Genomic DNA, 72,089 nt, shown 5'->3' on the forward strand with positions numbered 1-72,089 from the left:
AGACATAAATGCCTAGTAGCCAGCTCAGGAATGGCATTAGGATTTTAAAAAAAATATTTTCTTTCTTGGCTTTCAAGGGCTATTGCTGTGGCCTGAAGCCTTTTTAGTCTCTGCAGATGAAAGGCGCCTTGCACAGGCCAAGTGTTGCGAAACCTGCCCGAGGGGCCTTTATAGGGAGAGGAATGGTTAGGTGGTCAGGCTCCCAGGGGTGGTGGTGGTGGGGGGAGATCAGAGCCCTTCTGCAGCCCAGAATTTCATCCTGAAATGTCCTGTCTGGGCGCAATGAGAAGGGCAAGTCCTGAAGTCACTGGGAAACCCTGGCTTGGGAGCCCTGACCCTCACCAGGCCACCAGCGCCACAAGTCACAAGGGTCCAGTCCACGTGGAGAGGGCGCGCGCTCCAAAGGGAGATGCGCGCTCGCCCCGCATGGATACGCGCACTCGCCCCGCATGGACAGGCCTGGCGACCCCAAGCCCTTGGGTGCAGCCAGGGCTTGTTGGCCCGAGCGCACGGAGGCCTCTTTGACCCCAAGCCCTTGGGCGCAGCCAGGGCTTGTTGGCCGGAGCGCACGGAGGCCTCTTTGTTCTATCCAAGCGCACGGGGCACCAGCGCGCATTTTTCACATTCCAGCTCAAGATTTCGAAACCGAGTGGAGAGCAAGCGTCACGCCCGTGGAAAATGCCACCCACAAAGTGCCCAATGAAGGGGAGGGGGGTGAGGGTGGGGCGAGGCCGGCAGCCAGGGCCAGAAAAAAACCACACCCAGAGACGGGCTCGGGTTTCCTGTCGCCCTCTCCCCTGGTGTTTGCAAAAAAAACCACACACCAAAAAAAACAAAACAAAAAACGCTTCCCTTCCGAAGTTCTCACTGATTCGCGGCCTCGCCTTTCCAAGAAACTGGAGAGGACCCAGGGGTAGGAAACTCGCTCCAAGGGCAGAATCGCTGAGACCCCAGCTAACAAGGCATCAGGCTGGGTGCGCGGTTGCTGCGTAAAAGTGCGGTCGGCAGACCGGCAGCCGGGACAGCGCGGGGCCTGGTTAGGACCTTCGCTTCCAGGGCGCGCTAGGCCCCTTCTCCAGGCCCGGGCCTTGTGCGTTTTAACCGCATGCCCCCGAGGAAAGAACGGCCTTTAAAAGCACTGGATACCCAGTTACGCACTAGTGCTGCATCTGAATCCGTAAGTATGTCCTGGGACACACACTAGGAGAAAAAAGAAAATAATAAAATAAAATAAAATAAAATAAAATAAAATAAAATAATAAAAAATAAAATAAAATAATAAAATAAAATAAAAATAAAATAAAATAAAAAATAATAAAATAAAATAAAATATAAAATAAAATAAAAAACAAAATAAAAAATAAAATAAAATATAAAATAAAATATAAAAAAGTAAAATAAAATAAAAATAAAATAAATTAAAAAATATAAAATAAATATAAAATAAAAAATAAAATAAAAATAAAATAAAATAAAAAATAAAATATAAAATAAAATATAAAATAAAATAAAATAAAATATAAAATAAAATATAAAATAAAATAAAATATAAAAAAATAAAGTAAAATAAAATAAAAATAAAATAAATAAAAAAAATATATATATATATATATATATATTGCTGTGTGTCTGAAATTTACATGCGTCTGGGCTCCTACCCTGTTCCTGGTGTGGGGGGTGGAGAGGGGTGCAGGGGCCCATTAAGTCGCACGCACCACCTTTGCTGTCCTGTCTCTAAAAATCTTTTTTTTTTTTTTAATTTTTTAACTGTTTAAAATAGAGTTCTTCTGGAATAGTTATGGATTCAGAGGAAGCTGCGCACAGGCGTCCGGGCAGGTCCCGCGCGCTCTGCGCCTTTGGCACCGCCGCGGGGGCCCGTGCGCCCCGCGCAGCCCACCGAGCGCCGCGTGCGCCTCTAACTCCAAACTCAGTTTCATTTCTTTTTTTTTTTTTTTTTTAACTTTACTTTGCTTGGAACCACGCCCTCCGCGCCCCAGCCGGTCCCGCCTCCAACTTTCTGGGCCGGGGAGCGGCGAGCCCCGTGGCCAGCCTGCGCGTTCCCCGGGGGAGCTCAGCAGGGACCGCGCCTTGGGGAGCCCCGGGAGGCAGAGGGGGGTGTGGGCGCCTCCCCGAAGCCGGCCACCCCGGGGCCGCCCGAGCCGCCGCCACGCCCCGGCCTCGTGGTTCCAGGGCGGGCACTCGGCGAGGGCGGAGCGCGCGCGCTCCAGCCACAGTCCCCGCCCCGCGGGCCGGGTCCGGACGGGCGGGGAGAGCGCGCGGCCCCGCCCCGGCTCCTTCCGCCCGGTTCCCCATTACCCGGCGCTCGGCTCCGGTGCCCGCGGCGGACGCGGCGGCCTCGGGACGCGAGGGAATGAACAGGGCGCCCGGCGCGCGCGGCCCGGACCCCGCCTCGCCCCCGCCCACCCGGGCCGCGCCCCCCGCCGAGGTTGCGCCCCGACCCCCGCCGCCGCCCCGCCCGCCCCCCGAGGCCGCCGGCTACTCCCACCAGCTGCTGCTGCTGCTCCTGCAGTGAACGCCGCCCCGCGCCCCGCCATTGTCCCCGCCGCTCCGCCAGCTGCGCCGGGACGCGGGGGGCGCGCATGGGTGGGAGCCGCTGATGCCGCCGCCGCCGCGCCGCCCTCCGAGGCTGCGTCCCGGGAAGCCCGGCCCCCGTCGCCCTCCGGCCTGGAGCGCGCCCCCATGGAGGCGCCCGGGTTGGCCAAGGCGGCCACGGCGGACCCAGACCCTCCGGAGAGCCCAGGGGAGACCTCCGACGGGGCGCCCGCGCCCTTGCCGGGCTCCGACGCACCCTCGCCCGAGTCGCCCGCCTACCGCCTGCAGGACTTCGACACGCTGGCCACCGTGGGTGAGTGCGCGGCGCGGGGACCCGGCCCAGGGGCGCCCCGTGCCTCCCGGGACGCCGGCGTCAGACAAAGGGCCCGGTGTTTCCTCGCCCCGCCGCCTCCCGGGCACGGATCTGCCCGGCCCCGCCTGCTCCGGCTCCCGGCGCCGGGCTGCCCCTGCGCGCTGCGTCCCAGCGACGCCCCAAGTTGGAGCGAGCCCCCCTCCCCTCCCTGCGGGCTCCCCGCCTCGCGCCCCCAAGGCCGCCTTCTTTAGACCCTCACCCCACGGAACTACCCCCGTGTCTCGGCCCCTAGACGGCGCAGAAGTTCCTGGAGGTCACGGCACCTTGGGGACCTCGCGCGCCTTCCCAGGCAGGGACGCCCCTGGGGACCCAGGCGGCGACTCTCAGGGCACCTGCAGACCTGAGCGTGGCCAGCCTGCCCTCTGCCCAGCGGCAGGAGGCACCCTCGTGGCGCTGAGCCCGAACTGCAGCTTGGGGGACAGGTGTACCGAGGCGCTGTGGGGTGGGGGGCCCTGGAGGGTGAGACGTTTCCTGGACCCGCGCGTGCTTTTTTTTTTTTTTTTTTTGCATCCCGTGCATGCGACACTTGGCCTTATTTTGTCACACTTACTTCCTTTTGTCCCCTACATTTAAAGTTGCACCCCCCGCCCCCCGACGGGACAGCTGGAAATGGAAGATTTCCGTTCCCCGGGCGCGCGGCTCCCCAAACGCGCGCGCGCTCGCTCGTGGGGTCGCCCTGAGCGCGTCCCAACTTCCCGACCGCGCCCAGGCTCTGAATTCGAGCTGCGCGCACCCGCCGGCCGGTGGCTGCTTGGCGACTGTCGCTAAGGGGCTGTGCCAAGGCGTCGTTTGCCGGGAAGATGAGCCCGGTGGGGGACACGCTGAGTGGCCCTGGGGCAGGGTGTGTAGGTGCTTTCTTGTCCGGCAACATGTTTTTTTTTGGAAAGGAGGAGAGACGGGGAAACAGGGGGCTCAAGGTCGTGAGGTCACGGCTTAGGGCTCGGTAATGACAAAAGGGACCCACCCGTGGAGAGGGAGACTTCTGTTGTCCTTCAGCGGGCTTCTCGCCCGTGTGTATTGGGTGTGAGGGAGGGGTCGCCAGGAATCCTGATTTGGGAAGGAAGGTGTGGGAGGAATCCTCCCTCTCCTGTTGGATCGCCCTCTCCATCCCTGTCTTCAAATGTATCTATTGACCTGTTTGTATCTATGTATCTGTCTGTCCCACCACCCATCCACCCATCCATTCTTCATCCATTTAACTGTATCTATTTCTGTCCATCCATCCATCCATCTATCCATTTTTCATCCATCCAACTATATCTATTACCCATCCTCCATCCATCCATCCATCCATCCATCCATCCATCCATCCATCCATCCATCCAACTATATCTATTACCCATCCACCACCCATCCATCCATCCGTCCATCCATCTAAATATATGTATTATTTGTCCATCTAGCCATCCATTATCCATCCATTTTTCATCCATCTAACTATATTATCTGTCCATCCATCCATCCATTTATCATCCACCTAAATATATGTATTATTTGTCCGTCCGTCCATCCATCCATCCATTTTTCACCCATCTAAATATATGTATTATTTGTCCATCCATCCATTTTTCATCCATCTAACTATATTATCTGTCCATCCATCCATCCACCCATCCATCCAACTATATCTATTACGCATCCACCATCCATCCACCCATCCATCCATCCATTTATCATCCATCTGAATATATGTATTATCTGTCCATCCATCCATCCATCCATCCATCCATCCACCCATCCATCCATCCAACTATATCTATTAGGCATCCACCATCCATCCATCCACCACCCATACACCTATCTGTCCATCCATTTTTCATCCATCCAACTATATCTATTATCTGTCCATCCATCCATCCATCCATCCATCCATTTTTCATCCATCTGAATATATGTATTATCTGTCCATCCATCCATTTTTCATCCATCTCAATATATGTATTATCTGTCCATCCATCCATCCATTTTTCATCCATCTAACTATATCTATACGTCTATCCATCCATCCATGTAACTATATCATGTGTCCGTCTATCTCCCTCCCTCTCGCCCCATCTTTCCCTCTACGCTGTCTCACTTTCCCTCCCTCCCTCCCTCCCTCCCTCCCTCCCTCCCTCCCTCCCTCCCTCCCTCCCTCGTCTCTCTCTGTCTCTCTTTCTCTGTGTGTCTCTCTCTCTCTGAAGCTCTGCTGGGCTGATTCAAAACCCGGCCGTGTTTTCCGTGGCACCAGAAAGGGAGAGAAACCCAGGCCAGTGCAGCTACACAGAAGGTGGAAACCAAGCAAACAATGGAAAGTTGTGGGAGGACCCGCCGTCCCTTGGCACACACCTCCCCGCCATTGTATTCCTCTTGGGCACGCGCCTGGGTCTGTTGTGAAAGGTGCCGGGGCTGGGAGCCAGGGCAGCGAGCCCGTGCGGGGCAGGTGGGTGGGCCACAGACCTGACCTCGTCTGGCTCCCCGTGGGCGCTGCCAAGTGGGCACAGGGGCCCAGTGACTCATCTTGTCCTTAGAGTAAGACTGTCGCCGCCTCTGGGGACCAACCGGTCCGGGCTGGGCTGGGAAATGAGCTCTTGCGTCCAGTCGTCTTTGCCGCTCTTAACGAACACGATATATTTTTGTTTTTATTTATAATTTATGTATTGAATTTCAAAGAGAGAGGGGAAGAAACTCGGGTGGTGGGGGGGGGAGGAGAGAGAGAGAGAAACATCGATTTGTTGTTCCACTTATTGGCGCATTCATTGTTGATTCCTGTATGTGCCCTGTCTGGGGGCCGAACTGCAACCTTGGGGTGTCAGGAGGCGCTTGCTCATCTGGGATAACTTCCTGTGGGCCTGAAAGGAGAGCCCAGTGGTCCATGTTTCCGATATTGGACAAGCAGGGGACAAGGTCCCGGACTTGTGTGTGTCTACACCCCCTGGAAGCTTCAGGGAGGTTTTCTGCAGCCTTTTACCTCCGCTCATTTCTTGAATATTGGTAAGAGATGAATCTGGGCATGATTAATTTAAGAGACAAAGCTTAAAAAAAAAAATCACAAGCCTTTCCAGTCCATTACCATCCTGTCTCCGAGCCAACATCTCCCCAATCTTAGCTCATCTCATAAGGTGCAGTCGGCAAAAGGCAGGGGCTAGGTCGGGCTCTCCACCTATGGTTAGAACCCAGGCAGGGCCCAGCATGAATGCTCAGCATACGAAGCTTCCAGCTCAGGAAAATAACTTCATTTTTTATTTTTTATTAAATATGGGTTTTTTTTTTAATTTAATTTTTATTTTTTTAAATATATCTTTATTGATTTCAGAGAGAGGAAGGGAGAGGGAGAGAGAGAGACAGAAACATCAATGATGAAAGAGGCATTGATCGAGCCTGAAACCCGGGCATGTGCCCTGACCGGGAATCGAACCCTGATCGCCTGGATCCCAGGTCGACTCTCAACCGCTGAGCCATGCCCGGCCTGGCTAAATATGTTTTTATTGATTTCAGAGAGAGAGAGAGAGATAGAAACATCAATGATGAGAGAGAGGCATCGATCAGCTGCCTCCTGCATGGCCCGTGCTGGATATCGAGCCCAAAACCCCGGGCATGTACCCTGCCCTGGAATTGAACCATGACCTCCTGGTTCCTAGGTCAATGCTCAACCACTGAGCCACGCCGGCCGGGCTCAAGAACATATCTATCACCCCAGGGTAGACCGGTCCCTGTGAGCAGTCATTCCCCATCTCTCTCCCGAACCCGTGACAACCACTAGCCTGCTTTCTGTCTCCAAGGACATCCCGGTTCTGGGTTCCTCTATATTTCCCAGGCACGTCTCCTATCTCACCTCTCCCATCTCTAAGGGGTTCAGGGGACAATGCCGGGAGAAGGTGAGGAGATTCATAGCCAACAGCTCCCTGCTCAAGAGGAAAGGTGAAAAAAAGGGGGGCCGTGGAAAGAAAATACGAGGCGGGAAAGGCCAGGTGAGGCAAACCAAGAGCAGAAGCGAACAGTCAGTGTGAGGGCGACAGCGATGGGCACTCGGGCGGCAGACACATGCACAGAATGCCTGCTGTCCCTGGTTGAACAGAACCCCCACCCCCCCAAAAAATTCATGCTCCCCCAGAACCTCAGAAGGGTCTCTGCAGATGGGATTCGTGAAGGATCTGAGATGAGGTCGTTCTGGGTCAGGGGGGCCCTACACCCAAGGACACAGAGGCAGAGACGGGAGGGAGGCGGCCACCAGCCCAGGACACCTGGAGCCCCAGGAGCTGGAAAAGGCAGGAGGGACCCTCCCCTGGAGCCTCCGAAGGGAACACAGCCCTGGGACCCCTGGATCTCAGCCGTCTGGTCTCCAGGACTGTGGGCCTGGCTAAAGCTGGAGCACAGGCGCCCACTTCTGAGGAGGCCTCTGCAACTCATTGCATGACAAAGGCCTTCTCCAGGGCCGGATGGAGCAGAGCCAAGACCTCGCGTTTCCCCTGCGTCCACTCCTGCAGTGAGGAGAGGCCTCCACACCGTGTCCAGTTCCTCTCGCCCCGCTTTGTAAACCCAGGGTGAGAACCCGCTTCCCAGGTGGCTGGGTCCAAGACCACCACCTTCCGTCCGTCCCTACCTTGGCCTTATGGTCCACTGAGGCTTCTGTAACAAAAATACCATAAATCGAGTGGCTTATAGACAACACAGATTTATTTCTTACAGTTCTAGAGGCTGGAAGTCTGGCTTTGTGGTGCCAGCATGGTCGGGACGTGGCGAGATCTCTCCTCCGCCTTGCAGATGGCTTTGGTCTCACGTGGCTGTGGCCTCACGGGGTGGAAGGCAGAGAGGGGAACCCAGTTTTTTTGTGTATCTCTTATAAAGGCATCAGTCTTAACATGGGGGTTCCACCCTTATGACCCCATTGAATCCTAATTCCCTTCCAAAGATGCCAATCCATTGCGGGGGGGGGGTAGGGCTTCAACATACCAATTTTGGGGGGTCACACATTCAGGCCACAACACTAGGATTGGTCCTCACGTGCTTTCTTGCCTTTCTTCTCTTGAAGTCCTGCCCTAGCGATAGATTTTGATGACCTTGTCACATCCTGGAATGCCCAGGGGAGGTCACCCCTTGCCCTGTGTTCGGGGACGACCCACCATTGCCCGACGTGGGTCGCCCATGGGGACACCATGATAGGGGAGGGTCTCAGACCTGCTTCCTGGAGGTGTCCCTCCACGGCCGAGGACCACCAGGGCGACCACCTTTGTCACCAGACGCGAAGGGAGGAAGCACCGCGTGTCACGGAGCGAGGTTTCGGTTCCGCCCGCCCCTCCCCGAGCTCACGGGAAGCTTCTAACCACAGTGTCCTTTCTGGAAGAGTTCAGAATTCTCAGTACACTGCTTTCTGTCTCGTTGGGAGCCGCACGCTGGGGATTTCTCTGTTATTTTCCCCAAGTTTTGGGGTTTTGTTTTGTTTTTTTTTAATATGTTTTTATTGATTTCAGAGAGAGGAAGGGAGATGCAGACAGATGGAAATATCAATGATGAGAGTCATGGATCGGCTGCCTCCTGCACGCCCCCGGCTGGGGATTGAGCCCGCAACCCGGGCATGTGCCCCGACCGGGAATCGAACCCCGATCTCCTGGATCCTAGGTCAATGCTCAACCACTTCGCCACCCCCACTAGGCCCCCCAAGTTTTTTTTTTTTTCAGACAACCACATGGTCACCCCCTTCAGTGCCATTTAAGCAATGTTCCCCTTTCCCTTCCTCTTTGGAACGCTCCACGCTGTTTCCTGCTGAAAAAAAAAAAAAAACACGCGACAGGTCAACTTTTTTTTTTTTGAGATTGTCAACAGTGTGTGCAGGCGGGGGGGTGGGGGGCGGAGGACAATCGTGTCCCTTTATTTTTCACAAGGATTCGTGAGCAGGGGGTGGCGGGCGTAGACAACATTGCAGTCGTCGCTTCCCCTCCATCTGTTACTGTGTGCCAGCCGGGATGAGAGACGGCGAACTGGGGGTGCAAAATGCCGCTGAGGCTGTTTGCCAGCTGCCTGTCTTTGGGCAGGTGGCATCTCTTCTCTGCAGCCCTCGTGACCAGCAAGAAAATGTAAGAAATGTAGCTAATGCCCTGGCCAGTGTTGCTCAGCGGTTAGAGCGTCGGCCCGGGGTCCCCGAAGGTTCACGGGTTCGATTCCCCATCAAGGGCACATACCTGGGTTGCAGATCTGATCCGTGGCCCCCGTCGGGGTGCATGCAGGAGGGCAACCGACCGATGTGTCTCTCTCCCATCGCGGCTTCTCTCTCCTTCCCTTCTACTCTCTCTAAAAATCAATTGGGGAAAATACCCTTCGTTTAAGGTGAACAAACAAACAAAAAAACTCAGCTAGTGACCGCGCAGGGCTTCTGTGGGCAGACTGGCTAATACCCCTGCTGTGCTTGGCATTGGCGTGGGCGTCGTAAAGGACAGCCTCCCAAACACCACTGTGCATTCACTTATTCACTCACAGGTAGGGTGGCTGGCGTCGCCCTGTCTGGGTGGCACCTCCCCAGGTAGCACCGAAGGCACCTGGGCCTTCGTTGCTTTTCCACGGCTGAGTCATAGGTCCCGGAACGGATGGACCGCGTTTCGGTCTATCCAGATGGTCCATTCATTTCCTTAGGGAAACAAAGTGGGAAGTCTTTGTGCCCTTAAAGAACAGTCATTTATTATCTCCCAGTCCCGGAGGCCGGGAGTCGTCGGAGATGAAGGTGTGGGCAGGGCTGGTTTCTCCCGAGGCCCCCCTCTCCTTGGCCTGCGGACAGATGTCTACGGCCTGTGTCCTCACATGGTCATCCTTCTGTGTGCGTCTGTGTCTCCATCTCTCTCTCTTTGTTTTTGTTTTTTTTATAAAGACACCAGTCCTATTGGATTAGACTCAACCTAGTGACCTCATTTTACCTAAATCACCTCTTAAAAGACCCGTCTCCAATGACAGTGCCCTTCTGTGCTCCTAGAGATTGGGACCTCAACGTGCACATATATATATATTTTTTTTTTGGTGAGGGGACCCAATTCAGGCCGTTATACCCCTGAATGTTTTGGTTTTTTTGTTTGTTTGTTTGTTTGTTTAAATTTATTGATTTCAGAGAGGAAGGGAGAGAGAGAGAAAAAAAAACATCAATGGTGAGAGTCATTGATCGGCTGCCTCCCGCACGCCCCTGACTGGGGATTGAGCCCACAACCCGGGCATGTGCCCTGACCGGGAATCGAACCCGGATTGCCTGGATCCTAGGTCCACGCTCAACCACTGAGCCACGCCCGGCTGGGCCCCATGAATGTTTTAATGCATCTGACGATGCCTCAGAGTCCCCGTAAGGCCGTGGTTCTGCATCTCGCCAGGTAGATTTCATTCATCAGCTTTGAGGGCAGGAGGTAGGACCCTTTTTTTTTTTTTAACCACAAAGACGGTCGTAGTTTGAAGACATGCCCCCTGCTTGGTTCCCCTCGTCAGCTCTACCTGCCTTTCCCTGCATCGCCACCCACTGTGCTTCTTTATTGCTTATTGCATTTTCTTAATTTTTGTTGAATTTATTGGCGTGAACGTTGGTGAATAAAATTATAGGTTTCAGGGGTACAGTTCCATAATGCATCCTCTATATTGTATTGTGTGCTCACCACCCCAGGTCTCCTTCCGTCACCACCATCACCACCACCAGTACTTTCTGGACATAGCTCAGCCTTGTCTCATTTCCAAGGGTGGGCGGTGGTGTTATTTGCATGGACTCGGGGCTCACTCTGCTCAGTAGCCCTGTCTTGAGTGTGCTGGGAGCATTCATCCCTCCCCTGCACGGGTCACCTCCTTGTTCCGGTCTCTGGGGCGTAGGGCATGGTGACACCCCAGAGGACGCCCACGGCAAGGTCACCTTCCCTTGGTCTCCTCTTGTGATCTCCCTCCTGGTCTTTCGCACTGTTTTTACCTCCTTCTGTAACAAATTTCCCCCAAACTCGACGTCTTAAAACAACAGGCATTTATATACCTCCCAGTTCTGCAGCTTTCGGGCGTGTAAATGGGTCTTAGAGGGTAAACATCAAGGTGTCAGCAAGGCTGGTTCCCTCGGGAGCCTTGTCTTTCTCAGCTTCTAGAAGCTCCCGTGTTCCCTCTTTCATTTTCTAGAAGTGTTGGGTCAAATCCTTGTCATGCTTCCGTCTCTCTGGTTTCTCTATCCGGCCTCTCTCCTCTGCTAATAAGGACTGTTCCACCCCAGCTGGTGTGGCCCGAAGGCCGAGGGGTCCTGGGGTTCGATTCCGGCTGACAGCATGGACCTCAGTGGCAGGTTTGATCCCCGGGCCTGGTCGGCGAGAGCGGGAGGCAACCCATCGATGCGTCTCTATCACGTCCATGTTTCTCTCTGTCTCCCTTCCCCTGCTGTGTCTGCAAAGCAATGGAAAAAATATCCTTGATTAAAATAATAATAATAAAGGATTAGAAGAAGAAGAATAATTTGTGATTTCATTGGTCTCACCAAGATAACCCAGAAGAATCTCCCCATTGAAGGACAACCGATTAGCATCTATGATTAGTACCCAAAAACTCAATATATGCTTTGCCACATAAACTGATATACTCACAGGTTGTGGGGATTCGGGGGGGGGGGGGCAAGGAGAGTGTGCCGCCCCCGGGGGACAGCTCCTTGCAGAACTGGGGTCATCCTTGGCCACCTTCAGTGACTTACTTCCACAAAGGGATCAACCCACAGTAACAGTCAAAAGCTCCTCCAAGGCCCGGCCAGGGTGGCTCAGTAGTTGAGCGTTGACCTGTGAACCCAGGTTCGATTCCCGGTTCAGGGCACGTGATCCCCAGTAAAGGGCCGTGCAGGAGCCAACCTATCAGTGATTCTTTCTCACCATTGATGTTTCTCTCTCCCTCCCTCCCTGTCTGTAAAATCAACAAAAACTTTAAAAAAAAAGACACCTCTTCCACGCATACCTACGGGGAGAAACACTTCATTCCGATTAGGAACAAATGCGACCGTAGGTTTTTGTGTAGGCAGGTGGGTGCCGGTGCTGGGCAAGGGATTAATTGAGTTAATTGAGGCTCTCAGATCTCGGTCTTCTCCCACCTGGCTGGAGCTGCGCACAAGGAATAATTATCACCTCTCTGGGTCCCTCCCTCCCCGCCACCCGCGCTGGGCCAGGAGAACCAGTTCTAAGCCACAGGATTGTCAGGAGATGAGCTGGCAGAGCCTTACCTGGAGGGGGGCAGGGAGTCTGGCCCTCGAGTCCCGGAAGCAAAGCTAGTTTCTACCTGGAGGCCTGAGATAAAGGTGCGGAATGTCGCAAGCAGTGTTGAGCATATGGGTTAATTAACTGATACCACGGGTTCTTTTACATATACATATATATATTTATACATATATATTCACCAAAAAAAAAATGTATACACACTTTTTTCTGATAGTTCAAAGGATGTTCCTTTCTTTTCAGATTTAACCCATTAGAATTCATAATTGTTCAAAGTGTGTATACATTTTTGGGGGGGACACCCTGTGTATATAAACTGGGCAGATTGTTTTTTTCTGAGTTGCAATGTGGAAAAAAAAACATAAATAAAACCAGCTCTATAATGCTTCTAAGAAGCTCCTAATTCCAGCAGTGTTTCCCCTCCTCCATTGCACAGGTGGGATGGCCGATTCCAGGCTGGCTTGGGTGTGTAGGGTAGGATGCTACCTGTTTGTTTTACTATTAGGGCATTCATGGGGAAGTGCAGTTGGTATTTGGATTATGTTTGTTTCCTTTATTTTATTTATTTTATTTTAATTTAATTTAATTTTTTAATATTTTGATTTTATTATTTTATTTAATTTTATTAACTTAATTTTATTATTTTTTATTTTATTTTTATTTATTATTTTATTTTATTTTTATTATTTTATATTTTATTATTTTATTTTTAATTTTATTATTTTATATTATATTTTATTTTATTTTTAATTTTATTATTTTATTTTATATTTTATTTTATTATTTTATTTTATTTTTAATTTTATTATTTTATTTTTTATTTTATATTTTATTTTATTATTTTTTATTTCATTTCATTTCATTTTAATTTATTATGTTATTGTCAATCCTCACTGGAAGGTATTTTCTCCATTGATTTTCAGAGAGAGTGGAAGGGGAGAGAGAGAGAGAGAGAGAAACATCGATGTGAGAGACACACATGGATTGGTTGCCTCTCACACGCTCCCCAGACAGGCGGAGGGATCGAACCTGCAACCCAGGTGCGTGCCCTTGACGGGGAATCAAATCCTCCTGCACCGCTGCAGTGCCTGGGGTGTCAGGACACAAAGCAGAGGGAGACTTTCCAGGTGGGAGGCTGCTCCCACGTCTGTGAGTCAACCTGGTCCTCACCTGGGAGTTTCCCATAGGACACCTCCAGGCGGTTTTCCAGCCTTTCATCTCCTGCCAGGTGCTCCTGTGACCTCTCCAAGACCCCCTGGGGTGTCCCCGCCCCACTGAGCCCGAAAGGACTGTCGAGGCTAAACCTGGGGCCTCCCGGGGCTGCACCCTGTGGTTAATCCCAGGTTTGAAAGAATGACTCACCTTTCAGACCGTCTTTCCTGCTCGCCTCGGTCCCCCGACTTAACCCACTGGGAGATTTATACGGGTTTTTCCAATAGCTACCTGGAAAAGGTGATTGCATCCTGCAGTTCTTAGGAGAACACACCAGTTCCTACAGGCAATTGCAGCCCATGCTACTTTCAAAAATAAAGATACATGTTTTTAAAAAAGCAAAACAGCCCAGCCCGGCGTGGCTCAGCGGTTGAGCATTGATCTATGATCCAGGAGGTCACGGGTTCGATTTCCAGTCAAGGCACAAGCCCGGGTTGGGGGCTCAATCCCCAGTAGGGGGTGTGCAGGAGGCAGCTGATCCATGACTCTCTCCCATCGCTGATGTTTGTCTCTCTCTTCCTCTCTCTGAAATCAATAAAAAAAAAAAATTTTTTTTAAAAAAGGGGAAACATAAAAATTTTAAAAACACAGACACTCTCACTCTGAGTCCTATTTTCAGAAAAATTTGAGAAGATCCTGTTTTTATAACAAAAACAGGATGTTATAATGCGAAACAGAACTTTCAATAGAAGTGCTAAAAATATATATATTTTTTAATTAAAAAAGACAATGCTAAAAAAAAAAAATCCAAATGTTGATTGTATCCATGCTGGCGACTTCCGTTACCATCTTGGAGCTGTTTGGTCTCAAGTGCAGAGCTCGAATCTAGACCTTTCTCTCGGGCACTGGAGAAAGTGTCGTCTGCACCGCAGTGCCTATTGGGGGGTCCGTGTCTCCCTTGGCGTTCAGTAGGTCTTTTGTGGGGTGCTTCCCGTGACTGTCGTAATGAAACACTACAAATCTGGTGGATTACAACTGAAATCCATTCTCTCTCCATCCTGGAGACCAGACATCTGAGATCCAGGGGTCCCAGGGCCAAGCTCCCTCCAGAGGCTCCAGGGGAGGGTCCTTCCTGCCTCTTCCAGCTCCTGGGGCTCCAGGCGTCCCCGGGCTGGTGGCCGCCTCCCTCCCGTCTCTGCCTCCGTCTCCCTGAGGCTCCTCCTCTGTGTCTGGGTCTCCGCTTCTGCCTCTTACAAGGACCCTGCCCTTGGATGTCGGGCCACCTTGACCCAGGACGACCTCATCTCAGGGCCTTCCCTTAGTCACATCTGCAAAGGCCCTGTTTCCAACTAAGGTGCTATTCGCAGGTATCAGGCATTAGAACTTGGACGTACCTTTTGGGGGTCAGGGGGGCGTAATTCCAGCTGCCACATCCCTTGCCCTCAACATCTCCACAGGGTTCGCCGTGGAACTTGTCATCTTCTGCAAACAGAGTAACTCAGGAGACCTCTGCTCACCTGCCAGGTGACCTATCTACCTGGTTGCTGCTCAGACACCTAGTCCCTGCCCTGAGGCCTCTCCACCCGCCCGCCCGATCCAGTCTGACCCCTAACCACCTCTTGGCTGTACCCCTCCCGACAGTCCCAGCTCATCGCCCCTCGGTCTCGGGCATCCGTCTTGTTTGCACCGCACCCTCCGCAGCGCTCTTGCTGCCCTTCCCCCGGGTGCTGCTTCTCCGATAAATATTTACAACAACAACGCCGTACACAACGGACATCCACCCAGGCACTTCCTGGCGCCCTCGGCTCAGAGAACTCACTCCAAGGGCCTTCCGATCCCTTCCTCCTCTTGACGTGTTTGCTCCAACCTCACAAATCTCGGTTCCCTCTGTGGCCCTCGACTGACGCGTCCTTCATTTCCTCCCATGTCGTCTACAAGTGAGCCTTTTGTCCTTCACTCTGGGCCACCCCCCGATGTTGTATCTGAAACTTGATTTCCTCCAAAGTGGGGGTCTCTCCCAACCCTGAGACCGAGGTAGGTCCCATCCTTACTGGCCTCAACCCACCTGTCTTCTAAAGTCATCGAGATGAAAGACGCTCATTGAAAACCCAACTGAGGTCATCAGAGTTATTCTAGCTGTGATCATTAATGGTTTTTCTTTCTTTCTTTTTTATTGAACATATTGGGGTGACATTGCTTCAAATGATACAGGTTTCAGGTGTACAGTTCTAGGATACGTCACCTGTACGTTGCATTGTGTGTCCATCCCCCCAAGTCAAGTCTTCTTCCGTCACCATTTACCCCCCCCATGTTGATGAGTAGCGTTTACTGTCTGTAACTAAAACTAAGAAAATCGGGGACCGGCCTTGTGTGCATCATGGGTATTTCAGACTCATTTATAGCTCCCCACACCTAGTAATACATCACTTGACTTTTTTAGGGAGATACCTAAAAAAAAACATAGTTAATATAATGAAGCAAGGTATGGACTATGATTTTTTTTTTTAAAGACAGTGCTGTTGTACATAGGGTGTCCCCCCAAAAATGTAGATGCACTTTCAATGATTATATAAAGTCAGTGTTTATTAACATAAAGCTCATCTTCAACATGTAAAAGAATCTACAGAAACAAATCATTTTTTCGGTCAAGGCCTGTTTTCAAACGGACGACCCTTCTGGTCCAGGCCTGCTGGAATCGCAAACATCGAGAATCACTTCAAGTGCGGTATTGGTGCGCCCTCAGTGGGTCGACGGTTGCTGGATTTGTACCGTAAACTCTATTTCTTACGAACCCCCATAAAAAAAAGTCTAGGGGCCCTTTAGGATAATTTTTTTTTTGTCTAAAGCTTAGTCTGGCTTCACCCATTATTTCAAATCCGTTAAACCTGAAAAGGAGTGAACATTACATGACTGATCAGCTGTTAAAGCGTGTGTACATGTTTTGGGGACCCCTTGAATTCATGACGGGGACCTCATAAATCGTGTGTTGTCAGAGATGGAGCTTGCTAAATATTTCTCAGTTGGCAGTTGACTTAAAATGAGTTGAGCCCGGCCGGGCATGGCTCAGCGGTTGAGCGTCGACCTAGGATCCAGGCGATCGGGGTTCGATTCTGGGTCAGGGCACATGCCCGGGTTGTGGGCTCGATCAATGACTCTCTCATCATTGATGTTTCTCTCTCTCTCCCTCTCCTTTCCTTTCTCTGAAATCAATAAAGATATATTAAAAAAAAAAAAAAAAGAGTTGAGCATGAGCTGGTCGGTAGAAACTCTAACTCTGTCCACCATGGTAGCCACTAGCCACGTGAAATGCAACACGAAGGCCGTGGCCACAGTTTCCATCCTCAGTGGCCACTGGTGAGCCTGTGGTTCTTGGGTGGGACGGCCCAGGTGTCGCTGTTTGTGTGCTCGCAGGAAGTCCGATTGGACGATGCTCGCTCTCAGGTGGCGGTTCTCAGCTGTGGGCGATTCTGCTCCCACCAGACGCCGGGCCGTGTCTGGGTGGTGGTGGTTGTGGTTGTTAGAATTGCGATATCGGGGCGTGCTACCGGCACCTGGTGGGTGGGGACCAGGGAGGCTGCTCAACACCCTAACAGTGCCCAGGACGCCCCATATCAGAGAGTCACCTGGCACCAGATGTCAACGATAGTGAGGTTGAGAAAACACTGCCTTGGCATGCGAGACTGTCTATCTACATACCTATCAAATGCTTTTATTGATTTCAGAGAGGAAGGGAGAGCGAGAGAGAGAAACATCAATGATGAGAGTCATTGATCGGCTGCCTCCTGCTCGCCCCCTGCTGGGGATCGAGCCCACAGCATGCCCATGTGCCCTGACCGGGATTCGAACCAGTGACCCGGTTCATAGATTGATGCTCAACCACTGAGCCACCCAGGCCGGGCCTTCGTTCTTATTGGTGAAACCGCACCCCAGTGCCATTCAGAGCTGCAGACATCCGCCAACGCGAGCACCAGGAATCCCAGGCATTTCCCTCGCAGAACACGGGGTTGGGGTTCTGCGTGCAGCGAGATTTCCTGTGTTTCTTGTTTGCCTTTGCGACTGTTTGGGGCTCTGACAGGAGACAGGGCAACTTAGTCAACAACCTGCCAAAATAAACGGTCGTGCTTCTAAAATATCTGTTCCGTTCTTACCCTTTAAAACAGGACAGTGGAAATCGGATATTGCTGGAGTCCACGCAGTTTTCAGAGGGTTACGTGCGCGTGTGTGTGTTTTGTTTTTTAAGCTGTCTAGACGAGGGAACTCACAGAACGAACCCCCTTCCCCCTGGTGCTGAGCTGAATTGCATTCCGTTTACTCAGCTGATCTTTGAATAAATAGTCCACGTTTTTAAAAGAATCTTCCTAACATCATCCAAACCACACTTTGTTGGGGTTTTTTTTAGTTACATTTTGGTTATTGACATACAATATTCCTACCATACAACTGAGCCTTTTAACGGGTCCATTTCTGTGGTTTTAAGTTTAATCAGAGAATTACCACGCCTTCTTTTAAAATACCTTTTTATTTTTATTTTTTTACCTATATCTTTATTGGTTTCAGAGAGAGGAAGGGAGAGGGAGAGAGAGAGAGAAACTTCAATGATGGGAGAGTCATGGATCAGCCGCCTCCTGCATGGGGATGGAACCCTGACCTCCTGGTTGACAGGCTGACGCTTAACCACTCAGCCACGCCGGCCGGGCCGTGTATCGACAGTTTAAAAAATCAAGTCGTTAGGGAGAACTTTAGACATTTATTATTTTATACGTTGTAGTTTATAACCTTTCGTGGTCTTACTTTGAGGGCAGACAGGCCCTAAGAAAAGAAATGAGTTTTACGATGATAAACTTACACGTGATGATAGAGTAATTATTCAGCAATAATTATGTAATGTATCAATCTCATTTTTAATTATATATATATATATTTTGTTCACCCCAGTGACCAGACATTATACAACTTAATATCCTAATAAATCCCGCACCCATCCAGCACCCTGCTGAGTTGTTAGAATATTATTGACTGTGCTGTACTTCACATCCCCATGACTATTTTATAACTACTCATCTGTCCACCTCAATTCCCTCCCTTTTCTACCCCTAACCCTGCTAACTTTTATTATTATGCACAGTAAACATCTCCAAAGTTTACAAATAAAAAAAAATTAAGACTATTATATAGTGAAATTTATCTGTTTTTGTCTCCCATCTGCTCTCCATCCCTCAATAAGTCCAGTTAACATCCGCCGCCCCACCTATTGACACAGTTTTTTTTTTCCTTCCCCCGTGATGAGAGCTTTTAAGATCCCCTCTCTCGCCGTGGTCAGTTTTGCTCAGTGGTTGGAGCGTCTGCTGGTGGACTGAAGAGTCTTGGATTCAATTGTGGGTCAAGGGCATGTACCTGGGTTGCAGGCTTGAATTCCCTGCTCCAGTCGGTCGCGTGGGGGAGGGGACCAATCAATGTGTCTCTCTCTCTCTCTGTCCTGCCCTCCCTCCCTTCCACTTTCTCTAACAATCAATGGAAAAAATATCCTTAGGTGAGGATTTGCCCTCTAGGTCCATCCATGTTGCTGCGAATGTCAGGGTCCCCTTCCTTTTTGATGACCGAGTAGTAGTCCAGTGTGCGTCTTACTGGGGACACGCTCTCTGGGCGCCCTGGGCAGTCTCGAGTGGCGGGCCCCATGGTCCAACACAGGTCGCCAACACGGCCTCGTTTCTTGTCCCCCTGCAGGAACTGGGACCTTCGGCCGCGTGCAGCTCGTCAGGCAGAAGACAGGCCAGCAGTTCTTTGCTCTGAAGGTCATGAGCATTCCTGACGTGATTCGTCTAAAGCAAGAGCAGCACGTCCACAACGAGAAGTCGGTCCTGAAGGAAGTCAGCCACCCGTTCCTGGTTAAATTGTGAGTCCCCACCCAGGGTCTATCCCCAGCTCCTGGTTGTGTTCTTAAGAACGAGCCAAAGTGCTCATTAAGGGCTCATGAAAGAACACGTTTGGTTCAGGGAGTGAGCCGTTTCCCAAGGCTGGAGCAGCCAACGGAGAGATAATTTTAGAAGAGCTGAGTCATTGTCCAGGGAGCAGAAGCTTAATCACAAAGTCAAAATGTCTGGGGAGAGAAGCGTACTGTCTGCCCGGAAGTGAAGATCCCTCTTTGCACTTTCTGATTTAATTTTATTTAAAATTAAATAAAATTAGCCCGGCTGGGTGTGGCTCAGCGGTTGAGCATTTACCTAGGATCCAGGTGATCAGGGTTTGATTCCTGGTCAGGGCACATGCCCGGGTTGCAGGCTCGATCAATGACTCTCTCATCGTTGATGTTTCTGTCTCTCCCTCTCCTTTCCTCTCTCTGAAATCAATAAAGATATATTTTAAAAATAAATAAATAAATAAAATTAAAGTAAATAAAATTAAATGGTCTCCACCCACTTGATGCCAGTAACAGACCCTCCACAATGGGGACAATTAAAAATGTCTCTAGGCATTGTCAGAAATTTCCCCAAAGGTGAAATTGTCCTGGATTGGGGACCACTGCCACGGATGGATGGATGGATGGATGGATGGATGGATGGAAAGATGGATGAATGGAGGGATGGATGGATGGATAGATATGGATGGATGGATGATGGATGGATGGGTGGATGGGTGGGTAGATGGATGGATGGGTAGATGGATGAGGGATGGATGATGGATGGGTGGGTAGGTGGGTAGATAGGTGGATGGATGGATGGATGGATGATGGATGGGTGGATGGATGGGTGGATGGGTGGGTAGATGGATGGATGGGTAGATGGATGATGGATGGATGGATGGATGGATGGATGGATGGATGGATGGATAGGTGGATGGATGGAAGGATGGATGGATGGATGGATGGATGGGTAGATGGATAGATAGGTGGATGGATGGATGCATGGATGGATGGATGGATGGGTGGGGGGGTGGATAGATGAATGGATGGATACATGGATACATGGATGGATGGATGGATAGGTAGATGACTGATAGATGATATACATGGATAGATGTATGGTTACAATGGATCCAGGTTGGAAAAGAGGAAGCACATTCCAGGGCCTCAGATTGCTCGGGAAACTGAGGCCAAGAAAATAGGGTGCCCGGGCACTCTCTCCTTATCTACCTTCAGGGGCAGAAGTCTAACTGTTGCTACATCCAGGGAAATAAAGGCAGACTTTTAAGTTAGGCAGCTGACTTCATTGAATGAAAATGCCTTGGGGTAGGCGCCCTCACCGAGCACTTTGCAAACAAACACAATGAATGATGGACTTGAAAGGTAGAAAGTGATTCTTTGAGATAGAAAAGAGCCTCTGAGCTGAAGTCAGCCCTAGGGGCAGAGGGCTGGGGTGAGAAACCTCTGATGCATTCGTTGTCGTTGCAAACGGCTGTGCTTAGAGTCACAGGTTAATATGCATGCGTGAATGCGTTCTATTTTATTTTTTTAAATATGTTTGTATTGATTTTAGAGAGAGAGGAAGGGAGAGGGAGAGAGAGAGAGAGAAATATCAATGATGAGAGAGTCATGGATCAGCTCTTTTACGCCCCCGACTGGGGATCCAGCCTGCAACCCGGGCATGTGCCCTGACCAGGAATCGAACCCTGACCTCCTGGTGCACCAGATGATGCTTAACCACTGAGCCACGCCGGCCAGGCCAGTGTGTTGTCTTTTATTTTTATTTTTATTTTCTTTCCTGGGGGGTTGGGCGGTGGAAGGGGAACAGAAAGGGCAAGGCCCAGGCATGCTCCCAGGAGGGAGAGTGTCCTGTCTTTTATTTTCAATTTTTTTCTTCTTAAAACAGCACCCTTTGACGCAGAAAAGTTTATTGCTTCTGTGAGGGCTGTTATTTCTCTCGACAGACGTACCTGTCTATTTATTTGCCTGCACTCTACTCTCCTGACCATGGCACCTGCTAACTTCTCTGTGGTGTTCTTTGGAGTTTATCTGTAGGGTCCTTGCAAGCTAGCTCCCCAGAAAGCCGTGTTTTCTGTTTCACGTTATTTCACTGGCGTGGCCCATCCTGTGGAGAGGGCAAGACCCTCCAGGAGACGGTGCCCCGAGCCTCTTTCTCTGAGCTTTTAGCCTGACCGGGGTTAACTTCATCCGTCGTTGGCAGCGGGGGAACAGCACCAGGTGTTAGACCCGTGGGCTCGGCAACCTCGGTACTTGAGTTGTGGCTGGGAAAGAATTCAGAGCCAAGCCTCAAACTGCAAGAGGACATTTCTGTATAAAATCACAGAGGTGGGAGAAGTAATTGGTCGAAGACGTGGGCTCAGGGAACTAGTTATAGAGACAACGGAAGGGCCCTGAGGGCTTAGGAGAGAGGAGGTGATGCACCTGGGTGGGCGATGCACCTGGGTCCGGGAGAGGTAAGGAAAGACCCGGGTTTGCTTCGGGGAGCGAGAGGCGGCTGGGTCCTCCGTCCTAAGGGTTTTAAGGGTGGAGATTTTAGGGGAGGTCCCAGAGGAAGGTCTCGGGAGAATATTCAGCAGCTTTCCAGGTGTGTCCTTTCAGGGTCACTGTCTCCACTGATGGATGGGTCGGCCCCAGGGCCGGGTGTCATAACCGGATGCACCTGGTCCTGAGGTCAGCCCTGGGGGTCACTTATTTGGTTTTGCTGCTTTCCTGGGCCTGGAGCTGAAACACAACGGAGGCCTAGATGTTATCTCCAGGGAGGAGAGGTAGGGATGGGGCGGGTGGGGGGTCCAAACCGCATGACCAGCGATGTGCTAGGGGAGGAAAGGCCACCCTGGGGGCGAGGTCCCACCCTACAGTCGTCCTTTGCTAGGCACCTGGCGACCTTCGGTACCTGGCCCATGGTCCTTGCTCTGCTAACTGTCTAACGGCCTGTGTGTCTAACTGCCAACCGCACTACGTGTCCCCAATTTCGCCCTTGGCTCCAAATCCCCCGTCTCTTTTTCCCGCGTCTCCTCTCCTTGAAAACATTCTTCGCCCGTCAACCCCGGCCTTCCTGTCTCCAAGGTTTCACAGATCCGCCCGGGACTCTGCTCTTCCCCCGCCCTCGATTCCTCACGGCTGCCTTTTCTCCCATTAACGGAGCTCATCAGCGCCGTTGAAAGAAGGAGCCCTCGAGCCCGGCTCTCCCGGGCGGTCTCTCTCCCCGTAATGGCTTAGAAATCTCTCTCACTTTGGACTCCTTAATGCCCACCTTCAGCCGGCAGGTGACGGCAGGCGGTCCATTAGCGCGGCCTGGGCATCTTCAGTCCCGATAACGTCATTCCATTGACCTGGCTGTGCTCCCTGAAGATGGGCCCACTGGGTACGCGTTTCCTAGAGATGTCAGAGCGAATATCATAGACGGAGCCGCTTAAAAAACAGACATTTATCTCACCCAGGCCTGGCGTCTGGGAGTCTGGGATCCAGGCGTGCGCAGGGCTGGTTCCTCCTGCGGCCTCTCTCCGGGGCGTGTAGACGGCCGTCTCCTCCCTGTGTCCGCAGGTGGTCGTCCCTCCGTGGGAGTCTGTGTCCTCAGCTCCTCTTCTTATAAGGACCCCGGTCCTATGGGATCAGGACCCACCCTAGTGACCTCATTTGACCTCGGTCACCTCTTTAAAGACCCATCTCCAGCCCGGCCGGGTGTGGCTCAGCGGTTGAGCGTCGACCTGGGATCCAGGCAATCGGGGTTCGATTCCCGGTCAGGGCACATGCCCGGCTGTGGGCTTGATCGATGACTCTCTCATCATTGATGTTTCTGTCTCTCTCTCTCCCTCTCCTTTCCTCTCTCTCAAATCAATAAAAAAAGATATATTTAAAGAAAAAAAAGACCCATCTCCAAATACAGCCCCATGCTGAGGCCCTTAAATATATGAGTTTTGCAGGACAGCATTTAGCCAGTTTATTATCAAAACATGATATTCACTCTCGTGCATTCTCAAGCCTTTGAACATTTCATCAGGATACCCATATCTATTTTATTTTATTTTATTTATTTTATTTTATTTTATTATTTTATTTTATTTTTCTATTTTATTTTAATTTAATTTTATATTTTATTTTATTTTATTTTATATTTTATTATTTTATTTTATTATTTTTTAAAAAATATATCTTTATTGATTTCAGAGAGGAAAAGAGAGAGATAGAAACATCAATGGTGAGAGAGTCATTGATCGAGCCCGCAACCCGGGCCTGTGCCCCAACCGGGAATCGAACCCCGATCTCCTGGATCCTAGGTCGATGCTCAACCGCTGAGCCAGGCCCAGCCGGGCATGACACCCATATCCTAATGTGCATCTCCATGCATGCCATCACTTCTACCTGTTCTGTATTTTCAAATGTATCTACACCGATAACATCTGTCTAACCACATCTTAACATCTGGAAATACTTAGATATTAATTAGCACCTGTCCGTCTGTATGAATATCCTAACATCTGTACCTTAATGTCCACCTGTGCCCCATCCTGACACCTCCCCACGCCTGTACCTTGGTATCCACCTGTGCCCCTTCCTCGCATCCATGCCCGTCTGCACCCCGTGTCTCTCGGAGGCCCATCCCTCGCTCACCGTGTCGTCTCCCGCAGGTTCTGGACCTGCCACGACGACCGTTTCCTCTACATGCTGATGGAGTTCGTGCCGGGCGGGGAGCTCTTCAGTTACCTGCGTAACCGGGGCCGCTTCTCCAGCAGCGCGGGGATCTTCTACTCCGCCGAGATCATCTGTGCCATCGAGTACCTGCACTCAAAGGAGATCGTCTACAGGGACCTGAAGCCCGAGAACATACTGCTGGACCGGGACGGCCACGTCAAGCTCACCGACTTCGGGTTCGCGAAGAAGCTGGTAGACAAGTAAGTGACGCGTCCACCCCTGGACCCCACGCCAACCTCTGCTCCTGGCCACCCCCAATCTGTTCTCTGTTTCTGTGAGTTGTTTTTTTTTTTCTTTTAAAGATTCCACATGTAATTGAGATCGTATAGTATTTATCTTTGTCTGTCTGGGCTCATCCATGTTGTCTCAAATGATAAAATTTCTTCTTTTATAAAAATCTATCTTTATTGTTGAAAGTATATATATACATATATATATATACATATATATATTATTGTTGAAAGTATATATATATACATATATGTATGTGTGTATATATATATACACACACATATATATGTTTTTATTGATTTTAGAGGAAGGGAGAGGGAGAGAGAGAAACATCAATGATGAGAGCAAGTCGTAGATCAACTGCCTCCTGCACGCCCCCTACTGGGGATGGAGCCCACAACCCCGGCATGTGCCCTGACCAGGAATCGAACCAGCGACCTCTTGGTGCCCAGGACGATTCTTAACCACTGAGCCACACTGACCAGGGCAAAGTTTCTTTTTTATGGCTGAATAATATCCATTGCCTATGTCTACCATTTTTTTTTTTTTTTTAATTCATTCATTCGTCAGTGGACACTTAGGTGTTTCCATATTTTGGGTATTGTGAGTGACCCTGCAATGAACACGGAGTTGCACATATCTCTTTTATCTTCTTGGTGTTGGTCACCCTTTCTCCATTTCTTAGCTGGAGTTCTATAAAAATTCACTTTCTGCCCAGCTGGTGTGGCTCAGTGGGTCGAGCATCACCCCATGAACCAAAAGGTCAGTAGTTCGATTCCTGGTAGAGGTCATGCAGGAGGCAGCCGATCAATGACTCTCTCTTCTCATCGATGTTTCTCTCTCTCACTCCACCTCCCTTCCTCTCTCTCTAAAATCAACACAAACATTTAAAAAAAAGTAGCTTTTCCCTCATCAGTCATCTGGTGACCTAGAAATACTGTCTTTGATGAGATACATGGTTTATTCTTTCACTATATTAAAAGATTTTCAAAACCATGGCCTGGGGTGACCTCAAGTGGTGCCAATGCATTTTTTAAAATTTATTTCTTTGTTTTCAATTACAGTCGATTTTCATAATTAGTTTCAGGTGTACAGCATAGTAAATAGACAGTCATATACTTTGCAAAGTGGTCCCCCTGATATTTCCAGAACTAACTGCCAAAGTATATATTTAAAAAATATATCACTTTACACTCAGAAAACACAGGATCTTGCCACATTCCCACAAGTGCCAAGTGCTAATACCTTCCAACATCTAGGCTAAACTTCTTTCCATTACCGTGAATCTCCATTAATGGGAGCACCGCAAAGCAGCGGGTAGGAATGAAAGGTGCCCATAGGGTTACTTGTTTCTACTGGATCCGTGGTCCTGCTAAGCTGGTGAGCTTGGGTTGTTATTGCCTTTGTAGGTGTTGCTTTGCTCACCTGTGAAATGGGAAAAATTGTTTCTATCCCATAGACTTGTTGGTAAGACTGGATGGATCTGCTCATTGGAAAGTGTTTCCTTAGAACAGATTCTGGCTCATGGTTACCACTGAGTAGACATTAGGTGCTTCTGACTTTATCACCATCATTTTCATTGTCATTATCACTGTTGTTATTATCATTATCAATATCATCACCTCACTATCACAATCACCATCATCACCACCATCACCATCACCATCATCACCATCATCACCATCATCACCATCACCGCCATCAGCACCTCCATCATCACCTCCATCATTACCATCATCACCATCACCACCATCACCATCATCATCACCATCATCACCATCATCACCATCACCATCATCACCATCATCACCTTCATCACCACAATCACCATCATCATCACCATCACCATCATCACCATCACCGCCATCATCACCTCCATCATCGCCATCATCACCTCCATCATCACTATCATCACCATCACCACCATCACCATCATCACCACCATCACCATCATCACCATTATCATCACCATCACCACCATCACCACCATCACCACCACCATCACCACCATCATCATCATCACCATCATCATCACCATCACCATCACCATCACCATCACCATCATCATCATCACCATCATGACTGTCACCATCATTACCACTGTTATGGACTGAATGTGTCCTGTCCAAAATTTATGTGTCAAATCTTTAACCCCCAGTGTGAGTATATTTGGAGATAATTCTTGTAGGAGGTGATAAAGGTTAAAGGAGGTCATGAGGGTGGGATCTTAATCCCATAGGATTGATAACCTTATAAAAAATTTGTTTCTCAGAGTTCTGGAGGCTTGAACTCCAAGATCAGGGTGTTGGCCAATTCTAGGTAGAATTCTTTTCCTGAATTTTGGGTGACTTCTTCTTCAGAGTGTCCTCAAATGACAGAGCCCCCCCCCCCCAATTCTTTTTTTATAAGGACACCAGTCATTGAATTAGTCCCATCTTAATCCGGTATGACCTCATCTTAACTTGATGACATCTGGAAGACCCTATTGCCAAATAAGATCCCATTCACAAGAATGGGGTTGAGGACTTTTGGGGGAATACAATTCACTCCCATACAAATGGCAAGGAGAGCAACTGGGGGATTAAGAACACATGAGCGTTTGCCATCTCTACTTTATGGAGAGTCCCCTCTTTCCTTGGCTAACACGGTCTCCCCCCTCTGCCCTAGTGTGGAATTGGTAACAGTGAGCAAGCTGAGAACGATGATGGTGATGATGGTGTCACCTTGCTTTCTCTCCAAGAGCCAAATGACCAAAATGAGATAAGGCCAGGGTCATGGATAATTCACAGTGTCCACCAACCAGCGGTCTCCCAGTTTCACCCAGAGCCCTTCGTCGTCACATATTTACTGCAGGCTGAAGCTCTTTACAGCAATTTATGCCTCTCCACACATCCCGGATGATTTGAGGGGTTTTGCACGAATCTCCTACTCTAACCAGGTGTCAGGCTACCTGAGGCAACTTAGAGACTGGAAATGTATACAGCCCCTGCCCCTTACGCTAGGATGGAGCCAAAAAAAGAGACTCACCTTTCCAAATGTAAGTGGAGACCCTGTATCTAGGGCAGGTACAGTTACCTGCGGCCACCTCCATCTGGTCTTTATTTCAGCGAGGAGTTAGGCTTCCAGGTAGATGCAGGTGACCTTGGATGAGCTACCAGGTGTGTAATCTGATGATTTAATAAACATTGTGAAATGATTGCCACAGTCAAGTTCATGAAAACAAACATCACCTCACACAGGTACCATCTTTTCTGTGATTGTGATAACTTAGCCAATTTTAAGTGCATTATTACAATATTTTCTGTGATTGTGATAACTTAGTCAATTTTAAGTGCATTATTACAATATTTTAAGCTATATTTCCTTACTGTATATTAGATGCCCATTGGTAACTCCATGGATAGTCTGACCTTATAATCAGTATGCTAATAAGTGAAATAAGCTAGACTCAGAAAGACAAATACTGTAAGGTCCCATTAGGTGTAGAATCTAAAATAGTAACACCCACCCAGCTGGTGTTGCTCAGTGGTTGAGCATTGACTCATGAACCAAGAAATCTCTGATTCAATTCCTGGTCGGGGCACATGCCGGGGGTTGCAGGCTCCATCCCCAGTAGGGGGCGTGCAGGAGGCAGCCGATCAATGACTCTCTCGTTATTGATGTTTCTATCTCTCCATCTCCCTTCCTCTCTCTCTCTCTAAAAAAAAAAAAAAATCAATAAAAACATTGAGAGCTTAACATTTGGAGATGTGAGCAGAAATGACTCAAACCTATAGATGTTAATTCAACGTCGTAGCTCTTTTTAAGTCCAAAGAAAAAAGAGACATCGGAGGCAGCACTGGGAAGGGGGTGACCCCAGTGGGAAAAAAAAAAATAGCCAACGAAATACATAACCAGAAATCTCCACCATCCATGTGGGGCGCACTTGGCTATTCACCCAGATACCCTCTAGGTGGAGCTGGAAGCTAAATATTTTGCAAATGATGCCTCTGCAGAGAAAATCCTTTCGGAAGCTCTCTGTCCCACTTAAACCCCAAATACCCTGGTTTCCCTTAAATGTGAGTAGCCTCCGACGCACTTAAAATGTTAGCGAACCCACAGAAGCGCTGCAAACCGTCCAAACCTTTGCAAAAGCAGGTGGAGAAGACAGTTCACAGGACTTTTCCCCTCCGAGGAGAGAATTAGCTTATTTACCCACATAGACCTGAAGTGGGCACACGGAGACCGAGTTATCGAGAGCACGCTTCAGTCACTCTTTTTAATGTTATTTTCCAGGAAAACGAGGACTGTGGGCTCTCAGCTACTGGGTAACCCTGGTAAGCAGCAGTGACAAAGGGTAGCAATGCCTACGAGACCACACGGTACATTCTGTTGGCCTTAACGGTGTTTGCAAGAGAGCAAACCAGCTGAGACAATACTACCGGCTTTGTCCAAGGGGGGGCGATAGTGAATCAGTTGTGATCAGCTAGGTTATTGTAACATCCAACGCTCATGTTTCTGTTTTGTTTCTCCCCCTAAGGAATTTGACTTTATTTTAGTGGGTGGGTTTTTTTTGTTTGTTTGGCAATTTTGACATCCGTCATTTATTATTTTTAAAAAATTTTTTACGTGTTTTTATTGATTTTAGAGAGAGAGGAAGGGAGAGGGAGAGAGAGAGAGAAACATAGATCGGCTGCCTCCTGCACGCCCCCTACTGGCCAGGGCAACACAGTCATTTATTAATTTTATTTTTTAACAACAAAAGTCACCCTTGGCAGTCATTTTACCCAATTAATAAAAATAGCCAAATATATTTCTATTTTGTTTCTTTCTGAGCTGGGTGTCCTGTAGAGACACCATAGAGAGTCGAACTTCAGTTCTCAAACGTCTCCAATGCTCAGACAATTCGGATCTCGACCAAGCTGAAAAATTGTCTCGGTTCTCAACCCGACAACACTTTCTGATCGCTGTGTGATCAGTTTACGTGGGAAAGCAAAAAATAATAATTTCTCGGCCCGACAACATTTTCTGACAGCTGTACAATCTCTCAGGAGACAAACAGAGGAGAGAATGTACGAATCTGACTCAGTTTACCGCTAAACCTCACGTTGTTAACGTCTCAGGAAATTGTGCTGTAACTATGTTCATGTCTTTTTTGCATCTGGGACTCCGGAATGCATTAATTCAATTTAAATTATTTCCAACGGGAGAAAATGATTCAGTTTTCCAACAAATCTCTTTTCGATCTGCCTTCTGGATCGAATTAAATTGTTGAAGAGCCCAGGTTCAACTGTCTATGGGTCTCATTTTCTTATCTGTTATGTTAACCTATGTCTTTTGATTGAGGCATTTAATGCATTTACATTTAAAGGGATTATTGAGCCCTGGCCAGCATCGGCCCATGTACCGAAGGGTCTCGGGTTCAATTCCTGTCAAGGGCATGAACCTGGGTTGAGGGTTTGCTACCTGCCCCTAATTGTGGTGCCCGCGGGAGGCAACCAGTCGATGTGACTCTCTCACATCCATGTTTATCTCTCTCTCTACCTTTCCCTCCCTCTCTTCTACTCTCTTAAAAAAAGAAAATAAATGGAAGAAATATCCTCAGGTGAGAATTAACAAAAAAATAAAAAGTAATAATAAAATAAAGTGATTATTGATAGGCATGTAACTTAAAATATCGGGGGACCTCTGTAAAGTATATGGTTTTCTTACTACTTCGCTGTGCATCTGAAACTAATACAGAAAAATGTTGAATGGAAGCTGTAATTAAAAATAAAAATATATGTAATATTCAAATATGTATATAAGTCGAGGGAATTATTATTGTTTACTTTCCATCGACGGTGGACATTTGCTATTATTTTCTATTGGTTTCGGGTGTGGTCAGACAATGACACCATGAACCCTTCTAATAGGGACCCATCCGTTGCCAATCACCGCTGAGTTCTGTGGGTTGTGTTCTCTCCCCCCAGGACGTGGACACTCTGTGGAACCCCTGAGTACCTGGCCCCTGAAGTCATCCAAAGCAAAGGCCACGGGAGAGCCGTGGACTGGTGGGCGTTGGGCATCCTCATATTTGAGATGCTTTCGGGGTGAGTAATGGCTTCTGGGGAAAGTCAACGCGTCCCCCGACTTTCGTCCCCTGCTCTCTTGCCCTGATCCATTAGCCCCTAGGATGGTGCATTCGTTCGGCCTCCAAATTCTTGGGGTGTGGTTCCCACCGAGATTTCCCACTGCAGACGGTCATGAGTACTCAGTAATTTTTCCACCCCCTGTGTCATTACGAAAACCAAGTTCACAAATGACGACAAGAAAAGTCTTCAGTGGGAGGATGTGTGTTCTATTGACGGGCGATACAAACAGTTACTGTCCTGTTTCTACCAGCGCCCCGCCTTCCTCAAAGAAATTTAAAGGTAACGCTGACATTCGAGATTTAAACCAAATCAACACTAGTATTTTCTTTCATTTTTTATTTATTTTTTTATAGATTTCAGTGAGAGGGAGGGAGAGAGAGACATTGATGATGAGAGTCATTGACCGGCTGCCTCCTGCACGCCCCCTACTGGGGATTGAAGAGCCTACAACCCAGGATGTGCCCTGACCGGGATTCGAACCTGTGACCTCCTGACTCATAGGTCGACGCTCAACCACTGAGCCACGCCAGCTGGGCCGCATGACTTCTTTTTAAAGCTCGGCAATGCAGCTGTTGGATAAACATAAATCAATGAAATGCGGTTTGGGACTTTATGGGAGCGAACAGCATTGCCAGGGAGGAGAGAAGGGGTGCTATCCCGAAACCCCAGACTTGGGTGGGAGGAGATTTGGAAGGTCACGTCTCCTCCTGGTCCAGATACCCAAGGGGTCGAGCATTCGTGAAGGTGTCGAGCATTCGTCAAGGTGTCATCAGGATTAAATGAATCAAGTCTGGGGGTGACGCCTAAAGACAGGTCTGATGTTTCTCTGACCAGAAACCTAAAGCGAGCGACCCACGCTTAGGAATCTTGGGCATGGGGGCCTATCCTCCTGCTGTGAGCTAAAGGCTCTTTCTTGTCTCCGATGGTGCTGGGGACAGACAGACAGACGACAGCCGGCCCGGGAGGTGCCCAGGACACTTTCTGGAGGCTGTCAGATGAGCTGTTTCTCTACTGCCCCCCCCCAGGCCCCCCTTTCCCTTGTTTTTTTTTGTTTTTTTTTCCTTCAGCATCCGTGAGCCTCAGACATGCTGAGTTTACTCCCTGTCGTAGCAAACGACGGACCCTGTTCCCCACCTGTCTGATGCAGGCAAAGCCCACAGAGTTGTACCCGGAAACCTTCCCTTGAGGTTGGAAAGAAACGTGGAAAAGAGGCCTTTTTCTGCGTGGACGCTGTGGCCAGACAGAGTGTGGTCTCTGATCACCGGTGTTTATCCTTCTGTGTGTACATCAACCGCGCATCTAGTTAGGACGTATCTGTCTGTCCATCTGTCACCGGTGTGTGTAGCATCCGAAATACATCAGGCCCGGGGTCGCCCCGTGAAGATCGCACAGTGGCTGTAAATGTGCACCCTGGGGGCCGGCCCCCTCGGAGGCCAGCAGCAGCTTCCACCCGGACCGTCAGTGGCCACTAGGGAGCAGCATTGCCCCAGGATCCCTGAGTCCTGGGCTCCCATGATATTTAAATGCAGGGTGTGTCCCCCCAAAAAATGTAGACACAGACTTTTGAATCATTAATAAAAGGCAGCGTTTATTAAGACGCGTTTCATTTTCAAAATGGAGCTATGAGCTGTTAAAGTGTGTCTACCTTTTGGGGGGGCACCCTGTAGAATGAGGTCCGTGGGTTTTTGTCTTTATTACTTTATTCTTAGGGTCGAATATAAAGTTACAAAACATAATAATATGCCATATTATTAGTAAATATGATATTAGAACACAGTATATTGTTGAACATAATATTGATAGACTATAGTAGAAAATTGTTAAAATAGAATTAAAATATATTAAGATACATTAAAATTACTATATTGGGATTATTATATAAATAATTATTAGACTATTATTAGGATATAATATATTGTGATATTAGAATATGTTAAATATTAGAAAATAAAATATTTCTAATCTAATATAAGAATAGAAGAGGTATATATATAATAATAAATATTATAATATTATAATAATAAATATTAAAATAATAATAAAATAATAATATCACGAATTATGAGCACAAATAAAATTTTAATAGAGCCTGCCCGGTGTGGTTCAGTGGTTGAGCGTCGACCTACGACCCAGGAGGTCAGGGTTCGATTCCCGGTCAGGACACAGGCCCAGGTTGTGAGCTCCCTCCCTAGTCGGGGGCGTGCAGGAGGCAGCCGATCCATGACTTTCTCTCTCCCTCTCCCTTCCGCTCTCCCTAAAATAAATAAAAAATTTAAAAAATATATTTAAAAAAAAAAAAAGTCGCCCCCACCGGACCACGAATGGACGTCTTTGTATATTTTACACACAGGGCGGGATGTGGCACATAGTAGGAGCTCAGAAAAGATGCACAGGACAAATGCAAGCAAGGGACTGGGTTACCCCGCACCCTACAGTCTGGCTGCCACGCTCGGTAACTTGATAGAAGCCAATGTGATGAATTCACTCAACCACTGAGCCACCCCGGCCAGGGCATGGGAGTAACATTTTTTTTTTTCTTTAATATCTTGTTTTTATTTCAGAGAGAGGAAAGGAGAGGGAGAGAGAGACATGGATCGGCTGCTCCGTCCTGCAGGCCCCCCACTGGGGATCGAGCCCACAACCCGGGCACGGGCCCTGACCAGGAATCGAACCCTGACCTCCTGGACCCTAAGTCGCCGCTCAACCCCTGAGCCAGGGCATGCAAATGACATTTTTTTAAGCTGCGTGCGAGAGAAGTCTGCATGAGAGAAAACTCAGGCCCGCCTTGGAGAAGCGGCCACCGCCATGGTCACCCCGCGGGTTTCTTTTCTCCAGGCCGGATGCCCGCTAAAAATAAACGTTTCTGTTTCCGACAGGTTCCCTCCGTTTTTTGACGACAACCCATTTGGCATTTATCAGAAAATTCTTGCCGGCAAAATAGATTTCCCCAGGCACTTGGATTTCAATGTAAAGTAAGTCGAACGGTTTCCCTGGCCTTTGGGAATTCGGGGGTAGGGGGGTATTTATTTTTAAAACATCAAAAGAAAAAAAAATCCCTGTCCAGACATCTGCCCAGCAGGAGAGCACAGTGTGTTATTCAGGGTGACGCGTTGGAAGTATTTGGACCCTCACCTTTTCCACGGGCACAGAAAAAGCTTTCATTGATCTGCTTTCAGACTGTTTAACCTGTTAAGGAGCGTTGGCTGTCGTCGATGCCTTTTGGGATTCACGACACTGACAATTAGCCCATAAATACGTTTGTTATATTGGACGGGAGAGACGTTCGGGTACCTAGCACATAGACGGTCCCCCTTTCCCGGCTCATTTTGGGGTTGGCATCCGCGTGAATGAGTTTAGCAGAGTCCGACTTTCCTCTCCTGCTCGAATGATTCTCATATTTTACATTTTTTTATTGTTAATCGTCACCTGGGGATATTTTTTTCCATTGATTTTTAGAGAGCGGGGAAGGGGAGAGAGACAGAGAGTAACAAGGATGGGAGAGAGAAACACATCGATGGGTCGCCTCCTGCACCAGCCCGGACCAGGGCTGGAGATCGAACCTGCAACCCAGGTCCACGCCCTTCCCGGGGAATCGAACCCGAGACCCTCGCGCGGGCCGACGCTCTGAGCGCTGATCCACACCGGCCAGGGCTATTCTCAAAGGCCTTTCTCACGCTCAGATTTTTACTGATGGACAATTTCGCTTCAAGAACTTTTTTGTTGACTCAAAACGAAATGCATCTTTCGGTCTGAAACTCGTTAATTTTATGCCGATGAGCAGGGGGGCGGGGACTACGTTTTTAAAATATATATATAAGAATGCTTTTGGTTTTTCCAGATACCTTCATCAATCTGATCCCCTTTTCGCTATTTCGCACCGTCATTGTTGCCTGAGCATTGGGGGCAGGTGCAATTGCTCCCTCGCTGGTGGGAGTGGGGTCCTTGGGGTATCTTGAGAGAAGGAATTTTTCTAAGACTTGCACGGGAACATGAGCGATTTTTATTTTCTGGTCAGTTCTATCCCTCGGTTTCCAAAGTCCCATTTCCTTTCAACCAGTCCTGGAAAAGGTGTAGCTGGGGGCTCCGGCGGAGCCCAAAGCAGGGCCAGTGTCCAGAGCGTCCGATCCGTGGTGGAGCTGGGTCTGATGGAGCATTGGGGTAGTTAAAAGTCCATTAGTCCATGAGCCGTGTCGGCAAATGCAGAGCGTGAGAGCTCAGCCCCTGCAACAGGAGTCCCAGGAGAGCCACAGAAGGGGCTCCTTTGTTTAGGAGCATATGCAGCTCAGATTTCCTGCTTCTGGACTGGACACACCTATTCTGGCCACTCCCAGGTGTGACTGACAGACAGGTAGGTACTTTCCCATGTCACCCAGACCTTACTGGACACACGTCTATTGTCCAGTCCCTTCCGCCAGCAATCTGTGGGGAACAGGCCTACAGAGTGCACGTCTCGTAGTCTTAAATCCTGTTTTCTATACAAAGATGTAATCAGCCTCTATCCCCCCCCGAGCTCAGCCGCGGTGTACAGGAAACCCAGCCTGGCATAAATTATTTAGGAACTGATAGCGGTAAAAAGGAGTGCCAGAAAGTGCTCAGAAAATGCTAGAAATGGAGCCGCTTGTCCAAATGCATCTGTCGTGTGGGTAGATTTTTCGGGCTGTTGACTTGCTCGGCTCTGTATCAAGATATATATGTTTGGTGTTTTGTTTTTTTTTAAATTTTCTGTCTCCTTTTTCCAAACAGAGACCTCATTAAGAAACTTCTCGTGGTGGACAGAACACGGCGCCTTGGAAACATGAAGGTGAGTGTGTGTTTCCCTTATGTATTAAGGGGTTTCCGGGATGAGTCCCTGTCACTCGACACCATGCATTTCAATGTAGAGAGAGAAACAGAGGCACAGAGTAAATGTTGAATCACTGGCCAGATTTCAAGTCTGAGTTTCTGGGTGCCCCAAATCCAACTGGGTCTATACCCCGTCTCTTCTTGTGTGCAAACAAGCAAATGACTGTAAAGTAATTAATTTATCTATCATCTATCTATCTATCTATCATCATCTATCTATATCTATCATCTATATCTATCATCTGTCTATCTAATTTATCATCTATCTATCATCTATCATCTATCTAATCTATCTATCATCTGTCTATCTAATTTATCATCTATCTATCATCTATCATCTATCTATCATCTATCTAATCTATCTATCATCTGTCTATCTATCTATCATCTATCTATCATCTATCTATCTATCTATCTATCTATCTATCTATCTATCTATCTATCTATCATCTATATCTATCTACCTATCATGTATCTATCTGCTAGCTACCTGCCCATCTGTCTGTGTTTCTTCCTATCTATCTATCTATCTATCTATCTATCTATCTATCTATCTATCTATCATCTATCTATCTATCTATCATCTATCTATCATCTATCTATCTATCTATCTATCTATCTATATCTATCTATCTATCTATCTATCTATCTATCATCTATCTATCTATCATCTATCTATCTATCTATCTATCATCATCTATCTATCTAATCTATCATCTATCTATCTATCTACCTATCATGTATCTATCTATCTGCTAGCTACCTGCCCATCTGTCTATGTTTCTATCTATCATCTATGCAGATATCATAATATCTTAGTATCTGTACTAGAGTTTGAACTACTAGAGAGTAAACTCCAAGTCTTTTTTGCTTTCTCTCAACCTCCCTTGAGGTAACAATCAACAGATTTTTTGCTGTGGAACTTAGGTGTGGATGGAAAAAGTTTTTTTTCCAATAGCAAAAGAAGAGTTGTCAGGATAATAAGATCCGATAAAAGGTGACACGATTCCCATCAGCCTTTCTTTCGTTTTGCAGCTGCGGTCGTTGCGAATTTTCTTTCCTGTGGGTGAGACTAAAATGGAAACGTTAAAAAAAAAAATCACGATACGCATTTTGAAAATGCGGTGTCAGGTTCAGACCCACTGGTTCCTCTGTTACAGAACTCATGAGTTTCTGTCTTACAAATTTCAACACTGAATGGATTAAAAAGGTTGCCAAAAGTGAAAATTTGGGGGGGGAGGGATTTTCAGAAGTGAGAATGACATCGGTGTTGGCCAGCTGGCCGTCAGCACCCCACTTGGAGAGTGAAGCAGACAGACTCTAGCTCAGTTGTTACCCAGGAAGGTCATCTTGGGCGGTTGTTGAGATCTCTGAAGTTGGACACCCCTCAGGTCGTCTTCATGAGACTCCCTGGCTGGACGGTACTGAAGCAAATGTCATCATTTAGGGAACCTCGGTGTCTGTGTCTGGCGAGGGTAATAAATACCAAAGAAAACTGTCAAGACGAAAACGGGTGACAAATCTAGGAATTGTTGTCTGTCTTATTGTATGTTGAGAGGCTGGCCCACGGTTATGCTTTATATGTTTTTATTGATTTTAGAGAGAGGAAGGGAGCAGGAGAGAGAGACAGAAACATCATTGATGAGAGAGAAACATCCATGGGCTGCCTCTTGCACGCGCCCTATTGGGGATCAAGCCCACAATCTGGGCATGTGCCCTGACCGGGAATCAAATTGGTGACCTCCAGGCTCATGGGTTAATGCTCAACCCCAGAGCCGCACTGGCCAGGGCATACGCTATATTCTTTATTCCGGATTAGCACACACGTGAGTGTAATGACTATTTCTACTAGGAAGGAAAATGCTTTAAAAAAAAAACAAAAAAACAAACCTAACTTTATTGAGAGTTTTCCCTAATAAGTCACACTCCAGGGACAATTACTGAAAACCTCGCCAACATTTTTGTTTGTTTCCATGCCTAAAAAAAAAAAACCACGCAGATCCTTCACAATATTTTCTCTCCCATCCCTGTCAAAATTCTGTACCCTGATGACACAATGACACGTGTTTCTTTTAAAGAATGGAGCAGATGACGTCAAACGGCACCGTTGGTTCCGGATGGTAGACTGGGAGGCTGTCCCACAGAGGAAACTGAAGGTACAACATACGTCCACGGGCGACTCTTACCTAACTCGCACCCTCCCCAAAAGTTATAAAATCCTCTGACTCCAAGACTTACTTGTGTATGGTGGATACATAATTAATTTGCACAACTGAACCCATCGTCTCAAACCATTCACAGGCCACGTTGCCTGTTCGGTGGATCTTTTAGCCCTAAAGAGGCACCTAGATGGGGGGAGTTAAGACTCCAGCTTTTGCAATTGGACTTTTGAATGTGTGTATTTCGTTCATCTTCACTCAAGGATATTTTTTCCATTGAATTTTAGAGTAGAAGAGAGGGGGGGAGAGAGAGAGAAACATCGATGAGAGAGACACATTGGTTGCCTCCCACAAGCACTGTGACCAGGGCTAGGGATCGAACCTGCAACCAAGGTACATGCCCTTGATCGGGAGTCGAACCCGTGACCCTTCAGTGCTAACCACTGAGCCACACCGGCCAGGGCTGCAATTGGGCTTTTGGAGACCTGGCTCCATTGCTCAGTGGCTCTGTGACCAGGTTGAGCTCTGATCTGGCTGCTGTTTAATGGGGAGTTACATAGATAAAGCGAGTGTGTAGGACTTGTGGGTATGTTGCAATGATGCTGGTAGACTAGATGCAGAATATTCTTTGGATTGCCTTCCTCCGAATGGAGCAGGTGTTTGACAGAATTCCTCAATACCAGGGATCCCAACTTGGGGCTTAGAGTCACCACAGAGATTTAAAAATGCTGATGCCTGGGCCCTGCCCACACTCTGCGGTCTCCCCAGACCAAACTCTGCGGTCAGTCCCACCCACACTCTGGGCTCAGCCCCGCCCACAAGCTGGAAGTAAGCCCCTCCTACACCCTGGGGTCAACCCTGCCCATAGCCTGGAAGTCAGCCCCCCAACAATCTGGAAGTCAGCCCCACCCATAGCCTGCAAGTCAGCCCCCCAACAATCTGGAAGTCAGCCCCCCACAATCTGGAAGTCAGTCCCCCCAACAAGGTGGAAGTCATCCCCCCCAATAATCTGGAAGTCATCCCCCCCCAATAATCTGGAAGTCAGCCACCCCAACAATCTGGAAGTCAGCCACCCCCAATAATCTGGAAGTCATCCCCCCCTACAGTCTGGAAGTCAGTCCCCCCAACAAGCTGGAAGTCATCCCCCCCAATAATCTGGAAGTCATCCCCCCCCCAATAATTTGGAAGTCAGTCCCCCCAACAATCTGGAAGTCATCCCCCCAACAATCTGGAAGTCAGCCCCCCACAATCTGGAAGTCAGTCCCCCCAACAATCTGGAAGTCATCCCCCCCAATAATCTGGAAGTCAGCCCCCCAACAATCTGGAAGTCAGCCCCCCAACAATCTAGAAGTCAGCCCCCCAACAATCTGGAAGTCAGCCCCCCAACAATCTAGAAGTAACCCCCGCCCACACCCTCTGGGCTCGGTCCCACCCACACCCTGGGCTCGGCCCTGCCCACCCCTGGGTTGGCCCCTCCCACTCCTAGGCTCAGCCCCGCCCACCCTCTGGGCTCAGCCCCGCCCACCCCTGGGTTGGCCCCTCCCACCCTCTAGGCTCAGCCCCGCCCACCCTCTGGGCTCAGCCCCGCCCACCCCTGGGTTGGCCCCTCCCACCCCTAGGCTCAGCCCCGCCCACCCCTGGGTTGGCCCCGTCATCCTCTGGGCTCAGCCCCACCCACCCCTGGATTGGCCCCTCCCGCCCCTAGCTCAGCCCCGCCCACCCTGGGTTGGCCCCTCCCACCCTCTGGGCTCGGCCCCGCCCACCCACATAGAATTGCTGCAAAGAGCCAGAGCGGTGGAGGGAGCTGCGGACACCCAGGGGCCCACCCGTCCTCCTAACGAGGCCTTTGCATCTCGCCCCCCGCAGCCCCCCATCGTGCCCAAGGTGTGCGGCGAAGGCGACACCTCCAACTTCGAAGCTTATCCTGAGAACGACTGGAACGCGGCGCCCGCGGTGTCTCCCAAGGACCTGGAGGCCTTCAAGAATTTCTGAGGCCCACCCCTGGAAGGTACTTCTGTCTATTGAGCAAATCAGCAGATCAAGTGCACAGGTGATGTTACAGAGTCGTGCGCCCGAGAGCCACCCAAGGTTATTCACCAGGGTCGCCCCAATACATTCAATTCAGAAAACACAAAATAAAAATTTACAAAAAAAAAAAAACACGCCAGCAAGGTTGATGGGTCCCCAAGGAGACGGAGAAAACCATGCAGCAGAGAAAAATAATCGTCTGCTGAACACCCTGCGCAGAACACACCGTCCTGGGAGGGAGGGACTCGCGTGATACACGGGGAACCTCCAGTCCCTGAGGATGGGACAGTTCTGCAGAAATGCCAAGAGGAAAGCGGGGTAAAAGCTAAATGACAGAGGGAAATAATTAGTAGAGAAATGGTCACGTCTGCTGGACACACAGATATGTTATTTTAAATACGTTTTTATTGATTTTAGAGAGAGAGAGATAGAAACACCAGTGATGAAACAGAGTCTTTGCTGGGCTGCCTGGTGCACGGCCCCTACTGGGACTCGAACCCGTGACCTCCCGGTACCTGGGACGACACCCAACCAACTGAGCCACACCATCCAGGGCTGCTGGGGACACGTTTCTCTTTCAGACACACGACAGCCACGTTGACCACGTGGATTGGTTTCCATAACAGGGCGTGTGCCCTCAGTGGTCCGAGCCACCTCCAAAGCGAGTGAGGTCCAGTTACGGGTTTTCAAAAAAAAAAAATCACAAAATGTTCCTGAGTTTTTTAATATTGTTTTTCTTTCTGGCCTCCTCGGTTCCTCCCCTTTTGTTTGATTTGCGCATAGCATTTCATGATGGATGTTTATCCGGTAATTTCAAAGGAGTAAAAGGCTTGGTTTGTTTTGTCGTGAGGAACACTTCATTGATAAGCCAAGCACACAGGTGTTGTTTTTTAATTCTAATAGTGATATTGTGACATTTATTAAGGAAGCTCAGTTGGTTGAGTGTCGGTTGACCCATGAACCATGGTATCACTGGTTCGATTCCTGGTCAGGGCACATGCCCAGGTTCGAGGCTCCATCCCCAGTAGGGGACGTGCAGGACATAGCCGATCGATGACTCTCTTTCATCATTGATGTTTCTCTCTCTGTCCCCCCCCCCAAAAAAATCAATAAAAATATTTTTCAAAAAAAAAGAAATAACCTTTCTCAGTGCGGTGTATGTTCTTGGGGAAATGTGTGTAAATAGCACTTTTGCTAGTGGAATCATTTTTATTTTATTTTATTTTTTAAATATAATTTTTAAAAAATATATCTTTATTGATTTCAGAGAGAGGAAAGGAGCGGGAGAGAGAGAGATAGAAACATCAAGGATGAGAGAGTCATTGATCGAGCCTACAACCCAGGCATGTGCCCTGACCGGGAATCGAACCCCGATCTCCTGGATCCTAGGTCGATGCTCAACCGCTGAGCCACACCCGGCCGGGCTGGAATCATTTTTAATGGCCTCGGGTTCAATGTTGGGGACAGTGTTGGATGACATTGGCTTGATGAGCCATTGGAAAGCAAAACACTTTTTCACGCCTTAGCCTGTTTGGCTCAGTGGTTAGATCATCGGCCCGAGGACTGAAGGGTCCCGGCTTTCGATTCCAGCCCAGGGCACCGAACCTCAGTTGCAGGTTCGATCCCCAGCCCCAGTTGGTGAGCGATGGGGGAGGCAACCAGTCAATGTGTCTCTTTCATTGATTTTTCTCTCCTTCCACACTCTTGGAAAAAGCAATAGAAAAAATATCTGCGGGTGACAATTAAAAAAACAACACGCAAACACATACACTAAAAAGCAGCGCCACCATTTCATGATCCCGTGGCTTTCTATTTATTCCACACATTTGGATTCTGCTCTTTCCTTTGGAAAAGCCCCGACACATGAATATTTTAACCGCTCTCAGGCGTGTTTCAGCCGACAGTAAACTGCACACAAGGCGAAACAAAGGCCTGGCGTGTTTGCCTAAGAGCAATGAGGTGTGTCCGTATCATGCAACAGAATAATTTTTCATGAAGCGAAATCACATGCCGTCGAGAGGCCGCTTCAGCTCAAGGACCGCTCTCCGGAGATTATGGATAGCCGTTGACTTCACTCTTTATCTCTGCTGGAATTACCCGGCCTGCTTTTCAGCGTGTGTGTGTGGGGGGGGAGACGTTAGGGCCGCCGGCCAGGGAGGATTCTAATCATTTTCCGTTTCGGTTTCCTTCGTGATAAGCACATTGAAACAAGGATCCCGTTTTGGGTGAGCAGCTTATCTCCTTTCTTAGCTTGGGTAAGGAGGGGATAACTCAATGGATGCAGGTATCATATAACATTTAAAGCTCACCTTTGCCCATGTGGCTCAGTGGCTCAACGTCCACCTAGGAACCAGGAGGTCAGGGTTCGATTCCCGGTTAGGGCACATGCCCGGGTTGTAGGCTCGATCCCCAGTAAGGGGCGTGCAGGAGGCAGCCGATCCGTGACTCTCATCATTAATGTTTCTCTCTCTCCCTCTCCCTTCCTCGGAAATAAATTTAAAAATAAATAAAGCTCATCTTTAACATACTGTTCCATTTCTTTTAGGAAGCATACCTACGCCCCCCCTCTTTAGAATTCAAGTTTGTAGATCTTTGCAATAAGAATTTCAACCACAGCCTCGGCCGGGTAGCTCAGTTGGTTACAGTCCTTTCCCAATACACAGAGGTTGCAGGTTCCATCTCGGGTCAGGGCACGTGTAAGAATTAACCAAGGAGCCTTCTCTTTTTTAAAAAATAATATATATCTTTATTGATTTCAGGGAGAGGAAAGGAGAGGGAGAGAGAGAGATAGAAACATCAATGATGAGAGAGTCATTGATCGAGCCCGCATCCCGGGCATGTGCCCTGACAGGGAATCGAACCCTGATCGTCTGGATCCTAGGTCGATGCTCAACCGCTGAGCCAGGCCCGGCCGGAGCCTTCCTTTTTACAGCTGCATAGTATTCCATCGTTTATTGGGAAGAGATGAACCAAAGAATTCACATGCATGTCTGCATAACCAGTGGACACAGACAACTGTGTGGAGAAGGCCTGGGGGGTGCTGGCAGGAGCGGGGTGCAGGGGGCCCACCAAAGGAAAATTGGGGGCATCTGTAATACTTTCAACAGTAAAGATATATTTAGCCCTAGTCCGTTTGGTTCAGTGGTTAGTGCATCGGCCGGCAGAATGAAGGGTCCCAGGGTTCAAATTTGGCCAAGGGCACGTAGCTGGGGTGCAGGCTTGATCTTCAGCCCCAGTCGGGGTGCAGATGGAAGGCAACCCATGCACGTGTCTGTCTCACATGGTGTTTCTCTCTCTGTCCTTTCCACTCTCTCTGAAAAGCCATGGGAAAAAATATCCTCTGGTGTGGATTAAAAACAACAACAAAGATATATTAAATAAAAAGATTAGTCAGACCGAAAAAAGAAGAACCAATGAAGCATAAGTGGAACAACAAATGCATTCCTCCCTCCCCCTCTGTCTCCCCTTTAGCTCCCTCTCTAAAATCAATACTTAAAAAAATAAAATAACATAAAATAAAAATTAAAGATAGTTGGATTTCTTTGGTGTTATTAATATTATTACACAACTTACCCACTTTTTTGGAAACTAACCAGATCCTTTGTCCTGTTTGGTCCCCACTTGCAGCCCTGAGGAGCCGCCTGGGGGATGTGCCCGGGCCTGTGCCACACGAACCCACGTGGCATGTAGATACCCGGGGTCGGAGCGCACTGGACAGTCGTGGACCTGGCGTTACCTAAGCAACTGGAAGAACTGGAAGCCGGCGCACAGTAGGACGTTTTGCAAAGCTGTCCGGTTGTCGAGTTGACCTTGCCCGTTTGCCTGGGTTCCTACTGTGTTCATCCCTTGGTTCTCCTCGTAGACTCAGCTTTATAAGTTTGAACTGAATGTGTTTGGTGATAACCACATTGTGTCTGTGGGTGTGGGTGTGGGTGCGGGTGGGTGTGTGCGAGCGTGTGTGTAAAAGACAATAGGACAGAGACCCACGGCCACGTAGGGGTCCACACGTCGCGCGTGAGCACGTGCGTAAAAGACAATAGGACAGACCCACGGCCACGTAGGCGTCCACACGTCGTGTGTGAGCACGTGCGTAAAAAACAATAGGACAGAGACCCACGGCCTCGTAGGGGTCCACACGTCGTGCGTGCCTGTGCGTGTGCGTAAAAGACAATAGGACAGAGACGCGCAGCCACGTAGGGGTCCACACGTCGTGCGTGAGCACGTGCGTAAAAGACAATAAGACAGCCACGTAGGGGTCCACACGTCGTGCGTGAGCACGTGCGTAAAAACAACAGGACAGAGATGCGTGGCCACGTACGTGTCCATACGTCGTGCGTGCCTGTGCGTGTGCGTAAAAGACAATAGGACAGAGACGCACGGCCACGTCCGTGTCCACACGTTGTGCGTGAAGGACACTAGGACAGAGACGCACGGCCACGTACGTGTCCATACGTCGTGTGTGCCTGTGCGTGAGCGTAAAAGACAGTAGGACAAGAGACCCCGCGGCCACGTCAATGTCTGCACGGTGCAGAGCCTGTGATGTTTCGTTTCCAAATTTCTTTGTCAAGAATCTGTTCTGTTGGGAGCAAAGCCTGAAATGTATGATGTCTGCTTTTTTTTTTTTTTTTCCTTCTTTTTTTTTTTTAAATCTATGCATTTTTAGTCCTTGGTGAAGAAATACCACGTGGCCTTCTATAGCTAACATCCTCCTATGCTGCCTATCAGGTCTTCAAGCCAGAAGGAAAGGGAGAGACACGCGGGCTGGACTTTTAGTACAAGCACAGGTTCAATGAATGGCATGCAGTTAAGAAATTTTCTATCCCCCCCCCCCCAAAAAAATTCCACATTGCATAGGGGGAAGGCTACCTATAAAAATTCCAGTTGAAATCTCTTGTGCAAAAGGTACCTCCCAGAGCTAACAGATGAGTCTGTATTGGTTCTGTTGCAAGATGATCCCCCCTCGGGCAAAGGTTTTCTTTACATTTTCATTTTGGAAAAAGTAAAAAGCAAATGACCGGTAGGATGGATGTCAGTGTTGGATGTCGTCGGAGGAACTGGTTTCTGCTCAGTTGCCTTTCTCCTTGTAGACGGTCAAGCTGGGTCTGTCGGGCACATAGTGGTCTCAGTGGCCGGGCAGGCTCGGGGGCCATCGAGGGGGCCGTGGGATTTCTTCTCCTTGGACCTGGTTATGGAGACACCTTGACGGGAAGGGACCCTGCAAACACTCACCCTTACGGTGGACTTCATGAAAGCCGGAGGTGGAGTTGGCCACCATACCTGTGTGGTTTAGATGTTCATTGTCCCCCAAAACGGGACACAAATGGAATACAGGTCCTTGGAGTCTGTCTTGTCCATAATTCGTTTTCTTTACGCTTCTGCTTTGTCTTCTTGGTGACTCTGATCCTTGCTGTAAAAATCCAAACTGGGCATCCCATGTGCGGTGGACTCTCAGAGGGCCCAGGCACAACCTTCCCCGGGGGGGAGATGTGACATCTGTGCATTTAAGGAGTAGGTTCCAGAGCCTACCCAGACCTCCAGGACTCTTTCTGCCTCCTCCCTTTTCTCTTATGTTCTGTCGAGACAGGTGCAGCTCCTTAGGCAGCTGGAATGGGGGCAGAGTATCCCCAGGGGGTGGGTGAAAATGGGAGAGGAGAAAAGGCGGGTTGGGCGCCGTCTCAGGCTTCTGCAGCTCAGGTGTGTCCTTGAGTCACCTGGTGGGTCTTTGCTGTTGATATTGTCTCCCGTACTGTGCCCAGGAAAGCATCTCTTTCCGTAGCTCTGTCTACCTCTCTCTTCTGCACACACATCTGGCGATGTGGCCGGAGAGGCGCCTTTTGGGAAACTCATGCATCTTCTTTTCAGTAGCAACATGTCAAAGGAAATGCATCCCCCCCCTCACACTTGGGCCGATGCCACTCATGAATCAGAAGGCTACGTACGGGGGTGTGTCTTGGAAAGTGCCACGGACACAGCTTGTGCCTATAAAAGCTTTAAAAGGCAGTAATGTTGAAGATGCTGAACGTTCCCCCTTCTCAGACATGACCTATGGTTCAAACAGATACAAACTCAGGACATGAGCGTGAAGACAAAATTTGGGAAAACAATCTCTTCACAATGCGTAACTCAGTGGAAGGTTGTTGCTAACGGATGCAGTGCGCACGTGGTCCTACGGAACGTGTCTTTAGTCCAGATTTCACAGTGGGCATCCTGTGTGGATTAAGTGGAGGGTCAACACGGCCTAAAACGTGAGCAGTCTCTGAACCGTTTCATCGTCGGATGTTAGATTAGATTGGCCAGGTGATACTGGGCACTGACACAGAAAGAAAAGCATGTCTCCTGTTTTAAGACTATAAGATAAACAATAATAGTAACAGCTATTATTATTGTTATTTTGGAGCCATCTGCTTAAAAAAAAATTTAAAAATAAGTGAAACACTGTTCTTGAATATAATAAAAAAGTGGGCACAGGCACATCCACCCATATGCATATATTTTTAAAAATATGTTTTTATTTATTTCAGAGAGAGGAAAGGAGAGGGAGAGAGAGAGAGAAACATCAATGATGAGAAAGTCATTGATTGGCTGCCTCCTGCACGCCCCCTACTGGGAATCAAGCCCACAACCCGGGCATGTGCCCTGACCTGGAATCAAACCAGTGACCTCCTGGTGCATAGGTCGATGCTCAACCACTGAGCCATGCTGGCTGGGCCATGTGCATATTTTTTAAGTTTAAATCTTACTGTCCAGGATTTAACAAATGAGATAGAAGTGTTGTCAAGGAAGCAAGGAATGCGTTGCCATCTTAATTTTGAACAAATACGCAAAGACAACAAATGTTTGGATGCATTGTCCTTGAAGGACATGGCCATCAGCCATGCAACACAAATTAACAATTAAAGTGAATTCCAGGACTACCGGGTGCTGCTAAAACTCCCCTTTGACATTTATGCCCATTTTAGAAGTTGCATGTGCTATGTGTTAATTGTGGTGGGGCGTAAATTCAATTGTGCGACAATGAAAAATCAGATTTATTCAAAATGAGTTCGTAAACGCATGGGTCACACAGGGCATATAATTAAAAAATAGTTTACTCAGGGGGAATATTCTGAAATCTACATATCTGTGATCATCTATAATCAGTGTGTAAAGTTTTGAAGCAAATTCATGGAAAATGTCACAAAAATCAGGCAAAGCGATAGACGTGTTTTATGCAAGTTAATGAGGTGGCAATATTGGGGATGCCTATAACCCAAGAAGAAGTGCATAGGGGCAGGTGTTGTTTTCTTAGTGGAACTATCACTCGCTTGCTTTCACCTGCATCTATAAAGCTAAGAAAATAAAGTCACAACTGAACACACAGCATAGCATACATTTGTTTTGGCTGATTTCTAATCCCTTCCCCAATAGAAGTCAGAATCCTACTCAATGTAAATGTATCTTTCGCCCGCAATGGGCCTGTATCTTGATCGCTGCTGTCAATGGCACAGGATAGGCAAAAAAAAAAAAAAAAAAAAAAATCCCAGCAACAAGATACTATGTGTCCACTTTACACCATCCACGCACAGAGATCAGCCACACAACCCGCCTCTTTATACGTGTCTAGAACGTTTCGTTTCATCCTACACATCTAAACGTAAAAACCCACATGCTGCAAATGTCAGACTCACCCGTCGCCCTAAACAACTGTGTGAATGTGGGATGAATTTCCCATTTAGCTGTTGACCTAAGTTGCCTTTAAGATGTTGGACCGTTATAATCGGGAACGTAGGGCCGATGCCATTAATTACAAATCCCAGCACACCTCTCTGTATTCCCGTTTCCGACGAATTAGTTCAACTTTAGGGGGTGATGTCCACTTACCTAAAACAAAGAGGAAAATCCCATGAACGGTTGTATGGATAATGTATTTGGATAGCTTGTTTGCTGTGTGTGTGTGTGTGTGTGTGTGTGTTGGTGGAGGTGGAGTGTGTGGGGGTGATTTCACCCATTGGGACATTCTCATATCACATTTGCTTTGCAGACCCTGAGGGCTTGCCTCCAGGGGATCAAATCCTTCATCAAAGGGAAAATGCTCTGAATGGTTTTCTGTAAATTATTGTGTTTTTAAGACGTTCCAGCTTGCTTTCATTTGATCTTTCACGGTGCACACTTCTGTTATTTAAGTAAAAGTCATTACCTATGTGTTTTTCGTGAATGGGATTAGAAACCATTTGACCCACAGGCCGTCTTTTCTTGTCCTCTCCAGCTTTGCTTTTTTCTCCCACTGTGCCGTGGACAACCTGGCTGGGTCCCCATGTGGCTCTAGGGTCACAGGACGGCCGCGGGATGCTTTAGACACGAGACTGAACGCCTTTGCAGGAGGGGCACACCCAGGCTATCAGCCACTGGGATCCCTGCAGGGTTGTCCTAGCTTCTCACGTGTGGGTGGGGAAAAAAACAACCCAACCTGTTTCTAATCCCATCAGTTCCTTGCACAATGAAAATCACTGTGATTTGTATATATGCTCTTGGAAAATTTTACTGCTGTCTAATTTATGGAATAATACTATTGATTCCAGGTTTGTTTAATAAAACTTTGTACCTTTTACGAAGCCTGATTCTGGTCCGCGTTTTCTGTTGCAGGATTAAACTGTAGTTTGCCTGCTTCTATCTAGTCCAGGAGTCCACAATCTTTCTATTTTATTATTTTATTTTATTTTATATTTTATTTTATTTTAATTTAATTTAATTTTTTTATTGATTTTAGAGAGAGAAGATGGGAGAGGGAGAGAGAAAAACATCAATGTGAGAGCAAAACATTGATCGGCTGCCTCCTGCACGACCCCTACTTGAGCTCGAGCCTGCAACTGGGAATCGAACCCACAACCTTTTGGTTCAGAGGTCGACGCTCAACCACTGAGCCACACCGGCCAGGGCTGCAATCTTTTTTTGTTTTATTAATTAAATTTAATTTTTTATTGAGATGTAATTGACATATAACATTCCATCAGTTTCAGGTGCATAACACGATTGGATATGTGTATATATCGCAGAATGATCACCCCCAATAAGTCTAGTTAATGTCCGTTGCCCCACATTAATGAGAATGTTTAAGATCTACTCTCTTAGCAACTTTCTAATACAGAATTCAATGTTATTCTATCTTTTTCTATCTATTCTATCTTTTTCTGGTACAGATGATAGGCCAGATGATTGACCCTGGGTAACTGAAACCACAGAGAGCTAAACACGGATATGGGGGTGTGGGGGAAATACTGTGTATTTGACATTGACTAAGTTTGATGTGTACGCCGTGTTGCTTTGGTACATTTCTGTATTACAGTATAGTGGCCCTTGTAGCGATAGCTATCACCTTGTCATTTTGTGTGTGTGATGGGAATAGTTAAGGTCTCATTTCTTAGGAAATTCGATGATTATAATACAGTATTTTTGTCTCTATGCAGTATACCATGCATTAGATTTCTAGGACATTTTTATCTACTAGTTGCCATTGCAGACCCTTAAACAACATCTCTCGTATTCCCCACCTCCTAGCCGCTGGTAACCACCCTTTTATTTTTTTAAGATTCCACCTGTAATTTAGATCATACAGTACTTGTCTAGCTCTGACTTCTTCCACTTGCACAATGTCCTCAAGTTTCATTCCAGCGGTTGCGAATGGCAGGACCTCCTTTTTCATGGCCGAGTAATATTCCGTTGTATAGACGTACCACAGTTTTCTTTATCCATTCATTTGTCACTGGACACTTAGTTTGTTTTCCTATATTGGCCACTGAACATGGGGGCGTAGTACCCCTTTGACATGCAGATTAAAATCAAAATGAGATAGCGCCTGTTAGAATGGCTATGATCAAGAAGGCGAGAAATACAAGTGTTGGCAAGGATGTGAATGGAGCAAAGGGAGCCCTCATATGCTGTTGGTGGGATTTTTTTTTTAGTTGGTGCAGCCACCGTGGAAAGCGTCCTCCAAAAAAATAAAAATTAAAAAAATTACTACCGTCCGATCCAGCAATACCACTTCTGGGTACACGTCAACTTTTAATACTCAAAAATGCTGTCAAATAGGATATCTGCCCACTTGAAAGGTAGTGACGTTGAGGCCAACAGAGAGACTATGTTTTTTTTACGCAAGGTCTCACAGTTAATAAATCACGGGGGTGAGATTTAAGCTCCGTCTGCTCCGCCTCATGCCAGTGACCATACGAAGTTCCAATAATAAAAACAGGGAGACGTTCATTGAAGAATGGAGGAGCCGGATTGTCTAGGTTCCGATGAAAACATCGGGCAAAACAGCAGATCCCAGGGACCTGCAACGAGCACACTGGTGAGGGAACGTGGGATTCGATGTTTCGCTTTTAAGGCAGAAAAACCACGGTCTGCTTAAACCCCGGTCGGTGGTCAGGCAACCCTGCTGAGAATCATTTATTTTAACAGGCACGTTGCCTTCCAGAAGTACATGTGAGAAACCAGGGAGATACAAACGCCAATACATTTTTTTAAAAATTGTGGTTAAAAAAAAACACACAGACAAAACAAAAACGTACCATGAAATTTACCCTCTGAACGAAATCTCAGCACAAGTCCAGGCCGGATTGTTTTGCTCAGTGGTTAGAGCACCGGCCCACAGACTGAAGGGTCTTGGGTTCGAATGTAAGCAGGGGCTCAATCCCAGCCTCGGTTGGGACGTGGGTGGGAATATCCCTATTTCTCTCTCTGTCTCCCTCCCTCCCGTCTAGTCTCTGAAAAGCAATGGAAAAAGTATCCTTGGGTGACAATTAATTAAAAAATATATATATATCCCAGTGCACAATACAGTATTGTCAACGACGGGCGCAGTGCTGTCCAGCAAATCTCTCGAACTCGCTCGCTTTCCATAATCAAAACTTCATGCCCGCTGAGCTGTGACGCCCCATTTCCCTCCCCTTCTGCCCCTGGGTTTTGGCTCAGGTCGGGAAACGTTAGGGAGCTGCCCACCCGGGTCTTAAGTTTCACGTGAGACGTTTTTACATCCCTGGGACATCACCAAGGGTAAAGGCTCGGGCTTTGGTATCTTGTTATAAACCCCTGGCTTGCGGCCTGCTGCAGACTCAGCGTTTACCATCCCCTCGGGCGCAATGTCTCCGTCAGCCGCTGGCCCAGAAACAGTTTTTCATAATGAATCAGAATTGGTGTGCCGGCTATTTAAAACCAGTGCCTTGGAAAAACGGGGTGGAGGGGGGGGAGGGTTGGAAGATCCAGAAAGAGCAAAGTTTAAAAAGTGATGTCATTCCAGTAAGTGGGGGAACGAACAAAGGTAATGTTTTGGCCGGCAGAGGTCTGGGCTCTTACAATTATTTTCCACTGTGCTGATTTTTTTTTTTTTTAATAATACTTTAGTGTTTTTTTTTTAATTAAAAAAAATATATATTGATTTCAGAGAGAGGAAGGGAGAGAGACAGAGAGAGAGAAACGTCAATGATGAGAGTCATTGATCGGCTGCCTCCTGCTCGCCCCCTACTGGGGATCGAGCCTGCAACCCGGGCCTGTGCCCTGACCGGGAGTCGAACCCTGACCTCCTGGTTCCTAGGTCGACGCTCAACCACTGAGCCACGCCGGCCGGGATCAGATTAGTTTTTAATACTCGTAAGGACCCAGAAGGCGGCGTGCATGGGTCCTGCTTAGCGCTTGAAAATGCTTTTCTAAGAAAACCTGCGGCTGCTCCGAACGTCGGCTTTTCCACATTAGTGGCGATTTAACGAGGGATTAAACACCCCGCGAGGGTGCAGAGGAAACCTCTCGCTGGCTTCCCCATGACGTCTGTGAATTTGAATCCTGAATTTCTTTCTTTCTTTTTAAAATCCTGACTTCAAGATATTTTTTTTCCACTGATTTTTCAGAGAGAGTGGAAGGGAGACAGAGAGATCGATTGGTTGCCTCCCGCACAGGCCCCGACCAGGGCCGGAGATTGTCCTTGCAACCCAGGTACCTGCCCTTGACCTGAATCGAACCCAAGACCCTTCAGTCCACAGGCGGACACTCTAACCACTGACCCAAAGCAGCCAGGGCGTGGATTTATTTATTTTCCTTTCCGTGGTCCCCCATGGCACTCCCGCCAGCCTTCTGGCTGATACGGCATTTTCGCACCACCTTGATTAATTGCCTGCCATCACGGGAGCAATATTTTCTTTTCTCCAGCCTTTTTTCTGAGCCTCTATAAATTTTTTCTTGGACAAGCACAAAAAGAATGGGTCTGGCATATTTCTGTTTGTCTTTAATTTTAATTTATTTTTTTTTCTTTACAACTGTTGGGTCAAAATCGCCATTGACATCGTACGTTGCTGTTGCTTTTTATTACCTGCTCTGGGATATGCCAGTTGGATGGATTTTCCTTCCTAACGGGGGGATGGGATTTGTCTCTCAGCTCTTGGCAGCTGGCGACGCGGCAGGCGGCCCTGATGCAGAACGTTTCCAATTCCCGTCGAGGATCTGGATGGGTGTTGGGAGTTCCCGATACACGCGAGTGCTCTCTTTTATTTTATTTTTAAAATTTTTTAAAATATGTTTTTATTGATTTCAGAGAGAGACGAAGGGGGAGAGAGAGAGAGAGAAACATCAATGGTGAGAGAGAGTCATGGATCAGCGGCCTCCTGCATTCCCCTGATTGGGGATCAGGCATGTGCCCTGACCGGGAATCGAACCCTGGCCTCCAGGTTCATAGGTCAGTGCTGGTGGGGCTCAGTGGTTAGAGTACCAGCCCCCTCAGCAAAGGGTCATAGGTTTCATTCCTGGTCACAGTTCGATTCCCGGTCAGGGCACATGCCGGGGTTATGGTTTCGATCCCCAGTTGGAGGTAGGAGGCAGCTGATCCATGATTTTCTCTCTCATCACTGATGTTTCTCTCTCTCTCTTGCTATCCCTTCCTCTCTCTGAAACCAATAAAAACATATTTAAACATATTTGTATAATACTCCAGATGCAGTGTTTCTATTGTTACTCAGCCACCTCCACATTTATGAAATATCGTTGGCTAAGGGCAGTCTCATAAAGAAACCCTGGCGTTACCTGGTTCTACCTTTACCTGTCGATCTGCCAAGCATCTTACCTCCTTCAGGACAAGTGCTTTTCGTGCCGCTCTTTGTTGCGCCAAGATTCCTGCCCTGTGTACATTTCGGCTCCTTCCGACGGGCAAAACCACATGCGTGGCACAACCAAGGTGAATATTACAGAGGAATTATTCCAAGGAAAGCAACCAGTAGACTTCTAGGTATACAGTGGTGGAAATAACTTTAATATGAAAATTATATCCATAAAATTGGCTTTGTCAACCTTGGCACTATTAACGTTTGGGGCCAGATCATTCTCTGTGCTGTGGGGAGTCCAGTGGCCTGTAGGGTATGGAGTAGCCTCCCTGGTCTCCACTTACCAGGTACCAGGACCACCCCCTCCTCAGTCATAACATCCCGAAATGCCTGCAGACGTCCGTAAACATCCCCTGGGGAGGGGAAAAATTTATCCTCAGTTGGAAACCACTGTCATAGATAGATAGGTGGGTAGGCAGATATATAAATAGATTGATGTTTGGTGAAGCTGGAATGACCACCTCACGCCTGCCATCAGTAAATGGCTCCTTCAGTAAATCAACAAACGACATGTATACTGGCGAGGATTTGGAGACAGGGGGGCCCTGGTGCACGGCTGGTGGGAATGCAGACGGGTGCAGCCACTACGGGAAACAGTGTGGAGATTCCTCAAAAAATTAAAAATGGAGCTGCCATTTGACCTACCCAGTGATCCCACTTCTAGGAAAACATCCTAAGAAACCTGAAACACTCATCAGAAAGAATCTACGCACCCCGATGTTCACAGCAGCACAGTTTACAACAGCTAAGATCTGGAAACAGCCCGAGTGCCCATCTGTAGATGAGTGGATAAAAAAGCTGCGGTACATCTACGCCGTGGAATACTACGCAGCTGTGAAAAAGGGCCTCATACCCTTTGAGACAGCATGGAGGGACCTGAAGAATATTACCCTAAGTGAATGTACTTATTTTTTTAAACTCAATGTGGGTTTTTTGTTGTTGTTGTTTTTGTTGTTACTGTTAATTCTCACTGGAGGGTAATTTTCTCCATTGATTTTTAGACAGAGTGGGAGGGAGGGAGGGAGAGAGAGAAACAGTGATGTGAGAGAGACACACATTTGGTAGCCTCCCACACATGCCCCAACCCGGGGCCCAGGATCGAGTCTGCAACCCAGGTACATGCTCTTGAGCAGGAATCGAACCCGTGAGACTTCGGTTTCCAGGCTGACGCTCTAACCAAAGGACACATTCCAATTTTTAGAAATAGGTTTAAGTCTCCTCTTAGCTCAGAATCATTGCAAAATTACCATCATTCAAAAATTCAGTCCAAATAATTACGGATCCCAAGTACGCTTTGCAAGTTTGCTCTGTAACCAGGTAATTACAGGTCGTCCGGAGGGAGTCCACGTTCACTTTGGCTGGCGAAACGGAAAATAATAAAAATAATAACAATAAATAACGGTGATTATGCTACGATTCCATGATTTCACGTTTTTCAAATAGGGCTCTCAGCTGTCAGTTCTGCTGGTTGTCTTATAAATGCCCCGTCGTGACAGTTCCAGGCTCTATTTTGGGGTTGCCGTGTGGGGCCTGCGGGACCTGACCGACCCAGATGTTTCCGTTTATCTCGGAATATTCTGGAAGTCAGCCTCAGCTTTTCTTTCCGAGGCACACTTCCGCTCCCCTTCCAGCCTTCACTCTCACGTGTTTCAAAGATGTGTTTCCGTTTTCACGCTCTTGGGACCACAGGACACAGCTTTGGGCCCGTCATTGCCGCTGGGTTGGGCCCCACTGTCTTCTGAACCCCGGACCCCGAGTGAGGGAGGCTGAGCCCGCGTCCGACTGCAAAACTACTGAGACGGGAAATCACACTCTAAGTCAGTACGACCTGGGCTGCGTTTTTCATTTTAATAAACGTCCTTAACCAGCACAACAGGTGACTGACCCAGAGGAACGGCCGTGCTCTCCTGCAACGTAGACATTCAGTCTCCAGGATCCAGGCCCGAGCAGGGGTTTTTCAAGGATTTCCCTTCTGTCGTTAATCGTCATCTGCGGATATTTTTTTTCCATTGATTTTAGAGAGAGTGGGAGGGAGGCAGAGAGAGAGAGACACATGGATGTGAGACGGACGAACGGGCTGGTTGCCTCCTGCATGCGTCCCAACCTCGATCGAGCCTGCGACCCAGGTTCCTGCCCTTGACGTGGAATCGACCCTGAGACCCTTCCGTGCACCGGCCGAGGCTCTAACCACTGAGCCAAACCGGCCAGACAAGCCATTTATTTATTAGTTTTTAAAAAAAACAGTCCAGGCTGGCCGGGCATGACTCAGCAGTTGAGCATCGACCTAGGATCCAGGAGATTGGGGTTCGATTCCCGGTCAGGGCACAGGCCTGGGCTGTGGGCTCAATCCATGACTCTCATCATTGATGTTTCTGTCTCTCTCGCTCCCTCTCCCTTCCTCTCTCTGAAATCAATAAAGATATATTAAAAAAACAACAAAAAAACCTTAGCCCTTTTAAAAAGAAATAAGAATAAAATAAAATAAAAATAAAAACAGTCCAATTTACCAAACTATGAACAGAGAGTTAGCACAACTTAAAAAGAGCATTTGCCAGCCTTCGAGAATCCCCTAAGCCGGTCTAAGCACCAAGCTGGACACCGGAAACTAATACAAAATCGCAAGTCGACTGTAATTAAAACAATGAAAATGGAAAAGCGATAAACAGACAGAAACCATGCAACGACGGCATTGACCGTGTCCACTTAACACATATTTCTGGCTGAAATTCTCGGCTTCCCCCACCCCGGACTGGCTTGAACAACAATGGATAAAAAAAAAATATATCAAAGCCCAGTCCTGGCTGGTGTGTCCAGCGGTGAGAGCATCGGCCAGAGCCCAGCAGGGTCCCAGGTTCGATTCCTGGTCAACGGCATGCACCTGGGTTGCAGGTTCGGGCCTGGTCGGGGTGCGTGTGGGAGGCAGAGAATCAATGTGTGTCTCTCCCATCGATGTTTCTCTCTCTCTTTGTCTCCATCATTCCCCCTTCATTTCTCGCTAAAACCAACGAATACACTTTTTTTTAAGTGTTAGGTATTTTTGATTCGAAACGCTCCCAGGCTGCCAGGAGGATGGGATGTAAGTCAATCATTTCGACGTTGCCGGTGGATCCCATCATTACCGATCGTGCCTGTGTCGTGTTGGTTTGTTTTTTGTGTGTGTGTTTTTTTTTCCGGTGCTTTTGGGAACCGTGAGGCAGGAACCGTGTTTCATCTATGAGGGAGTGTAAGTAACGGGGCAGACACACGCCTGCCCACACGCATGCTCTGACATCACAATATAAAGCAGGCCACGGAAGCCGTGTTCATCCTCCATGAATCCCGAATCTGCTCTCTCTCTCTCCTTGGCTCCAAATCCAGGACACTTTCCCTTCTACTCCCGAAACCCATTTTCACCATTTATTTTACTTTTATTTATTTTTTTAAGAGAAACACTGACGTATATAATTCCAGCTCATAGAGATAAAAATGCCAGCTCCTGCCAGATAAAATACAGGACACCCGGGTTGAATTTGGGGTATATGACGGGTAATTTTTACGGAGATGATTATGCTGAGTTGAAATGAGCCCGTCAGAGACAGTCCAGCATCTCATGATCTCATGAAATCTAACGGACACAATAAACCAATAAACAAAATAGGTCCAGAGACGTGGAGGCATGGAGCAGACGGAGGGATCTCAGAGACGGGAAGAGATGAAGCAAAGGATTTATATGCAAATATGCATAACCCATGGACACAAGCACTAGCTCGGGGAAGGCCTGGGGAGCGGGTGGGAGTCGGGTGCAGGGAACCAATGGTGGGGGGAACAAAAGGGACTATCTGTGATACTCTCAACAATAAAGATAAATTTTAAATATTAAAAAAATATTTGATATTATTAATAATAATATTGTTAATATAATAATATTATAATATTAATATTTAAATATTAAAAATATAAAAGAAAAAAATAATGAAAAATAAAAGTATAGCTCTACCCCGTGTCCATTTGGGACGCACTTACGCTGGCGGTTAGTACGAGGACTCCCCGTATGATAAAACTGGGGACGTCCTTCGAGTCGTGGCCATCCCGCATTTTAATCTCCTAAAGCTTTTCCCCAGAAGGACGTCTCCATACGATTGACATAAAGAAAACAAATCTTAACAAAGAGGACAACAAGGGTCTCATTCATTCAGCACAGCGGCCTGGCAGAGAAAGGGAATTGTACTTTAAAATAGGCCGAAACTGGGACACCCTAAGGAAATCAGCCCAGGATGTCCTCGTGGTTCTTTGCTAACAATGCAAAACTCTTCCCTGCTTCGGCTTTTTTTTTTTTTTTTTAAATGTCTTTATTGATTTCAGAGAGAGGAAAGGAGAGAGAGAGTCATGGATCGGCTGCCTCCTGCACTCCCCCGACTGGGGATCGAACCCACAACCCGGACATGCACCCCAACCGGGAACCGAACCAGTGACCTCTAGGTTCATAGGTCCATGCTCAAAATCAGCGTTTATGAACATACGGTTCATTTTCAACATTTAAAAGAACCTACACGAATGAATAATTTTTATTTTATTTTATCAATGCCCGTTTTTCAAACGGACGACTGATCTTGTCCAGGCTCTGCTGATAACACAAAGCGATGGAACCACCAACATCCAGAATCATTTCGGAATCTGTGCGCCCTCAATGCGTCGAAGGTTGCGGGTTTTATACCATAAACTTTATCTTTTACGCGTCCCCCGTAAAAAATAGTCTAGTGGGCGCTTTAGGATAAATTGTCTCTGTTTAAAGCTTAGTCTGGCCTCACCTATTATTTCAAATCCGTTAAACTTGAAAAGGGGTGAACATTAAGAGAATTACCAGCTGATAAAGGGTGTATACATTTTGGGGGACACTCTATATAGAGTGGACTTACATTTAGCTCGGGGATGGCCATTCCCTGAACCCTTTGTCTGCAAATGCACCATCTTACTCTTGAGAAACCCTAAGGGTTTGCAATGTTATTTCAAGTCCCGACCGGATACTCTCTCTGTGCCGCTTTAGGGAAACTCTTATCATATTTCCATTCATTTAGACTCTCTCCCTGCTGTTGCCTTGGATTTGCATATATTCTTTGCAGAAAAATAAACACGAGATCCTCTCCCTACTGTCTTTCGGGCTTTATAATAATACGGAAACGGGCTCCTTCCTGAGCGTCTAATATTGATACAGGTGGGGTTTATTGCTCTGGGCCGAAGGCGGCATTTTGAATTAACGGATTCGATGGCTTTCATTTTTTTCCGTGATATTTTACGCCGGTGGAGCAATGAGCCGGGGAAGCGAACGTCTACGTGTAATATTACCAAGGGTGGCCCCGCGCAAGCCGTGGACAGAGCAGTTTTTGCCTGAAGGGAGCAGCAGCACCCGGCCCAGTAGCTGCAAACGGAAAGTCGGCCTGAAATTGTTTTGCAGACAAAACACTTGCAACCAAAGGGAAATAAGCCCGCCAGAGAAAGACAAGTATCCCCAGGATCTCACTCATATGTGGAAGCTAATGAACAAAATAAACCAATGAGCAAAATAGATCCGGAGACCTGGATGCATGGGACAGACGGACGGATCTCAGAGGGAAGGCGGGTGGGGAGAGATGAACCAAAGAATTTATATGCGTCTGTGCATCGCCCGTGGACACAGACCATAGTGTGGGGAACGTTTGGGGTGCAGACGGGAGCCGGGATGGAGGGGACCAATGGGGAAAAATAGGATGACATCTGTGATACTTTCAACAATATATATATATCTTGTTGTAAAATATATATATTTTTTTATTTATATAAATATATATATATATTTATGTATTTTATTTTTATTTTTTAAAAATATATCTTTATTGATTTCAGAGAGAGGAAAGGAGAGGGAGAGAGAGAGAGAAACATCAATAATGAGAGAGTCATTGATCGGCTGCCTCCTGCACGCCCCAGATTGGGGATGGAGCCCACAACCCGGGCATGTGCCCTGACCGGGAATCGAACCCCGATCGCCTGGATCCTAGGTCGATGCTCAACCGCTGAGCCACGCCCTGCCAGGCTACATATATTTTTAAATGTGTGCATCCACAGGATTTTTAGGACAATTCACTTTTATTAACATCCAAGAGAGGATCCCAAAGCTATGCAGAGCTAAAAGCAAAATGAAGAATGGAGTACGTGCTGGGGAAAAAATAAAATAAAATTTTTAAAAAGGGGGAGGAAATTAAATATAAATATAAAACTATAGCCCTGGCCACTGGGCTCAGGGATCAGAGCGTCAGCCGGAGCACTGAAGGGTCACGGGTTCGATTCCCAGTCAAGGGCGGGTACCCAGGTTGCAGGCTCCATCCTGGGCTCTGGTTGGGGCGCGTGTGGGAGGCAACCCATCGATGTGTCTCTCTCACGTCGACGTTTCTCTCTCTCTCTCTCTAAAAATCAAGGGAGAAAATATCCTCGAGTCAGAATTAACAACAATAAAAACTATTTAAAAAGTAGAGTTACTTATATGCGGAATGTAAAAAAAAAAATAGACAAAACAGAAACAGAATCATAGATACAGAGAACAAATTGGTGGCTGCAGGATGGTAGGGGTTTTGGGGGGGGGGTGACTGGAAAAGGGGAAGGAGCTAAGAAGTAGAAATGGACCCCCCAATAAGTCTGGCACCCACCTGGCCCCGTATATAGTTATTACAGAATTATCGAGTATATTTCCTATGCTGTACGTTACGTCCCCGTGACTGTAAGTTATAGAAGCGTCTGACCACCCCGCTGTACACCTGAAACGAATATAAAAATAATACCGAATGTCAACGCCAACTGAAAAATAAATAAGTAGCCCGGCCGGGCGTGGCTCAGCGGTTGAGCGTTGACCTAGGATCCAGGTGATCGGGGTTCGATTCCCGGTCTGGCCACATGCCTGGGTCGCGGCTCAATCAATGACTCTCATCATTGATGTTTCTCTCTCTCTCGCTCCCTCTCTTTTCCTCTCTGTGAAATCAATAAAGATATTTTTTTTTTTAAAAAAAAGAAAAGTAAGTAAAATTTTATAATAAAAGAAGTACAAATGGCCAGTTATAAAAACAGTCCCGTATATCAACGTTGAACTGCTATGCTGTGCACCTGAATCCAATGTAATGTCCACTGTAAGTGAAAATAAATCTTATAAAAATAAAAAAAGCCCTGGGTAGGGGCTCAGTTGGTTGGAGCACTGTCCCAGACACCAAATGTTTGTGGGTTCAATTCCCCGTCGGGACGCATACCTAGGCTGTGGGTTTGATCCCCACGGGGGGCGCATACAGGAGGCAACAAGTCAGCGTTTCTCTCTCACATCCATGCGTCTCTCTCTAAAAATTAAAAAAAAAATCTGTTGATACGATGGTAATAAAACCAAAACCGGCCAGAAATTCATAGGATGTCCAGAAGGAAGCGTCTCGTTGCATTTTTCCAACGTGAAGTGTGTGCGGCCACTGAGAGAATCTTTCTTTCTGGAGTCAGGACGTCGACACCTCCCATCCAGGGACATCTTCATAGTCATACTTAAGCCTTCTGGGTGGACGGCCACCTGATTCGGGTTTTTTGTTGAGGGTCACACACTGACGAGCCGCGTCAGGCGGCTGGAGAACTGGAGTTGGTTACGTGGCCTCCTTGACGTCTCTTACCACGCAGACATCTGGGGTTCACGGCGCCGACACGCAAACGTGGTTCCAATTAAGAGGGAGGAAATTGGAACCAGTAATAAGACTGTGTGCTCTCCTCTTGGTTACCTTCGCCGGATGCTGTTTCAGGGACCAAAGCAAAGCAGGATTTAGATTCCCGCTAAATAAGATTTAGGGATGTCTCTGATCTCGTGGCCCAGCAGTATCCATTGTAGCTATGAATCTGCCCCAAAATTATTTCCTTTAAATATGCTTTTATTAATTTCAAAGAGAGGAAGGGAGAGGGAGAGAGAGAGAGAAACATCAATAATGAGAGAGTCATTGATCGGCTGCCTCCTGCGCGCTCCCGACTGGGGATCGAGCCCATAATCCGGGCATGTGCCCTGACCTGGAATTGAACCGTGACCTCCTGATCCACTGGTTGACGCTCAGCCACTGAGCCACGCTGGTTGAGCCCCCGCAAAAAAGCTTAAAAAAAAATGTGTAAGGTGATTCATTTAGGATAATTCCCACGGCGTTGGGACGTCAAGGCCAACGTGGGTAAACCATCACCACGTAGAGCTCATACAATGAGGTGGATGCTGACCAGAAATAGATATACAGCAGGCCGGCTGGTTATTGACGTAACACGATTAGGCCTTATAGATATTTTATTGAGTGAAAGATGCTCCGAAACAGAATGAGATTCACAGCGCGACGCTATTTATATAAATGAGAAACACGTAGGCCAACAGGCGTAGTTACGGACACGTGTCAGACAGATGGTGAGGGGCAGGGCCCAGGATTGTCAGGACGGAAAGCGAGGGTGCGGGAGGAAGGCTGGAGACGCGTGAACAAGGCAAGTTTGGGCCGCATTTGATGGAGACGGGTGAGTACCATGGGGGACAGTCAACTCAACCCTTGGTGCAGAGGCCCAACTGAGAACCTCAACAACAAAATATAGGGTGTCCCCCAAAAAAATACACTCACGTTGACAGCTGATCACTCGCTTAACGTTCACCCCTTTTCAGGTTTAACGGATTTGAAATAATGGGTGACGCCAGACTAAGCTGTGAACAGAGAGAATCGATCCTAACGTCTCCACTAGATTTTTTAATTTACGGGGACACGTAAAAGGTACAAAACCAGCAACCGTCGGCGCCTTGAGGGCGCCCAGAGACGGCACGAAATGATCCTTGATGTTTCCGATTCCATTGCTTCGCGTTATCAGCGGGGCCTAGACCACAACGGTCGTCCGTTTGATAACAGGCGTTGACCCAAAAAAAAAGTATTCATTTCTGTAGATTCTTTAAAATGCTGAAAATGAACTGTGTGTGCATAAATGCTGACTTTAGAATCATTCAAAGTGCGTACATTTTTGGGGGGACACCGTGTATACAACTTACTAGAATTTAGTCAGGTAAACACATAGGAATTAGGAAGGAAGATTGAACCCAGTAGAGGTTGTAGGTCACGGACACAGACAATGGCACTGTGATGACCGGAGGGAAGGGGCGTTGGGGAGGTAGAAACAGGTAAAGGCAATATAAATGGTGACCGAAGGAGACCTCACTTGGTAAACAGAAAATACAATATACAGATGGCGTATTATAGAATTATTCCCCCGAAACCTATATAATGTTATTAACTAATGTCTCCCTAATAAGTTCAATTTTTTAAAAGATAACAATGGACTTCGTTCAGGGTGTCTTCACCTTGGCGCCGCGAATATTTGGGGCTGGATCATTCGCTGTTGTGGGAGAGTGTTCTGGGCCCTGTGGGGTGTTAGCGGCATCTCTGGTCTCCACCCACCAGACGCCAGCATCACCGACAGATGTGACAACCAAAAATATCTCCGGGCGTTGACCTCTGAAAACAGGGAGAGAATCCGTCTTATTGAGGATGGATGACGGGAGAGAAAGCGGGATGGTGTGGGAGAGGCAGGTGGCCCACGAGGTAAACGGAGTCAGGGGTGTCTTACGCAACGTGTTGGGTGGTTATTTTATCATTTCAAATCTGGTCCGTCTCTTGCCTTTCCATCGGGCTTACTTCTGTCGTTTGAATTAAGGTTCAGAACTAAGGGGTCATTTACTGGTTGTTTCTTTTAAATTCTGTGGGTTTCTTTCATCTTCAGGCCCGGGTCTTCTATGGGCTCAAAAAAGTTTTCTTCTACTATATCTTTTTTTTTTCTATTTTATTTTTATTATTTTTTTATAAATATATTGTTATTGATTTCAGAGAGAGGAAGGGAGAGGGAGAGAGAAAGGGGGGAAAAAAATCAATGATGAGAGAAAGTCATTGATCAGCTGCCTCCTGCACGCCCCCTACTGGTGGCCCAGCTCCCAACCAGGGACTGTGCCCTGATCGGGAATCACACCAGTGACCCTGGGGTGCCTGGGGTGACACTCAACTAACTGAGCCACACCAGCCTTGCCCGTCATTTCAGTTTTATCTTCCAAATTCTAAATGTATAAATTAAAATTACTGCTTTCTGCCCCTGCAGTTATTTGGGAATCTACGGACTGACTTATCCAATCTCATGCTTTCTAAAATTTTACCTAGATGTCGGTTGATATTTCTTTATAGATATCTTCCTACCGCATTATAAATTACGTAAATTTCTATTCTCAGGTTTATGCCACCACAGGCTACGGTAAGATTCAATAATTATTTCTCTTAACTTAGAAAAAAAGGCCATTTTTGCCCTGGCCGATATGGCTCAGCGGGTCGAGCGTCGTTCCGCGCACCCAAAGGTCTTGGGTTTGATTCCTGCCAGGACACATACTCTCCAGTTGCCGGTTCGATCCCTATTCAGGGTGCATGTGAGAGGCAGCCAATCAATGGCTCACTCATGCCGATGTTTCTCTCTCTTTCCCTCTCCCTCTCTTTCGCTCTAAAAAAAAAAATCAATAAAAACATATTAAAAATATGCCCAGCTGGCATGGCTCAGCGGTTGAGCGTCAACCTAGGATCCAGACGATCGGGGTTCGATTTCCGGTCAGGGCACATGACCGGGTTGTGGGCTTGATCAATGACTCTCTCATCATTGATGTTTCTATCTCTCTCTTTCCTTTCCTCTCTCTGAAATCAATAAAGATATAAATAAAATAAAATAAAATAAAATAATAAAATTAAAATAAAATAAAATAATAAAATAAAATAAAATAAACATATTAAAAATAAAAGGAAATTTTCTTGAAAAGTACATGACAGTCAAAAAAAAAAGAAACTATTCCACTTTAGCCTTGTACTGACCAGAAAGTGAGGCGTGTGTTTGATGGGATCCTTCTGGGTACAGAGTTGCTGATGCCAATGAAAGCAAGGAGGGAAATTCCTCCAACAAAGACAATTTGCTAAAGAAAGATGAAAATGATATTTTTGGATCGAGCAATCTTCTTTCCTGCAGATTGACCTAATGGAAGTGTAATTTCGCGTGTCCGGTTCGGTGACCTCTGTGGGCTGGGACCTTAAAGGAGAGACCGGTTCGTCGCTTGGAGAAAATCAGCTGCAGGGATGGATCGCTAAGAAAAAATGATTACACCCACGAAAATGGGGTGGACGCCTCTAACCGCAAGCAGCTGTCTCTTGCTCACCCCTGGGCGCTGGCCATCAATTTGCAAATCTTAGGTAGGGCTCTTCCAGTAAAAACGCCTTGTGCTGACTTTGTTATAAACGAGACTTGGGAAAGATCAAAGGCCATGTTGGAAACGGGAAGGCCTAGTGTCGGACACGGATTTCAGATAGTCCCCTGGCTTGGCTTGGGGTTGTATTTTATTTCCCTCAAGACAGCTTTACTCACACCATCTGGTGCCCCATCCGCAGCGTGTGACCCCCACAGGAGTCTTCTTCCGACGCTGCAGGAGGCTCCACGTTGCACGGAAAACATGAATATTTATCTGCCGAGAGAAACACGCCGCGTTAGGTCAACATCCCCTACAGTGAGTAAAATCCACCGAAATATTTCCAGAGGGAGTTTGTTTCCGGGGGTCTGACCAACCCATTCTCAGCAACGTTGGATTTAGAAATGGAAGATTCGTGCACGAATTGACAACCTCAGTGTTTTTCTTACTTCTTTCAAAAAAAGTAACATTTGGGGCCCGGCTAGTGCGGCTCAGTGGTTCAGTGTCAACCTAGTAACCAGGAGGTTGCAGGTTCGATTCCCGGTCAGGGCACGTGCCCAGGTTGTGAGCTCGATCCCCAGGAGGGGGCGAGCAGGAGGGGGCCGATCAATGACTCTCATCATTGATATTTCTATCTCTCTCCATCTCCCTGCCTCTCTCTGAAATCAATAAAAGGATTTTTTTTTTTTTTTAAAAAAAGGAGGTAACATTTGGGAAAAACTTTTAAATATTTTATATATTAAAAATATCTGAAACGCTGCTAGAAATTGGGCTTTGGCTCATCGATAGAGTGTCTTTGGAGCTCAACGCCCCATAAAAAATATATATATAAGTTTCAAAAGGGGTCGTTGGCTAGAACAAGGGTTTATATGGGTATAAGGGGATGTGTTTTCGTCTCGCACGACCTCCGGTTTTATAGCCCAGGGTTGATATACGACTTGCTAGGCCCATCACCTGGAACGCTCGAAATGCCAACACGTGACCGTGATTAGAAGGAAGCCCGTGGAAATCAGAGCCGCAGCAAAACCCGACGGGCTCTCAGCTCACGGACAACGGCCCTGCCTGTGCCTCGCAATTCCAGTCATCGGACGTCTCACGCGAGACGAGCAGCCGACTTTTTCAACGGACACCTAAACCCACAGAATTGGGAGGCAGCTCAGCAGACATACGGTCAAAGCCTTGTGCAAGGTTTAGGAGTTACTTTCGCCTGAGCCTGAGTTGTGATACCTCATTTGTAACCCGGGTTGTCCTACGATTATAGAATCAAATACGGATCTTTACAGAACAGGGCGGAAAGGATCTCGGGCTCACTAATGGTTTCTTTAATTCTGCCCAGGAATGTAGGCGTGGCTTCTTAAATGCTTGGAAAATCATGGTGCAATAATGAGGATTTTTTACCAAAAATGTCCAAGGTGGACTTAGCGCGCTGGGACCTCGAGTTTCCTTCGAAAGATGTCTCGTGTGGCCAGGACCATCCCCATAGAGGTGAAACATGACAATAGACCCGGAGAAATATCCGCCCACTGCACGTTCACATCTAGTGTCGAATTGATATTTTAAAACCTGTTCGCTTACATCTGTAATATTTTAAACAAAAATAAAATTTAAAAAAAAATTAATAAATAAATAAATAAATAAATAAATAAATAAAAATAAAACCTGTTAGCTTGAGAAACACTATAAATATGACTTTCCTTACCCGTGCGAGTAGACGCTTATCCCAACACAGGAATGTCGTTTTCTAAATGTCTCTGGATGCTACGAGCACAAAAATCATTGGTTCAGGGTGAATCTGTGGGCCGCGTCCTGATAGTGACAATTATCGAACCTCCAAAAACTGGTTTTATTTTTAAATATGTTATTATTGATTTTAGAGAGAGAGGAAGGGAGAAGGAGAGAGACAAACATTAAGGATGAGAGTCATGGATCGGCTGCCTCCTGCATCCCCCTTCTGGGTATTGAGCCCACAACCCGGGCAGGTGCCCTGATCGGAAATCGACTGTCACCTCCTGGCTCATAGGTCGACGCTCAACCACTGAGCCACACCGGCCAGGCCTACATGGTTGTCTTAATGTTTCAGTCGACATACTTCAATGCCTTTCCGTACGTACCTCTCAGTTTTGGTGACAAAGGCCTCGAAAATGGGTCTCTTCTTATAGGTGTCATTACACTCTTGTCGTTCGCTTATAATTCCAGGAACCAACCGTCCACGACACCGGGAATTAAACGGTTTGCTTTTCCAGGCACCTACCTTATGAATTGCTTTGTTCACAAGATCGATTTACTCAGGCTGTTCATTCTCCAGGCGTTTGTGTGCAAACAAAACCCATCTTTCAACGCCACTGTGAAATGGATGTTCCTCCATAAACATTTCTGGAGCTCTCCCTGGCCCAGGAAATTCTCCCCCTAGTTCCCATGGTATGTGTCCCAGGTATCGCCTCCCAGCTTATAGGCCCTTCCTAACTTTCTTTCTCCATCCGACTGCGAATGACACGTATCCGAAGACGACAGCACAGCCCGGAGAGTTAGGCCAAACAGAAGGCATTGGTGCCACACGGCCCCGTATCTGAGAGCACTTTCTTCCAGACACCTGGTGCCCAGATGCAGCTTCCCCTCCCACATCCACTTTGAAAACTTGCCTCCACTGCAGAAATGAACGTTCGGGCGATTGAAGTTAACGAGGGTCCTATTTATAGGCGACGGCGTCAGCTGAGCTGTGTTGAGGGATGAGCTCATTCATTAAACATACACATGTCCTCCCAATACGGGTCCTCGGACCAGAAATAGAGCATGGGGTGGCCTCCAGGTGCCTCCCCGAGGGTTTCCTGTCTGCCACGTGGCCGGTCTTTCCTTAACAGCTTGGGACTAGCCCCCTGTATTGACGGAATGCAAAATACTCCTTTTGCGTGTGCTGTGGAAAGTCAACAAGTTGGCGGTCGTCTGTTATAGTGAATCTGAATGTGGAGTATGGCCTGGGATGAGCAACCAGGAGAGAGCGGCCCAACCAACACCAGCGCCAATGGCCAGCTTGGGGTCCAATCCTCAGTCGAAATGCCGGGTGGCTGTTGCCACGTGATGGACCATAGACCAGACCACCGGAAAGACAGTCCGTTGAGTTCAGTCTAAATTACTGGTTGAGCGTTGACCTGGGATCCGGGCGATCGGGGTTCGATTCCCGGTCAGGGCACATGCCCGGGTTGTGGGCTGCAGCTGATCCATGACTCTCATCATTGATGTTTCTATCTCTCTCTCTCCCCCTCCTTTCCTCTCTCTGAAATCAATAAAAATATATTTAAAATAAATAAATAAATAAATTACTGAGCCATAGAAAGGTAGGCCAAAAAAACCCCCCAAAAAACAAATGGCGGCCGCCTTTAGCTATGAACCGATATGGCCCCTTACCTAACCAATAATTTATGTCTTGGAGATCTGGATGCTCTCAGGCTTCTGTTTATAATTAATTCCAACACAGAAGAGACGTTGGTTTTCTGGGTCTAGAAATCACGGGAGGGTCCTGGGGAGCTTGAGGGTGGGTGGTAGCTGGTTCTGGCCGCTGTACGTTCTCAGGAGGGCGTAGTCTTCCTACGTGGACAAGGTGTGGGCCTGGGCCAAGCTCAGCTTGGGTTTCCAAAGGGAATTCCCCTATAGCCGGGGAAGTTGGACACGGTGATGGGAATATATGTCTTAGGGTTTTATTTGTTTATTACTTGTCTGGAACGCAGTTCAAGGGCTATGCTGCCTAATCCGGACACGGTTCCTCAATCATCATCCGTTCACTGGCTTCCCAACAAAGCCCCGGAAATGTACATAGTCAAGATTTCTTATTGTATAAAGAATGGAGTCGTGACATTATTAGTTTGCATATAATATTTGACTTTTTTGGGGGGGGGGGGGCATAGTGACTGAACCATCATAGAGATTTAAAAATGTTTCTCTTTGGGCGCCTGGTCATCTTCATTAACCTTCTGGTCTCTAATCCCTCGTCTTCTCAACGGTTAAACGCTTGCGTAATCCTGGGAAGGATCCGTCTATCTGTTTCTGATTTACTTTATATTAACTCACCGAATTTTTTTTGCATGTACAAGGAGTCTCCTGGGAGTATTTAATATACTATTTTGATCTCGCCTTGCTCAAAGCATGAACCCATATTTCCTTTCTCCTAAGGGTAGAAATCTGGAAGAGATTTAAGTCAGGATCAAAACAGCAAACGCATGAGGTTTCGAATGGGTTTCTAATATTGGAAGGAAGAATTTCCACAGCCTCCCTTCCTTTAGAAGGAAATTAGATTTCGGCTCCCGGACTTGTACAAAATGTCCACGCTGGTTTCTTTTCTAAACTTTCTCTAAGATGCAATTCTATACAATGCGTTGATCTTTCCAATCCCACGTCAAGCTCTTTAAAACATTTCAAAAGTCTGTAAAAAGCAGCATCTCGTGCCCTTTGGGGCAGCAGGGAGGGACCTGGAGAGTATTGCGCTAAGCGAAAGAAGCCGGGCAGGGAAAGACAAGTATCCCCATGATCTCACTCGTAGGTGGAATCTAATGAACAAAATAAACGGAGGCACAAAATAGACCCAGAGGCACAGAAGCATGGAGCAGACGGAGGGATCTCAGAGGGAAGGCGGGGGTGGGAAGAGATGAACCAAAGAACTTCTATGCATCCGTGCATGGCCCACGGGCACAGACAAGACTGCAGATGTCCCCCACTCTCATCCCTTTCCCAAGTTTCTCCTTCGAAACTTGGATAATTTTGTTGGAAGATCATAAAATAAGTGAAAACAGACCAGAAACATGTTCATTTTTCGGCGTTGCTCTTGATGCTCCTGTGCGGACACCCCAAAGCTACACAAAACCGTCACAGGATCCTAACATTAGCGCAGTTCCAGGCAGCTGCCTTGGAATCCTTGCAGAAATGCCTCACATTTTTGAGCTTGTTGTTAGGCATACGTCCTCATAAACCCTCTGGCCATCGGTAGTCACAGGGGGGAGATCTTCTACATATTTACGCCCAACTCCATGAGATGAACGCCGTTGGGTGGGCCTCGCTTCCCACATCCTCGCACGCCGCGGTGCAAACTCAGGTTTCGGGGAGTTTTCTGAGATCCGCTTCCTTCCATTTCATACATTTTTGAGAGTCAAATCATTTACTCCCTCGACAGGTGAAAGAAAAATAGGCAGAGAGTGGATGGCTCTGTGTCGCTTAAGCATTCAGGGATGTCTTGAAACCAATTCAAATCTTTATAGTTATGTTTTGGGGAAAAAAACAATTTTTTTTTCCTAGATCAAGTTTTTTATAAGATGAGAACCTTGTGATACCGTTATAATCAACCCGGTTATTAATTAATGAACAGGAAAGGAGCAAAGGGAAGGCTGGATACTATGGGCAGGCCGTCTGTGCCAGAAAGATGGAATTTAACTCTCTCCAGGTCTGTTCCCGGCAGATCCCGTGGGAAGGGGCTGGACAACGAAAGGAGAGACACAGGCCCAGTAAGGTCTGAATGGACACAGGCCCAGTAAGGTCTGAATGGTGTAGAAAACGTGGTTACCTGCCAGTCACACCTGGGAGCAGGTCATCGGCCAGAATAGGTGTGGCCACCGCAAGGGTGGGCGATCGGAGACACGTAAGCTCCTGAACAAAGGGAGCCTCTTTTTCAAACCTCCCGTCTCTTGGAACCCTTGTTGCAGAGGATGTGCTCTCACGCTCTGCACTCGCCCACGTGGCTCAAGGCCACGTGGACCCCACACAATCGAATGATGGACAACAACGAACCCGACGCTCTGTTGGACCCGGCTCCGCCATGGAACGGAGACTCTGGACGTGGGCTCTGGATCCCCAGCTGCACCTTTTCCAGGACTGGACTAAGGGAAACGGGGACTTTGCAAACCGAGGGATATAACTCCATGAAAATAAAGCCTTTACCCACATCTCACGTGCCCGTGGGGGCCCCCAGAAATGCCTATTCCAGCGGCACCCCAAGAATCCCACTTTCACGAGCGTCGGAGAAATTCTACCCAGGCAATTCTCCGATGGCACTTGTAGTTCTCTTAGTGGTAACGAGTGGGTGAGTGAATAAATGATGAACCCCCAGAGTCCAAACTAGAGATGGTACTTTCTACCATCCACGTTAAATCCCGATACTGATAACCGATCAACAGATGGATTACTAGACACACGCGCCCCAGAAAAATGCAGCGTGTGCCTCTTTCTCAATAAAGCTGTTAAATCTCAAAGCTTGATGAAATTCTGATATATAATTCCATGTGCGTGAATCTCAAAACCATGATGAAAGGACCCAGACACGGAGACCACACAGTGTGTGATTTCATTCACATAAAATGCCCACAACAGGCAAGTCCACAGACAAAGAGAGTGGGGTGGTAGTTGTCAGGGGCTGGGGGATGGAGATGTGGCTGCCTTTTTTAAAAAATATGTTTTTATTGATTTTAGAGAGAAAGGAAGGGGGGGAGAGAGAGAGAAACATCAATGATGAGAGAGTCATGGATGGGCCGCCTCCTGCACGCCTCCGACTGGGGATCGAGCCCAAAACTTGGGCATCTATTCTCACCGGAAATAGCTCCAGCGACCTTTTGGTTCCTGGGTCGACATTCAACCACTGAGCAACACTGGCTGGACATGAGGTTACCTTTTGGGGAGATGAGAAAGTCCTAGCACTAGGTAGAGATGTTGATGGTACAACTCTGAATAGATCACTTTAAACTGGTTGTTTTTTATGTGTTTTTCATCTTCATTGAAAAAAATAAATAAATAACTACCTGCTCAATTAGTCTTAAGTCCAGATTTTTCCATCCAGAAGGTCCTTGTGAACCCGGTGAACTTCCCAGAAAATAGGAAAGAGTTGAGAAAGAATGAAAAATCCCAAGAAGATCACCACACTCCGAGTCAGGTTCACTCGTACAGGACAGGACGTAGGAAGTGAGAACTGCAGAACCCGTCCAGGTGGGAGGTCTGAACACTGCCAAGCATTTGGACCCAGATGGGCTCTGTGCACAAAGGGCTGGGGGACAGTGAAGAAATGGGACTTAGAGGAACAAGGTGAGTGTGGAGGGAAACCATGAATTCTAGGATGAGTGAAAAGGGAAAAGGCTTCTTCTAGATGAATCCTAGAATCGCTATATATTAGTCAGGGTTCTCCAGGGCAACAAAACCGACAGGATGTAAATACATAAGTAAATAATATCTATCTGTCTATCAATTATCTATTTATCTATCATCTGTCTATCTATCATCTATCTATCATCAGTCCATTTGTCTGTTCATCTATCCATCCATCTGCCTGTCCATCCATCCATCCATCCATCCATCCATCCATCCATCCATCCACCTAACCATCCATCCGTCCATCCATCCATCCATCCATCCATCCATCCATCCATCCATCCATCCATCCATCCACCCGTCCATCCATCTAACCATCCATCCATCCACCCGTCCATCCATCTAACCATCTATCCATCCATCCATCCATCCATCCATCCATCCATCCATCCATCTAACCATCCATCCATCCATCCATCCATCCATCCATCCATCCATCCATCCATCCATCTAACCATCCATTCATCCATCCACCTGTCCATCCATCCATCCATCCATCCATCCATCATCTAACCATCCATCCATCCACCCACCTGTCCATCCATCCATCCATCCATCCATCCATCCATCCATCCATCCGTCCATCTACCTATCCATCCATCCATCCATCCATCCACCCATCCATCTACCTTTCCATCCATCCATCCATCCATCCATCCATCCATCCATCCATCCACCCATCCATCTACCTTTCCATCCATCCATCCATCCATCCATCCATCCATCCGTCCATCTACCTATCCATCCATCCATCCATCCATCCACCCATCCACCCATCCATCTACCTTTCCATCCATCCATCCATCCATCCATCCATCCATCCATCCATCCATCCATCCATCATCTAACCATCCATCCAGAGATCTATTATAAGGAATTGGTTCACTCAGTTGTGGAGGTTTGTAGGGCCCAAAATTTGATGGGTAGGTAGGCTGGCAGGCTGGAGACTCAAGGAAGACTTGCCCTTCAAGGCCAAAGACTGCCTGCTGCCGAATTCCCTCTTCTTCAGTCGTTGCTTATCCAGGCCTCTAACTGATTTGACAAGACCCACCCACAGTATGGAGGACGATCTATTTTACTGATTTAAATGTTAATCTCATCCGAAATCCACTCTCACAGAATTATCTAGAGTAATGTTTGACCCCATAACTGGGCACCGTGACCCAGGCAAGTTGACCCATAATATTAATCGTCATTTACTAGGATGAGCTGAATTATAAACTGCTAAGAAAATTAAGTTCTAGGTTGACATCATTTGTTATCAACTGGGGAGATTCTGGCCCCCATGGGATCCATGGGATATTTGGCAATGTGTGGAGATGCTTTTTTTTTTTTTTTTTGGTTGTCCCCACAGGGGCGAGGGGACACTACTGGCATGTGATG

The 72,089-nt window shown here is 47.6% G+C and overlaps 1 protein-coding gene across 1 annotated transcript; it reads left to right on the forward strand.

The window, feature by feature from the left end:
* Window positions 1-2,293: 2,293 nt before the first annotated feature.
* Window positions 2,294-47,822, forward strand: LOC308551794 (cAMP-dependent protein kinase catalytic subunit PRKX). Its single transcript, XM_081126448.1, has 9 exons — window positions 2,294-2,866; window positions 18,970-19,138; window positions 23,794-24,057; window positions 30,040-30,159; window positions 33,078-33,173; window positions 34,945-35,002; window positions 37,122-37,199; window positions 39,069-39,210; window positions 42,858-47,822. Exons 1-8 carry the CDS (start codon window positions 2,701-2,703, stop codon window positions 39,192-39,194), a joined length of 1,077 nt encoding a protein of 358 aa, XP_080982574.1. The 5' UTR covers window positions 2,294-2,700; the 3' UTR covers window positions 39,195-39,210; window positions 42,858-47,822.
* Window positions 47,823-72,089: the final 24,267 nt, after the last annotated feature.

This window comes from Miniopterus schreibersii, assembly GCF_964146895.1.
Source record: "Miniopterus schreibersii genome assembly, chromosome: X".
NCBI lineage: Eukaryota > Metazoa > Chordata > Mammalia > Chiroptera > Miniopteridae > Miniopterus > Miniopterus schreibersii.

Excerpts from the sequence above, each read along its gene's own strand:
- LOC308551794 (XM_081126448.1), top strand. The coding sequence starts at position 2,701 with ATGGAGGCGCCCGGGTTGGCCAAGGCGGCCACGGCGGACCCAGACCCT. Across the intron at positions 24,058-30,039 it reads GCGAAGAAGCTGGTAGACAA|GACGTGGACACTCTGTGGAA; the intron begins GTAAGTGACGCG and ends CTCTCCCCCCAG. Across the intron at positions 30,160-33,077 it reads ATATTTGAGATGCTTTCGGG|GTTCCCTCCGTTTTTTGACG; the intron begins GTGAGTAATGGC and ends TGTTTCCGACAG.